The sequence below is a fragment of the Monodelphis domestica genome, chromosome 1, assembly GCF_027887165.1.
Source record: "Monodelphis domestica isolate mMonDom1 chromosome 1, mMonDom1.pri, whole genome shotgun sequence".
Classification (NCBI taxonomy): Eukaryota; Metazoa; Chordata; class Mammalia; order Didelphimorphia; family Didelphidae; genus Monodelphis; species Monodelphis domestica.
The window spans coordinates 543,829,350-543,901,438 of record NC_077227.1 but is presented as its reverse complement, the minus strand read 5'-3'; the positions used below and the strand labels follow the sequence as shown (position 1 = coordinate 543,901,438).

Genomic DNA, 72,089 nt, shown 5'->3' with positions numbered 1-72,089 from the left:
ATTCATGGAGTCACAGAAAGTTGGACACAACAGAACAATTGGACTTTCCTTGTAGAAGGGAAGCTGTTGTGAGGATCAAATGAGAAGATATAGACCAAACCCTTAGCAATGTGCATTATATATACATATATTATGTTATGGTTTTAAACCCCCTTCTCATTCTGACATTGTATTGTATATGCTTCAAGTTTTTTTCTAGTTCTGTCATTATTTATACCTGTTCTCTCAAACATAGTCTAAGGTCCCTTTCAACTCTAACATTCTGTTGTCCAAGTCCCTTCCAGTAGAATAATCTGTATTCTTTGTTCTAAGTTTCCTTTTAGCTCTAATATTTCATAATACTAACTATGTATGACAGCTGTTGGTGTTCCTGTGGAAGGAAAGGAAATAGGCATATATTAAATGCATTGCTGTGCTATTAACAAATTTCATCTCATTTGATCTTTACATACTTTGCAAAGTCAGTACTATTAAAATCCCTTTTATCTCAGGGCACTGAGGGGAATAGAGGTTGAGTGACTTGCCTAGGGTCACATGGCTAGTAAATATATGAGGATAGATTTGAACTCAGATCTTCCTGACTTCAGGTCCAGTACTCTATCTACTGCACTATTCAACTGGACCTTGATTGCCATTTGCGTGTGTGTGTGTGTGTGTGTGTGTGTGTGTGTGTGAGTGAATGGAGAGAAAGGGACAGTAAAAATGTCCCCAATGTTTTCATAGCTGTATTTCTCCCAAAGTAAGTTTCCGCTATTTATATTTAATAGGTGTGTGTCTTCCTCTGTTACAAGCACATCTGACCAATGATGTTCCTTACATGACTACTTAGTTGCATTGCATCTCTCACTAAACTTTCTTCAATTTGTCTTTGCGTTTATCTTTGTTTTACGAGACAATATTGCTCATCTTCTTCTAACAGTCTTTTCCATATTTTACAAGTTTTTTATTCTAACCTTCATTGCCCTTGACCATTATACCACACCCCTCAACCCCTTACTATTTGGCAGGTAAATCAATTCTTTGTTAATAAGATTTTATTTTAGAAGTTCTGGGTCTACTTATCATGACTTATATCAGTTAAGTTCACTATGAAGTTATTATAATCGATGTCTGTCCTTTATTCCATCTATATGCAATTTTTAATCATCAACAACTTGCTTAACTAGGTCAAATTATAATTGCTTAAATTGCACAATGAATTTTTTTCCATTTTTATTGTTTCTTCTAATTTTCTCATCTTTTCTCTCAGTAAAGGGTCATCTAAGAGCACACAAGACAGCTAATTCAGTAATGATCCTTATGCCAATAATGAGTCTTTTTCTGCCTTTTAAAATGTAATCAATTTGTGATGCTATTTAATATTCACCATATATAAGACCTTCTGATTCTTGTTTTGAAGAAAGTGTTCATAATATATCTGCATAAAGTTTCTATGTTATCATTACTCTAATCTATATTTTTCTAGCATTTTTTTGCTCTCTTCACTGATTCCCAACTTCGCATTAAAATCGCCAAATATCAAAATATAGATTAGTGTAATTTAGAGCAACTTAGAGTTTTTAGTATAATTTCTTTACTTCTTCATCCTCTGCAACAACTGTTATTACATAGACTATAGTCATTTTATGGTGGCATGGTGGTCTTATTGTAATTACAGTCATGAACACTGCAATAGGAAATGACCAAATTTTTTAAATGTCCTGTGAAAAGATATTCTCTTTTATTACTTTTGGAGACATAATAAGATAAACTTATTGAAATTTGGTTCTCTAAGAAGAACTAGCCAATTATCCTAAATTCTCTATAGGTTTCTTCTTTCTTATGATTTCATTTATAGAAATAATTTCAAGATTAGTAGAATTCAGTTCTTCTTGTAGTATATTCACTTGTTGGTAATTAAGTTATGGGTTCATATTTAGAGTAACAGTCACATCCATCTGAAGAACTTTCTAGAAATATATATTAGTCCCTGGTATGTATTCTATAGTCTGAGTTCCCTGGGGTTATTGAGAGTTTGTCAACTTGTTCGTGCACATATAGCCAGTATGTGTCATAAGAAATATTTGAGTCCAGGTATTCCTAAATTATTCTCTCTGTTTAGTGAAGAAAAAAAAAAGAAGTTTTCTGGCTATGAGGATTCCTGGCAATAGAGAGTTTAGCTTATTCCCTGTCCTGAGAATTAAAGAGTTTCATAAAGGCAGTAGCTGAAACTTAGGGAAGGAAATCTCTAGCAAATTTATGCAAAGGTAGAACTCAGTTTGCCCTTAATAGAATAGCTAATAGGGGATTCTTTCCCCCTACTCATTCTTAGATGGTGTGTGGTTGAGTCCTGCCAAAATAAAGTGGGAGCACTGAACTGAATCAAAATCACATTCATTGTGATGGAATGGCCAAATGGATTCCAGAAGAAAAAGGAACTTCAGTGTGAGGAACTAGATAAATAAAGCAAATGTGTGACAGACAGACAAGGAGCCCTTGGCTTCTTTTTTTGAGCTTCACTAAGTGTTTCATTTTCACAATAAAAGAGACCCTTGATGAGTACAATGCCATCAGGATGAAGCTACAATCAACTTTAATTCCATAGAATCAACTAGATAATTTTCTCTAAAATCAAAACTTCATATCATCAGAGGTTCTTCAGATTAATTCAAACAAGAAGGAAAAATTTTCATGTGGAAGCTTCCCCTCTTTTCATCTGTCCAGAATATTTGACTTTAAATTATTTGTGATGGAAGTAGAAGTTTCCTAATTATGAATCTCCTTTCAGGATAATGCTAATAACAAGAGGGCTTGTGGGCAACAGAAAGCTGACCTCTGAATCAGAAAAAAATGGATTTAAATCCTTTGTCATACCCTATGTGATAATGGGCAAACCATTTAAATTTTCAGTGGCTGAGAACTTGATTTATGAGTCAATTATTATCAGTAGGTTTTTGTGTGTATGTGTGAGGTATAATAATGTGTTGTGAACACTTAAGGTAATTTAGTATGCTATTCATAATATAATTTTACATTAAATGTTTAAAATAGCTCTAATGATAACTTTTTCCTCCAAAGGTCCAAATTAAAATTTTCATTATGTAATTGTAAAGTACAAATTTTTATTTTATCTTTAAGTATAAAATTTTAAAATATAAATTGATAGAACTTTAATTATATAGTAATTGCAAATAATTTACATGGAGGAATTTTGTAACAATTGAAAGCAACCAGCATTATTTCATATGCTTGCTATTATCTATAAAACATTATTTTTACAAATATTGTTTAATGTAAATATGTTTTCAATGAAATAAGTTAAAATTTGGAAGACAACATATATATATAACATATATAAAAATATTAAGTAATCTCAATTTAAATATTGCCCTTTTATCATTTGATCAAAGATTTACAATATTTCATGTAACACCAGACAGAAACATTCATAAGTCTGGTTCCATATCACTTATTTCTGTGTTTTGAATGGCTTCTCTGACTTATTTCCCAGCTAAAGATTTACCATTGCTAGAAAATTTTTCTAATTCCCTTAGTTCTAGGTTTTCTCTGTTAATTATTTCTTATTTATCCCATACATAGCTTATTTGTACATTGTTGTTTTCATGTTTTTTCCCCTATTAGACTGTGAGATCCTTGACAGCAGATGCTATCTTCTTTGTACTATGTGCCTAGCACAGAACCAGCACTTAATAATATTTTTTGACTAACTGACAACTAAAAGACTGAACAATATTATGAACCAATTCATTTGAAGATCCTCAAGATAGAAGAAATTTAACATAAATTGAAGACCATCACCCAGAAAACACTTTCCTTTTTAAAATGTTACTTCTTGTCTTTTTGCTGTAATTTCTAGCTTTGCTGGGCTTTCTTGCCTCTTTCAATAAGTTCACTACCTAACTAGAAGTCTTCTGCTCCATTCTAAATTTTTGTTTCATTTGAATAACTTCTCCTCTAAGTTTCTAAATTCTATGATTTCTGTTTACCCCTGTCTCAAGTCTCAACTAAAGCATAAAAATGGACTTACTATAGATAACCCTTTCCCTTAGCAACTAAATTACTATTTAGAATTCAGACTTTCGGGCAGATGATGCAAAAATTATTTGCCTTGTTTGAATAGGTGAGGTTCAGTGCATGAAAAGATTCACATAAGATCACACAGCTAGATTGAATTCCAGTTTTCCTAAATCCAAATTCAGTGTTTATTCTACTGTGCCATTCTGCCTCTCAGATGTATTCCTTCCAAGCAATGTTCTGGAGAAATGCATTTTGAAAAAAATAACTGAGAATGAAGCATGTAAACATTTATTATGCATTACTATAGGTTAAATCCAGTGAAAGAGCTGTAGATACAAAGAAAAACATGGAACTGTCAAAGAGCAAGAAGAATTCTTTCTAATGGAGGCAACAACATGTAGCCATCTAAGTATATGCAAATCAAATATAAGGTTGGGGGAATCAAATATTTAGGGAGAAAAATACTATCAGCTCAGGGTCATGGTCAGAAAAGGGCTCTCAGCCCTTGAGTTGGATCTTGAAGGAAGGAAGTCATGACTGGAGAAAGAGCTAAGGATGGAGAATATTTTCACATGTAGGAAAGAATAAGTAGTCCAATATAGTTGGGATGTAGAGGGCAAGAAAGGAAGTGACATTTAAGAACACTAGGATGTCAAGAAGGAGACAGATTATAAAGAGCTTCAAATGCCAGATTGAGGAGTTTAGATTTGGTCCTTAAAGTAGTAGAGAATGACAAGATATGGCATGGAGATGGTGTGGTCAGATCCCAACGTTAGGAGAATCACTTTTGCAGGTGAGTCAAAAATGGACTAGAGTGGCTACAGACTTGAAGTAGGGAGTCTCACCTATATTGCTATAGACAATGCAATAGTTTGGAAGGGCAATAACAAAAGCTTCAGGAAGGGAGATGTCTGTGAATGATTATAAGGAGTCAGATGTGAGAGATATTGTGTTAAATAAATACAAAGAATTTAGAAACTGATTAGCTATACCTGTTTGATTAAGAGTATCAAGTTTCAATCTCAGATAATCAGAAGAATGATGATACCTTCAAAACTAATAGGGAGGTCCAGAAGTAGGTTATATTTTTGAATACTCTTTTAGGTATGTTGAATTTTTGATAACTATGAGACATCTAGGTAAAAATATTTAATAAATAATTCATGATGTGAGAATGGAGCTCGGGAGAGGAACTAGAGTTAGAAATGTAGATTTGGGAGCCATCTAATAAGAAGTCAGTAAGTGAGTTTATGTAGAAAAAAAGAGAGGAGGAATTTATACAAAGCTTTAGGATGACACTTGTGGTTATCTGGTATGATATCAGCAAAAACAGGGAAGGGAAGAATATTGATTTTTTTTTCAAGAAGTTGGCTGAGAAAGGGAAAAGAGGTAGAGGGAAAAGTGAGAGCTAGTGAGACATTTAGTATTTAGTAAGGGTATTTTAAGGATTGGGAGACACTGACAAGTTTATAGGAAGTAGGAAAAGAATGAGTAGATATGGAGAGGTTTAAGATTTTATATATATATACATGGCAGTCAACAGTAGGGAATAGGAAGAAATGGGATCAAATATGTATATAGAATGGTTAGCCATTTTACCTCTTCATTAGAGACTGGAGAAAAATAATGAGGAATGAAGTTAAGGGGTTGTGAAATTAGAAAGAATGAAGAAAACGAAGCTTAATATGCCAAGCTTAAATTCCATCCTCTCCATAAGGTATGAAGCAAAGTGCCTAGCTGAATGGGTAGAGAGCAGAAGTGCTGTTACAGGTTTGGTGTGATAAGAGAAGGAATCAAGATAGTAGGAAATTCATAAAAGTTTTTCATTCTACTGAGAGTTAATAACCCATGGCAGAGGGGTCAGTGTAGGTACTGGAATCAGAGAAGAGTATAATTTAAGTTCCTTGATGACAGGTACTATTACATTTTTGTCTTTTTATTCCAGTACCTGCCACAATGAAATGAATGTATATAGCAGAAATTTATTAAACGTTTGTTGAACTGAAATTTTACTCCATTAAACCCAGTTTTATCATTCCATCAAAATATAAAGATAGACTTAGTCATCATTACCCAGCCATCTAATGACTTTATTATTAAATTCTTATCTTAAATGACTTGCTCATATTACCTCATGCATGCTCATGACTGTAATAACTATACCAGTTGACTAGGAGATCCTTCACATTCAGGCAAAGCTAAAAACATCTCTGTAATGGCAAGTTAAAGGACGTAATAGAAGAATGACTTCCTAAGCATGGCCAGATAGTTTAAGCAGTCAGATTTTATACATATATTACCCTATAGGAAATAGAAGATTCCCACAGGAAGACTCCCTTGGAGCTACACAGGATGAAAATCTGGTGCTTCTGCACAAAAGAATGAATGTAGGAACAATCGAATTGAGTGAAGCTATTCAATAAATACTTAAGCTCTCTAGAGAGTATTCAGAGCCAGAAGGGAGATGTTTATGGCACTGGGAGGCTCTGAACTTTCCTGGAAAAGAAATCTACTGCCATCTTTCTTCATTTATATCCACATTTCACTTATAGCTGTGCAAGTGAAGGGAGCAAACTTGTTTAAACGGGAGATAATCTCAACATCAAGTTTACATTTACAGTGGAAATGCTTTGCAAGATTTGGGGCCATTAATTTACAAGCTTTACCATCAGGTAGCCACCAAAGGCCCATAGGAATTTCTGGCCCACTGGAAAGTTAAAGGAGAATTTAGAGGAATGTAATTGACAGTCTCTTTGAATAAACTGCTGTGACAGGAAGAAGAATAATCATAATGGTTAAAAACAAATTCTGATGAATGTAAAGACTTGTAATTAAGAGTCAGAGAACCTGAGTTCCTCTAATAATCCTGTTGCTTACTATTATGTCTATATAAATAATTTAAACCTTTTAGCCTCAACCTCCTCATCTAAAAACAAATTGGTTGGATTATATACGCTTCAAGATCACTTTAGTTACAGTGTATTTCTATGATCCTATGAGAGTTGTTGACTAAGGTACACTTGCACAAATATATTACACAAATTAGCATTCAGTTGTAGGAGCTAAGAGCTCCAATAGCAATGTCGACATCACAGGTTAAAAAACAACTTAATAAAAATGAAAATTCATTACAAGAGTCAATTTTTCCTTCTTGAATCCATAGAATATAATAGTTAAATGGCACCTTAATACTATCATTTAATCCAAGTTCTTATTTTATAGCCTGTGAGCATGTGTTAGAGATATGGTAGAGGTTAAACTAGAACTCAGGTTTTCTGATATCTTTTCATCTTAGCAGGCTTTCATCTGAAAATAGTGCAGGTAAAGAAAACATTTGCTTTATAAATTTGTCTTAGAAGACTAAAAAAGCCAAAGGATATTGGTGGGGAGAAGGGGAGATTCTCATAATACTAAGTCAAGGCAGTCAATCAACAAGCATAAACTGGGCATGTACTATATACAAGACACTGTACTAATCACTGGAATATGAAGAAAAGCAAAAATCCTTATAAAAGAGCATTGACCAGTTTTTGGCTTAGGAAGTTGCAATAATATTTAGTGGAATCATAGGGTAATTAATAAGGTGGTGTTTCTAGGAACGAGAGTTTTAATCTGATTGCATAGCAGAAATATCATTGTAGGTATGCACTGTGGTACCACTAAGGAAAACTAGATATGGAAACCTCTCACCAAGAAGAGAATATTGTTCTAGGTATTGAGCTGGAGAACCAGATCAGAGACAATTGCTTAGTATCTCATCAGTCAGGAACAACTTCAGACTACTTCTATTTCCCCCCCCACTTTCTCCCCCTGCTTCTATCTTATTTCCTCATTACCTTACTGGATGACTGGCTCCTTAATCAGAAAGACTGAGCAATTATATGTCATGGCAATAGATAATATAGCCTAGTGTTGGACTTGAGAGCAGGAAGATATAGGTTCATATTCTACCTCTGATCCTGACTGGCTGTACAAAGAAACTTCTGAGATTCTTTCTTCATATGCAAAATGGTGATAATGATATCTGCAGTAGGTACCCTATAGCATTAAACTGAGTCTCAAATGAGATTAGAAATGTAGTGATTTGCAAATTAAAACTTCACATGAATATAAATTTTTAATTCTCCTTTCATCATCTCTTTTTTTTCCCACTTCTTCCTTTGGTTCCTCTACTCCAAAGCTCTGTCATGGTTCTTATCCTTTATGACATATTAGAGGCAGATAATGAAGTGGATAAAGTCAGGAAGTACTGTGTTCAAATCTGACTTCTAAAACTAGCTGTTTGACTCTAAGAAAGTCACTTGATTCCTGAATGCCACAGATGCATTACCTCATTTGTAAAATTAATCAATGAAAAAGCATTCATTAAAAGGACTTGTTATATGTGCAGCACTGGGGATAGAAAAATAAGACCTCATTTCCTTCACCCAAGGAACACAAAGAACTCTGATGGGAGATACAACAAATATAAAATGTCAGCTAGAAGTCAAATGGAAAAATCCCATGGTGCTCAGTTTATAGTGGCACAGCAAATGGCTATGCATCATCTTTAATCTCATTTATACTGATAAAAATCATTTCAATGTATGATATTGAACCATTTGACAATATCAAGGACTTTGGGGGTGAGAACTATCTTTTAAGTCTTTAGCAGCTATAGTTACAGCTGAACTAATTAATTGGTCATATTCTGTCTTGAACTTGTTTCACACCTCTAATCTACCTTCTGACATCTCCACTTTGGTGTCCCACATTCATCAAAATCCATCATGTCTTCAGTATCACTTATTTTCTTTCCCCAAAATCCATTCTATCAAGGCTACCACTTCTTTTTAATTTAACCAGATTCACAAACTGACAATCACTTTCATTCTCAGTCCCTGCCCCATATTTAATCAATTTCCAAGACTTGCTGATCCTACCTATTACACATCTCTAGATTCCATTATCTTGTTGTTACATACATAATAATCCCATGGGTCCAGGTAGTCACAGCCTGTTACCTGGGATATTTCAGTAGACTTTGCATTGGTCTTATATCTAGTTTCTCTTCTCTAGAGTTCATTCTTCACAAGAGCTGTCATATTGTTATTCCAAAGAGTTAGGTGTGACCATGTTCCTTTGCTCAAAAAGCTCCACTACATTTAGAAAAAAAAAAATCCACTCTTCCAACATTTGGAACTTTTCATAATCGAACTCAAAATTATTTTTAAACTAATTGTTCATTACTATCCCCTCAGGAACTTTTTACTCTACCAAGGCTATCCTACTTGCATTTGTCCCATGAATGAAATGGTTTCCCTCTTGGCTTCAATGTTTTACTTTGCCATCTTCAAATAGCCTTTTCTGATTCCCTCCCAATTGTTAGTAGAACCCCCATTGCTTTCTATTTATCTTGAGTAAATCTTCTATTTATTTAACTGATAAGTTGTTGTATCATCCTGGAAGTGCTAACTCCAAAACAAAACAAATCTGTAGTAGCCTAGGGTTGGGAAGGATAAGGAAGCCACTAGAAGTTGGTAGGGGAGGGATGGAGAATTGTTCATTAGGAGCCACATTCAGAAGATAACATTTAAGTTGGGTCTTGAAGGGAACCAGATTTTCCAAAGAAACAGAGGTAGAAAAATAGTGTATTCCAGGCATTCAAAGGCAGTTCAAAGGCAGATGGGTACAAAATGAAATTTCTCATGTGAAGAAAAGCCAGAAGGTCTGCTTGATTGAACCACAGAATGTGTGAAGAGGAATATGCAATAAGATTGGGAAAGAGAGGCTAGGGCTAAGTTGTAAAGGACTTAAATAGCCAGAAAAAGGAATTTATATTTGAACCCAGAGTTAATAAGAAGCCACTGGAATTTATTGAGTAATGTGATAGCAGAGTCAGACCTATATTGTAGGAAAATCACTTTGGCAGCTATGTGAAAGATGAATTAGAGTGGGGAGAGACTCAAGCCAGGGGTGCCAATAAGGAGATTGCTGTGATAGTTTAGGTAGGAATTACTGGAACCTGAAATATGGTGATAGGTATGTAAACAGAGAAAAGAGGAAGAATAGAGTCAACATGGGGTGGTATAGCACTTTGGACTTGAAGCCTGGAAAATCTGAGTTTGAATCCTGACTCAAATACTTGCTAGTTTTGTGACCCTGGGATCCCACTTAAATTCTCATAGCCTTCTCTCTTATCTATAAAATGGAGATAATTATAAAAACCTCCTGGAGTTAATGTGAGGATCAAATGGGAAAATATTTGCAAAGCAATGCACAAATCTTGAAGCACTTTAGAAATACTAGGCATCACCGTCATCATCTTCCTTTTTTATTTTAGTAATATGGAGGGTAGAAATTTTAAAAATGCCAACTGACTTCATAAGAAGGTTACTTATGAATGATAATTTTTCAAACAGAAATAGGGAAATTTTCAAGATGAGGATTTTTAATTTTTTAATTTTAAGTATTGTGCTTTCCCAAGTACGTGTAATAACAACCCCAACATACATTTCCTAAAATTGTAAGATCCAGTTTTTAGAATTCTATTTTTACTGTTTTTAGGATATTTTATTTAATGACTACATGCAATAACAATTCTCAACATCCATTTCCTAAAATAATAAGATCCAATTTTTGGAATTATGTAATTAGAATTCTCTCCCCAGGGACTTTCTTTCTCATCATTCCATTTACATATCTACATAAGGTAACTAATGTAGGAAAGATATAAGTTTTGTGTAGCTCCACCCTTCTCTCTTTTTTCCCCTGATTGCTGCTGGGAAAGCCGATTTTATGGCAGGCAGGAGAATCTACAAACATGATTTTGCTTTTTGTTAAATAATTAGGTTTGAACTCCTATTTATTTTCTTTTCTTTTTACTTCGTGATTATTAATAAATTTTATAAAATATAATACTTGGAGTTATTGGATGTTTATTTAAATTTTATGGAATTCTAGTTTTATTGAAGATACTTTATTGTACTAATTTCATGTAATAGCAAAACTCCCAAATAGACATCCAAATAAAGTAGAGTGAAAGATAGTATGCTTTGCTCTGCATTCTGACTCCAACAGTTCTTTCTCTGGAGGTGGGATACCATTCTTTGTCATAAGTCCCTTTGAATTGGTTTACATCATTGCATTGCTGAGAGGAGCTAAGTCTTTCACAGTTGATCATTGTATGGTGTTCCTATTACTTTGTACAGTGTTCTGGTTCTGCTTATTTCATTTTCTTTCAGTTCATAAAATTTTTCCAGCTTTTTTTAAGTCACCCTGCTAGTAATCTCTTAGAGCACAATAGTATTCTGTCATCATCCTACACCCCAATTTCTTCAGTCATCCTCCAACTGATGAATAATTTTCTCAATTTACAATTCTTCACCACCACAAAAAAGCTGCTCTAAGTATTTTTGTAAAAGTAAGTTCTTCCCCCACATTTTTTTAAACAGTTCTAATGGTAGTATTAGAGGATAAAAGGGTATATACAGTTTTATGGTCTTTTGGGCATGGTTCCAAATTGCCCTCTGGAATGTATCAGTTCTCAACTCCACCAACAATGCATTAGTGTTCCAATTTTGCCATACCCACTCCAACATTTGTCATCATTTAACTGTCATATTGAGCAATATGTTAGGTATGAGTTTTATCTCAGAGTTACGTTAATTTATATTTGTTTAATCAAATGTGATTTAAAACATTTTATATGATTGATAGCTTTGATTTCTTCATCTGAAAAATTGCTTGTTCATATCCTTTGACCATTTGTCAATAGGGGAGTGACTTGTGTTCTTATAAATTTGACTCAGTTCTCAATTTTTATTGAGATCTTTATAAGGGAAATTTGCTGTAATTTTTTGCCACTTCCCCCCTTTCTAATCTTAACTACTCTGGTTTTGTTTGTGCAACCCCTTTTTAATTTATTATAATCAAAATAATTAATTTTACATCTTGTAATATTTTCTATCTCTTGTTTGGACAAAATTTTTCACTTCTCCATAGATTTGACAGACAAGCTGTTTTTACTCCCATAATTTGCTTATGATATCACCCTTTATGTCTAAATCATATAACTATTTTGACCCTTATCTTGGTATAGGATGTGAGATATCGGTCTATGCCTAGTTCCTGCCATACTGATTTTTTTTTTGTTTTACCAACAGTTTTTTGTCAAATAGTGAGGTTTTTATCCCCAAAGCTCAGATCTTTGGGTTTATCAAACACTAGGTTATTAAAGTTATTTAACCTTACATATTGTATATCTAATCTATTCCATTGCTCCACCATTCTATTCCTTAGCCAGTACCAGATATATTTTGAGGATTACTGCTTTATATTATAGTTTGAGATCTGGTACTCTTCGGCTACTTTCCTTCCCATTCTTTTTTTCATTATTCTCTTGAATTATATTTTACAATTTGTTCTTCCAGAAGGAAATTGTTAATATTTTTTCCAGTTTTATAAAATAATTTTGGTACTTTGATTGATATGGCACTGAATAAGTAAATTAATTTATGTAGAATTGTAATTTTATTATATTATCTTGGTGTACTCATGATCAATTAATATTCCACCAATTGTTTATATATGACTTTATTTACATAACGTGTTTTGTAATTATGTTCATATGATTTTTGTATTTGTCATGGCAAGTAGACTCCCAGGTATTTTGCATTGTGTAGAGTTATTTTAAATTGAATTTCTTTTTCTATCTCTTGCTGCAGGCCATTGTTGGTAATATATAGAAACATTGATGATTGTTGGGGATTTATTGTGTCCTGCAACTTTCCTATAGTTATTAATTATTTTAACTAGTTTTTAGTTGATTCTCATCTGCAAAAAGTGATATTTTAGTTTCCTTACTGTTTAATTTAACTCCTTTAATTTCTTTTTCTTCTCTTATTGCTAAAGCTAGCATTTCTTGTACTTTATTAAATAATAGTGGTGATAATGGACATCCTTGTTTCACCAGTAATCTTACTAGAAGACTTCTAGCTTATTCCCATTATAGATGATAACTGCTAATGATTTTAGAAAGATATTCCTTCTCATTTTAATGAAAGATTCTTTTATTGCTATGCTTTCCAATGTTTTGAATAGGAATGGATGTGGTATTTTGTCAAAGGCTTTTTCTTCATCTTTTGCAATAATCACCTGATTTCTTTAAGTTTTGTTATTGACGCAGTCAATTATGCTGATATTTTCCTGATACTAAACCAGTCCTACATTCCTGACATAAATCCAACTTGGTCATAGTGAATGGTAATTGTGATGTATGGCTATAAATAGTTGCCTTGCTAGTGTTTTATTTAATTTTTTGCATTAATATTTATTAAGGAAATTGGCTTATAATTTTCTTTCTCTGTTTTTGTTCTTCCTGGCTTAGGTATCAGCACCATATTCGTGTCATGAAAGGAATTTGGTAGGACTAAGATGAGTGCTTTATAAGAAAGAAAATGACTTCCATTTTGGATATATTAAGGTAAGTATGGAACATTCATTTTAAATTTATAACGGGAATACAAAATTTATAATATCCTAAGAAAAAATGAGTCATAGATTGAATAGTAGAATGAGCACAGATTTATTTAGAAAAGAAGGATTTTAATCTTCCCTTTATTTATCTGTATGAACTTAGGTTAATGACCACCTGTGTGAGCCTCAGTTTCCTGTTCTGTAAATTGAGATGACTGCTATTGATAACATCTTGTGTTACTTCCATTCTAAATTCTATACCTAAGACATAGACTTGCCCATGCTCTTAAATTAAGAAAGTGCTAGGATTTCAGGATCAAGCCCAACTCTTCTTTAACCAGTGTCCAATCATCTTTTCTCAACACTATCTTGTCTCTATTATTAGTAAAGTCTGAGCTAAATCATTTGTTAAAAACCTGAACATTTTTTACCGCTTTTGAAAGGAGGGAAAGAAAGAAGGAAGAAAAAGGAAGGAAGGAAAGGAGGAAGAAATTAACAAAAGAAGGAAGGAGGAAGCAAGGGAGAATAACAAAGGAAAGAAAGGGAAATAAAGAGAGAAATGATAGAAGAAGGAAGAAGAAAGGACAGAAAAAATAAGGGAAAGGAGGAGGGAGGAATGAAGGAAAAAAGAAAAAAGGGGAAAAAGCAAAGAAAGAAGAAAGAAAAGAAAGAAATGTGGAAAGAAAGGTGCATTTCTAAAAAAATGCATTTTGGTTGACGTTCCTTGCTATAGTTTCCTCTTTTTAAAGCTTCTCAGTTCCAATTTAAGTCTAAACTACCTACTGGGAGCTATTTATGTCTAAATGATGGAAAGCACCAGAAAAAGAAGTGAAGTGGAGGGTTCTGAATTATATTTTGAGTCATGAATGAAGCACATTTTATTTCTAACTTCCAATTTGCCATTGTTATGATTACTTATACAATGCAGTAACTCTTTTTTTGGGTTATTGATATTACTTGTACAATAATACAGGTATTCTTTACTATACAACTGAAAATGCACCAGCTGCTAAGTTATAACAGAGGTTTGACAATAAAAGACAAAGGGAATTATTGTTTGTTTTTACTGGAAAGCTATCTTGAGGAACACTGAGAAAAATGCTATTTCACTCTAAAATCACCAACCAATTCAACTAGGAAACTGCTTTAATATACACACCTTAGAATAAAGTGAAGATGTGTATTGTTTCATGTATTATGGACGTGTTAAAATCCTTTGTATTGAGATAATGTTTAGAACAATGTAGTAAAGTCTATAGGAATCAAAGGAAGGGGCACTGCCATTAGACATTATAGAGGTAATGAATCCACTGACAAGTATTTCCTGAATATCTATAGTGTGTCCAGTTTTATGCTAAGTACCTTGTGGTTTATAAAAGAAGTAGAAGCCATTGTCCCTCTCTGAATAATAATGGTAGAAATAAGAATAAAAGCTAGTAGTTATATAGCACCTATTATGTGCTAGGCAATATGCTAAGCATTTAACAAATATTATCTTATTTGATCTTCTCAACAGCCCTGGAAAGTAGGTGCTATGATTAGCTCCAATTTATGGTTCAGAAAATTGAGGCAAACATAGGTTAAGTGACTGAGGTCACAAAGCTAGCAAGTATATGAAGTGGGATTTGAACTCAAGTCCTACCAATCTATGTCTAAACATTCTATGCACTATGCCCCCTAACTTCCATGAATGAGAAAATGAATTGTTATCAATTTATCCATCAATCAAGTCATCAAAGCATTTATGAACCTGGCACTGTGCTCAGCACTGAATATATGCATCAGAACACAGTAATCCCTTCCCTCATGAGCCTTGTATTTTGTCAGAGGAAGCAACAGGTTTTCATATGAATAATAGGAAATATCTAATAATATACTCATTGAATAATATATACATAACATTATATATTAAAGACATCTGGGTTTGAAGGCAAGAAGATCTATTCTAAAATCACTTCTCAGCTACTCAAGCTATGTGACCTTGGGCAAGGTCCTTAACCACCCCAAGCTTCTGTTGAAAATTAATACTGATTTTTAAAAAATTCTTGCCTTCCCTCTTAGAAACAATACTATGAATTGGTTCTAAGGTAGAAGAGCAGTAAGGGATCAAGGCAACTTACTGGGTTACAGTATTAAAGGCAGCTTGGAGACCTACTCCTTGTTTATCTATCAATAGGAACTCTTTTAGTCAATGAAGCTGGCAAGCTCTGTTTTGGACTAGTTACCCAAGCCACATGGCAAGGAGGAAGGGGCATCCTGCTATTCTTAAAGCCTGACTCTTCCTCAGATGGGATGGGGGTGGGGAGAGAAGAGTTGTCATCTTTAGGTCTCCTTCTTCAGTGGTTGTTTGCCAATGAGAGATGTCTTGGGATGCCCAGAGAGGGACCAAATGGTAAGGTCACAAGGAGTATATCTTTTGACCTGCTCACTCTCTTTAGTGCCCATTCTGATTGTGGAGGGAGTCTGCTGGTCATTTTTTAATTTTCTTGAATGTTCAATTAATAAATTAACTTCAAATTAAGAAATAAGGCCTCTAGAGAATTTCAATCACTATGTTTTCCCCCTCTATAATAAATGAGAGGCTAGTTATGATAACCTCTAGGGTCCCTTCTAAATGGAAATATGTCATCTTATAATGCTAATTAAAAATAAAGCAAATAGAAAGTAATTTCTAAGGGAGGGCAATAGAAGCTAGAGCATCAAAAAAGGATCTTTGTAGGTAGTAACACCTAAGCTAATATTTGAAAGGAGATGAGACATTCTGAACATGAAGAGTATATTCTAGGCATGAAGGACAGACTTGGGCAAAGCCTAAGAGATGGTTTATGGAATATTCAGTATGAAGAACAGCAACTAAGCTAGATTGGCTAGACTGGATTATTTCCTATCAAATAAGTGAAAAAAAGTGATTTCAAAGACAAAATGTAGTAGGAGAATACTAAATATTTTCTGAAGTATAAAAGATCTTAGAAGGGAACCAAAGGTTGAAGGAACCCTAGAAGTTGTTGAGTCTATTCACTTATTCAACAAATGAGGAAACAGGATAAGAGAGATCAAATGATTTACCCATTGTCATCCATAAACCCAGGGCTTTTGCACAACTTGATGCTATCTTACTCTGACTATCACAGCTGTCACAAAATGAATAGATATGTCCTTCCTGATGAAGTCCTTCTTTTTCTATCCTTTTATTTCATGTCACTGACTTCCATGTAATTTATTCTGGTCTTAGTTGACTAGCTTGTTGCCTGGGTCCTTAGTGAAGAAACAGCAATTGTTGGAAAGGGGAAAGAAAAAGAAATAATAAGTATCTGTGATGTGCCTGGCACTGTACTAAGTGCTTTACAAATATCACACTTGATCCTCATCATAAAACCCTTTGAGAAAGATGCTATGGTATGCCATTTAAATTGAGAAAACTGAGGCAGATAGAGATAAAGTGACTTGTTCATAGTTAAATAGCTACTGATAGGGGTCACATTTGAACTCATGTCTTCCTAACTTCTGTCTCAGTACTCTATCCACTGGGCCACTAGTTGACTCCAACAGTAATAATTCATATGTCTCACTCAGTTCAAATAAATTTTTTCTCTAAATTTTCAGACACTATAGTCTTAGGTACCTTGGAAGTTATACATAATTGATAGACAATCATCTGACCCTGATTTGTCTGTCTACTTGACTTCTTTTTGGGCCCTTTCTTTTTATTGGATTTCAAGAGCTCTTGGCTTAGGAGAAAGAGGCAGAGACATGTCTCAAGTAGCTGAAGGGACCTCAGTAAGTCTCTGATTCAACCCCTTCTCACAGTCCCAAAGTCCTCTTTCGCAAATCGCTGACAAATGGTCACAACCTCTCTACAGTCTATCTTGCAGGTATGTAATATACTCACTACTTACTTCCTCCTTATAGGATCCATGGCCTGCTTCAGGTCTCAGCTCAGGTACCATCTCCCACGGCATGCCTATCCACTTGTCCGTGCCTTCTTCCTCACCTTAAAATTCTTACTTTCATTTTTTTCCTTTTAAAATGTAAATTACTTGAGGATAGGTAGTATTTCAATTTCATTATAATAAACAACAGAATACTTGTCATATAGTATTGCTTACAAAATATTTATTGAATAATTGTTAAAAGACCAGTAGTGAAGAGGACCTTAGTCCCTCCTGAGTTCATTCATTCACTATCTGGAATCATAGGATTATAGATATGAAGCTATAAAGAATCTTAGAGGCCACAGAATACAATTTTCTCATTTTACAGAAGGGGAAACTGAGGCAGAGGCTAACTGAGTTTCCACGTCATGTGGTCAGGAAATGCCTAAGACAGGAATAGAACACAAGTCTTCTTGACTCCAAGTCCAATAATCTTTCTACAATACCACTTAGTTGCTTCAAGAAAAGAAAGACTAAAGTGCCTTTGTATTCAATGAATAAAAGATAAAAATTGAGCAGATAGATTTCTCATCTCACCCAATTCAACCTGTAGGTATTGAGGTGAAATGGGTGAAAAATGACATCATTTCTACTTTAAGGCAGCTTTAACGGAAAAAAAAGCTTTGCACATAAATAAGAAGAAAAGCACAATAGGATATGACAGAGACAAAGGCACCCAGCAAAAGTCTAGAACAATCTGAGAAATGGGGGTTCATTTTCATCTGAGTACATTAGGGAAGGCATCCAGGAGGAAGCAGCACCTAAGCCAGAACATAAATCACAGGATTTCAGTATGATTCAAAAATCACTAAGAGTGTCAAAGGACAGACAAGAGCAAGTGCAATTTGGCCTAGAAAATAGGGAATGACGAGAAATGAGGTTGGTTAGGGGAGTGACTGCAGAAGACCTTACAAACCAGGCTATGGAATGTGTTTTACCCTAGGAGCAAAAGAGAGCCCTGACAGGTTTTGAATAGGGGAACAATACAGCCTGACATGTGCAATAGAAAGATGATTTGGGCACCTGTATGGGGGAATAGATCAGAAAAGATGTGAGACATTGTTTTAACAGTTTACAAATATCATCCCACTTGATCCCTTTGAGGTAGGTGCTAGAATGACTCCATTTATAATTGAGGAAACTGAGGCAGATGGTGGTTAAGTGATTTGCACATGGTTATATGGCTAGTAAGTGACATTGATAGAAGTATTTGGATTCTTCCTCTGAAGGCTCATTTATGATATTTTTTTCAAAAGTCCCTTGAAAAAGATGTTTCAGGAGTACCATGGTCCTACTCTAGTGGCAACATTGAAGAAAAGCAGGGCAAGAGATACATAATTGTCATAATGAGAGGAGAGCATAGCATCTGTATCATTTTATTTGTTTTAAAGTGTCTCTTTAAAGCAAAATGACATCACAGAATGATTTTTATAGATGGCCACAGTTAGTCTTTTATAATTTTTCTAACTTCCCTCCAGGATAAACTAAGTTTGTCCTTTCCCACGATCGGGGTTGATTACTTCCTGCTACCTCAGAATACTCTAGAGACTTCAGATTTTATAATTTCATATAGCAAAACCAAACAGGTATTTTCTTCAGACTTTGAAGCTAAGTGAACCTTGACAATATTTAATTCAAAGTGTTTCCATTAAACCACTCCATTAACACTTTAAAAAATCAGTGAAGTTTATCATACTTGACTTGGATTGGAAAAGACAGTATTGTTATTTAGTCATTCAGTCATGTTCCACTCTTTTTGATTATATGGATGATAGCACACCATTACTATCCATGGGACTTTCTTGAAAAAGATACTAGACTGGCTTCTCATTTCTTTCTCCAGCAGATAGAGGCAAAAAGAGATTATATTACTTATCAGGGGTCATACAGCTAATAAAATCTAAGGCAGAATTTGGACTTTGGTCTTTCTTACTCCATGCCCAATTCTTTATCCACTGAATCATCTAGCTGTCTACAGAGGAGAAAATTGCAAAAGGGAAATGTTGTTACTGTTTCTTTCTACAGGGAATCAGAGTAATAATTCTTTGAATACTGGATATTATACTAATGATTAATTCTTTCCCCAGTACAGTCACACTTTCATGGCTTCCTACTGAAAAATGATTCTATCCTTTCCCCTTTTTCTTCTATCCTACATATGACTCCTTCAATTCTTCCATCCTTGCCTAGATGTTCAAAGACTGAGACCAATAAGATTTAAAAGTAAGTTTAGTGATCATCTACTCCAGAGGTCCATTATTTTAAAGAGAAGGAGAACTAAGGCATATTTTTGTTAAGGACCACTAATTTTGTTGAGAGAACTCTGAAGCAGGAGTGAAGAAATCTGACTTCCCAGCCTTCTGCTAAACAATGTAACCTTAGCAAAGTGATTTCCCACCTTGGTTCTCAGGTTCTTCACTCTAAAATGAGGGAATTCATAGACTTTTAGAATTTGAGGCTGGTAGTACCCTTCTAGTAAAATTCCAGGAAGTCCAAATTATCCTTTAACAAAAACAAAAAAAAGATACATCCCCTCAAGTTATATTCCTAAATCTTTCCTCTTTCTCAAATGCCTAGAAAAAGGCTATCAACATATGATCCCTTCATTTCTTCTCATATCCTCTCCTCTCCTATCAATTCCCAAATCTTTGAACTATAGCTTGTCTATATCATATATATATATATATGTCTATATATCATTTCATCCATCTAAAACTGCTCTCTACAAAGTTGCCAATGATTTCTTCATTGCTAAATATGAAGGACTTTTCTGAACCCTTATCCTTCTTCATCTATCTGCTACATTTGAAGTGATTACTCTCCCCAAAACTCTTATTTTGTTGTTGTTTTTTTAAACCATACTGTTTTTGTCTGGTTCTCCTCTTGCCTGTATCACCACTCCTCCATTTCCTTGCTGGTTCATTATACATATCACAACATCAGACTTTTGAGCATTCCTCAAGGTTCCATTCTAGGTACTCCTCTTTTCCTTCTCTACAAACTTTCTTGATAATGGCAAAACTTTTACAGTTTTCGTTTTCATCTCTATGCAAATGACTCCAATCCAGTCAAGAAGCATGTATTAGATGGCTGCTATATGCTAAGGCTGATCAACTGAAGGTTCATGGGTATTAAATGCTTCTGGCACTGAAACTTAAGTGAAGATTTCCTTGAGACGAATAGAAAAATTATCTTATGTCCCTTGTCACAAGTTTAAAAACCCCACAGCTTGTATAATGTAATCATTGGGGTCTGCTATTTAACTTGGACTGGTATAACTCTTTCATGTAATAAACTAAAAAGAGCCATGCTCTCTGGTGTTACAGTCCTTCATTTTAACAGTGGTAAAGCCTGGCAGTAGCCAGCCAGAAAAGCAACGAATCTGATGTTTCATGCAAGTCCAAAAACATAACAGCATCTGGGACACTGTCTGTTCGGAGGGTCCTTGGTGCCTCCTCTGCATAACCCCCTTGTCCATTTAAGAGAACACCAATCCCCTCTGAACTGTCTACAGAGGAATAAGTCTACCAACACCCAGTTGCACCACCAAAATAAAGATAATTTTGGTAGTAGAAAAGTGATTCTCCTGGCGATTTGCACCACCTTACCAAAGAAGAGTTCCATTTGGCCACAGGAGCCAGACTTTTAATTTCTTATATCATACCAAGATCCAGGGCTGTCAGATGAGACATTTTTGGTAGTTCCCTGCCCCTAGAGGATGCACAAGTGGGAAAATATCATGTAGTGAGTCCAACTTTACCTGAATTTAACTTTTGATAAGGGAAAAAATTTGAGCTAATGAATCCAAACAGTTGATATAGTAACTGGAGTTTACAACTTACTAGCAACAGCTGTCCAATGTCATGTGAAGTAACAGACTGGTTTGGTTTTGGCTTTTCTTTTGTTGAAATGCCATATGATGTATTTAAACTCATTTAAAAAATTGGTTTTCAGAAATACCGGGGGGGAAAGATGCATCTCAAATACTGTCTTCTACATAAGGCCCTTACTAATCCTTCAACTGCTGCTACCCACCCACACAAACTGTCTAATATTCAACTAAAATGTATTTTAGGGTATTTATTTTCTTCATATTTATTCTGTACATATTTAATAAAGAGGGGATAATTTTACTATTTCCATAACAATTAATGTATGTACAAAAGACCTTGATATCCCTTTTGAATCAATCAAAGATGTGAACCAGGTGTTAATAAATCCTAGAGGGTCAACCCTAACCCTACATCTATTATAATTCACTGTTAACAATAAATTAAGCAACCACAGGAATAAGCTAATGACAAATAAGTTATTAATCAATTTGAGAGCACTGAAATACTTTTGAGCAATTAGATGAAACCAAGAAATATAAGGAAATATATTAGGTTGAGTTGAGAGAATTTGACACACCTCTGGACCTATGCATATTAGGGAAGGGAGGATTCAGGGGAAAAAAAAAAGGAAGCATCTGGAATGACTTAATAAGCCTCCCTGTTGAATCTGAACCAGGGAGAAGTGAAGGGAAGGAGACTAGGGTGAGAGTTTTACCTTCTTCATCCTTATGTAGAAGAAAATGGTGGAAATTTTAAACTTCTCAATTGTGTTAATAGTAGTCTCCTAGGAGCAACAGCAGCCTGAGGACAAATTAGACAAACTGAGAAAAGGCAGCTTCAGTGGACAGAGAGAAGTGTAACCACAGATTTGACAAAGAAGACACTGACTTGCCATATTCACCAGAAAGTTTTCCCTAAGGGAATTTAATAATGGAGGGGGAAAGCATTTTAATCCAAAAAGAAGCTATGGCATCCCTTTGTCATATGTACCAAATTTGAACCCATTCTCCTCATGGATCTACATGTAGGAACAGAGAAAGTGCCCCTAGTTTGGGAATAATGCTTTATACCAACTGTTCTTTGATATCCCCCTAGCAAATTTCTGTTTCTAAGAGCTAAATCATTCTGGCTGCTTAATTTGTGATCAAATGAGTGTCTGCTGGATGTGGACTTAAAAGTTCTATATAGTATGAAAAATCTAGCCACTTCTCAGAGTTCTCCCTGGAACCTAGGAGGATGAACCCAGAGAGGATGCAAGAGATGTTGTCTCCTCCATGAGGATATAAGCTGCTTGTGAATAGTGATTATTTAATTTCTTGTATTTGTCTTTGTATCCTCAGTGACCAGTACATAGAAAGCAAAAAATAAAAATAAAGAAAAAAATAGTGCCTGGTGGCAACAGAGTGCTCATTACGGCATACCTGACAAGTGGTCATCTGCGTCTTTGCTTAAAGATATCTAATGATAGCTAATGCTACCACCCAATGCCATCATTCCATTTTTGAACAATTGAAATCATTAGGAAGGTTTTGTTTTGAACCTTGTTCTTCTTGGTTCAAATTCGGTGCTAGCCTATAAATGAGGCTTGTTCCTTTGACCTCTATTCTAAGGTCACACAGCTAATTGATGGCACAGACAGAGCTAGAGCCCATGTCTCTTAATTCTCTTTCCAGTATTCTTCCCATCATATCAATAGAGCTGTCACTGCTTTCTCTAAGCACTTACCAGAATTACCTGTGAAAGCCCATGGGATTTCTTTCATTACATTTGTTCAGGGCTTCCAAAGCCCCTTCAGATCTTTCAGGTGAAAATGTTCTAAGTAGCATGTCTAGTTCCAGTTGCATAATTCTACTTACACATCAGGCTCTCTATTTTTCACAGTTGTTAATGTAGACTTCTGATTACAATTTTATAAGCATAATGTACATGTGTGGATTTCTTTCTTTCTTACACAAGTTCAGTAATATGATAAACTTTTGTCATCATGAAGACATGAGGAATGCTTTTCTCATTAGTGAGGTCATCTGAAAAAAGTGCAAATTTAGGGAACCTTTTAAAAGGATTGAAGAGAAAACCTTATATTCCCTGATGAACTCGGAGTAAGAATAACAAATCTTTACAACCCATAAAGGAGCCATTTCTGAAATTTGAGATGAGAGACTGAATGACCCCCCACCCCCCTATACACATTACTCAGTTTTAAAGTAAACAGCTTTTAAGTTGAGTAAATAGTGAGGAGATTTAAATTTAAACTAGTGGGACTAGATTATTGAACTGATCAAACAAGAAATATATGTTATCTATTATAATTTGCTTAATTACTGAAACAAGGCTTTTTTCTTTCAAAGGACTCCATTAGTTCAAAGAAGAAAATCAATGTATATTCACTTAATATTAATTACACAACAAATGCATAGTTGAGTTAGGGTTTGCTACAGTCCAATAGGCACTTGTAAACATCAGCAAATTGAAAATTCTTTTAATTAAGCAGGGAAAGATGATTTTTAACTCTTTTTTTGGAGGTACTCAAATTATCTCAAGTCTGTATTTCAAAGCAATTTCTAACTTGTACAAGTTTAAATCTGGGCACAGAAACAGAAAATGTTTCTATTTATTTAAGCTTCTAGAACAAAGTCTTAAAAGGATCCATAAAAAGGGCTAATGCAGTTTCCTGGACATCAAATAACTTTTGTGAAACAATATTTTAATGAGGTATGGGTAAATGAACTAGAAATATGTGGGCTGAATTTTCTATAAAACATACACAAGTTTACAAATACTCTTGAGATTTTATTAAGCCCACTACCCATGTTAAGTAATGACATCTATGAGGTAAGTTTTTATTGTGAAAAACAGTGTTGATTTCATTTTTACATTATCTCCAATTCATCTTGGGCATAGTGATCCATGGAATGGCTTGGTGAGAGCTACTTTGAAAGGAACATTAGTTAGTTGGATTACTAAAAAAAAATTTTCATCCTCTAATATCCAGACTGAGATAGAGTATCCAGCTGGTAAATTTGGAATCTTGAAACATCAGAAGTGAAAGAAATAACCCACTAATTTTACATGTAAAGCAAATGAGAAAACAGAAAAGAAGAAAACACTTGACCAAGGTCATGCAGAAAACTAGAATTAGAAGCAGAAACCACATCTTCTGCTGTTCCTGCTACATGCTTCCAGCCCACATAATGCTCTCTCTATAAAATAGAATGTTGATTGACCAATTACCTAATGAATGGGTACTTGGAAGCCTGAATTTTCTGGAAGCTACATACACATCGACTGAATCCATCAAATAACTGGAATATTCCCCTATCCTCTTTTATCCCCCCACTCTCAGTTGGTAGTAATACTCTGTCATCTAAACCTACAATAGTTAGTTTGCAACTACCTCTTAAAGGATTGTGCATTATTGAGATTTGGGTTTGTGGCACAGTTCATATGGTAACCATGTAATGATTTATGGCTTGTTATCTCTGCACCTAATAACTCACACATGGCAATTCAGTTTGACAAGTATGTATTAAATGCCTACTATGTGCCAAGTACTAGGTGCCAGAATTTCAAAGAAAAAAACAAAACAGTATTATTTACACCATGTATACAATAAATAATATTTTAAAAATCAATAAATTAAATACAAAGCAATATTTTGACGAGGAAAGAGTACACAAATAGTTCATAAGGACAGGGAGAAGAGAAGGGAGAGGGAAGGAGGGAGATCAGGGAAAGCCTCCTGTAGGAGAAAGCTTCTCAGTTTACCTCTAAAGGCAGTACAGGATTACAAGAAGCAGAGGCACAGTTAGTGGGGAAGGGAGAGGTAGGGATTCTATGTTATAATATTTAGAAGTGCTCTCATTTCAAACCTTTTCACTGCAGGGTCACAAATTAATTTAATGGCAGAACTGGAGTCAGAATTAAAACACCATCTCAATTCCTGGTAAAGAGGGTTTTTTTTTTTAGTAAAATATCTTAAACAAGTCACCTTTATGCTTGTGACTTCCATTCATCATCTATAAGATGAAAATATTGGATAAAATCATAGGATGTTTTTCATTCTTTTTCACAGGAAAAAAAAGGAAGGAAATAAACATTTATTAAGCTCCTTCTATGGATCAGACACTGTGCTAAGCACTTTACAAATATTATCTCATCTGATCCTCATAGCAACCTTGAGAGGTAGGTTAGATTATTATTCTCATTTTACAATTGAGAAAACTGAGACAAGTGCCTTGGCTGGATCACACAGCTAGGAAATGTTTGAAGTCAAATTTGAATTTAAGTCTTTCTGACTCTATGCTATGTTCTATGTGCCACATAACTCCTTTTATTGGAAAGGGAACTGGGAACTCTGTGAAGTGCTCTCACAAATATTACTTCATTTGAATCATACAATAGTTCTGGAAGGTAGGTTCTATACTCATTTTACAGGCAAGGAAACTGAGGCAAACAGAGGTTAAATAACATGTCCAGGGTCATACAGCTAGTAAGTATTGGAGGTAAGATTTAAACTCAGGACTTCTTAACTTCAGGCCCAAGACTATCCACTGTACCACCAGTTTCCCATTGGAAAATGGTGAGTGATGAAACTGACTTCAAAGAAAGTTAAGGAACTCACCCAAAATCACACAGGTAGTTGTGAAAGAAATGTCCTGTGAGCCTGAAAGTGGTACAAAAATATAATATGTTATTCTTGTGATTTTGGCATCCGTTTTATTGTTCTGGACACTTATTCTACTTTGTCCAATTATTGCTATGATTGTTTCAGATACCATTAGTATTATTTAAGTTTTAATCTTTTTTATTCATGCAGAAAAATACAAAGACAAGTTGTTATCCTATTTTTTAAATTTGATATTCTATGGACCCTTTTGGCAAAAAAATCATAGAATCATAGAAAACATTTTTGGCATATTTCTAGGAGCAGGCCAAACAACAGGGATATTGCATATCTCATTCTTTTCTATTTCATATGATTCTCATTTTTGACCATCTATATTTTGAAAGCCTTTTGTTTGTTCCTCATGGCTTAAAAGTGATATTGTTTTCAAGTTTTATGGCTCAGGTTTTTGTCTGATTGATTATGACAATAACTTTGACCATAGAATATTTTGAAGTCTATCCATAATATATGTTTGTTATCCATCAGTTTCTCCAGTGTTATTATACATTATATATTGATCACTAAAGCCCAGCTTCTTAAGAATAACCCTTCTGTAATTTCCAGTGGCAAAAGCTGGGTCCTGTACTGCTTTTTTTCCCCTTTTATTTCACACAAAAAATATTCATGACTCAACAGCCTGTCAATATATTGTTGGCTGAGTTCGGTGACTATCTCCCTTGGAGGGCCTTTTAATTCTATTCTTAGATTTTAGCTTTTTTTGTAGGAGTTCCTCTGGAATTAAACTACAGTAGGACCCCATATTCCATGGGGAATGTGTTCCAAGACCTACTGTATATGGTCTGAAACTGTGGATATAAGATAATATCTTCTGTCCCCATATAAAACCTGTAATATTTATTGGGAAAGGAGGAGTTGATTGAAAAACTAGGGGATAAATGGGAGGTTTGTATGGGGGTATAGAGGAGTTGAGGGGAGAGAGGGAATATTGCTTGGTAAGGCAAAGGAGAGAGATGCCCCCTGCTGAGAGGAAGCATCAGGGATCTGATAAGGACTGTTTGTCATTGAATGAATGAACTGAAGTTCAGCTCCCTCTATGCCCAGAAAAGATAGTCCACTTATCTGACTGCGAATTCAAATAATATAAAGTTTAATAACCAGTTGGGATTGGAGTTTTTTCCTCAGCTTCAGAGCTGAGGCCAGGCCCCAAAGGCTGGCAGAGGGTTTCTCCCACTTCCATCTACTCTATATCAGTCCTCACTTTGTCTAATTCAGAATCTTAGCAGTAGACAGATAGCAAACAAGAACAGTTCTGACGTTCAGAAGTGATTGGGCCTGAATCTTCGGGCTGAACCAAGAAGAGTCACACCACATCAGACTGGGCTGAACCAGCTCCTCCCTCCTCCAACACCAGGAAAGAAGTAAAACCCAGCAGGAAGGAAATGCTAGTCACAAAACCCAACTGCCACTCCCAGTTGCCCCTTTCCCCACTAACTGTTAGTCTACTTTCCTTTCCACAAACCTGATTTGTGTGTGTGTGTGTGTGTGTGTGTGTGTGTGTGTGTGTGTGTACACACACAAATATATTTGATAAATTAAACACAAACTAAGGGATTACCAACATTAAAGATTGTAATAGTGAAGTACATTATATAATTCAGTAACTTATGGTAATTCCTTCTTATCTCTGGGCAAAAATCCTTTGAGACCTACATTGGAAGCCTCAGACAGGTCTTGCTTTAACTTTTTAGCTGTTAACTGTATCGATAAAGTACTGTGCATTCTCTCCTTACTTTTGCCCCCAGCTCAATGCTCTGTGGCCTCCTACTCCACTATACACACACAACACCCCCCTCCATTAAAAAAAATACTCTAGGTAAAAGCAGAAGAACTGATGAGAAACCACCTCAGGTGAGGTGGAGGATAGGGGTTGAGGAAGAACCTTTGACCCATTCCACTCACCAGGTCTTCAACCTCAATGTCTATTTTCCATATGACCACATGCATGGAATCATGTGCCAGCCCTCTTCTTCATTTGGTAGGAGCACCAGATTGACTGCTGATAACTGAAACCACAGAAAGCAAAACTACCGATAAGGGGGGATTGTTGTGCTTTTGGTCATATTCAACAAGTCCCATGTTATATATTTGTTAACAATCTTGAGTATTACTCAATGATGTTTGTTTGTTCTAAAAGTATTTACATAGGTTTTTGACTGTGTACCACATACTCTAACACTGTCTTATCAATGTTCTTCCTTTATTTTGGAGTGAGACAGCTGCCTTGTAGCAAAGGGCCTTTTATTTCTGAAAATTTTATAGAATTTTGTAAGACTACTTTTCAAATCTTGACAATCCCAAATGGATGCATTATGACTAGCATTGCAAATGGATTGAAATTTATTCTTTCCATTTATATTTAATTTCAAGATTTCAGTAGATCTATTAACATATTAAGTCACTGCCTTTGCTTTCATATCTTTAAGTTTGATGTATCTTGCCTGGGGAATACAACATTAACTGTATCATCTTCATTCATTGGTTCAACAAGATCTTAACATTCAAGCTTAAGTCAAATTTTAAGTTTCTTTCTTTGGCATGTGTTAAGAATTTTCCAATTATTAAATTCAAATGATATTTAGATCTGAAGATTCCATGAGATGTCAGAAATGTTTAATATGTTGTTCATATTTTGGAACCATATAGCTTGATATCATCTATATAAATCAAGAAATTAATAATCTATATTGATTCAGCTATCATTTTAATTTGGAAGCTATACTTGGGTTTGATTTAGTGTAATGATAATATTTTTAAATAGATTAGACAGAATCAAAATGGGCTTGCAACATCTCTCTGACAATGCCATGCTTTTATCAATTGTTTTTGACATTTTGTGGTTGTTTATGGTAAACTCAGAATAGTTTCCAATGTGGATTTCAAGTACTCTAGCTTCTCATTATTCTTCAGTCTGTTTTATATATTTGCAGTATGTGGAATCATAGATTTTGAGAAGAATAAAATCATGAATAAGCCATGAATGCTGAATTGAGTCAAAGGGTCTTCAATATTCAACTAAGGCAATATAAATGCTATAATGTTAAATTGCTTTGGGACAACTTGTTAAATAATTACCAAATAATAAATTGTTCTTTATGCCCCTAGGATAGTTTTGGCATGACATTTTTCTCCTAAGTAGTATATCATTTTCTTCAAAGACTGTATAGTGTTTTGGTCTGTTTTTAGTGATACAAGCTAAGAATTCTTCATACATAACACTGAATATAAATGCTTTGAACATAACTTGGAATTTGCCTATATTTGTTAAGACCATTGGAATTTTCATCATTCATTAACTGATAGGTTATATGCCTTTTTTTATGAAAGCCTGTTAAGAACAGGTTGCATTTGAAAGTTAGTTAGAAAAAAATTCTTTATTTGGACTTTATCCAGACCTGTCATTTTCTGCTTTTGTAGAGAAATTACTATTTTGTTTGTTTCCTTTTATATAATTGTATTGTGTCCTGTCTTTTATTATGTCAGTGGTGCACAAACTTTCTGTTTCTTGTTTATTCTGATTTTTATTTATATTGGATTGTGTTTCTTGATGCCTTATAAGTGACCAGAGTATCTGCTTTTCATTCCTTTTCAGGAGTATATCTCTAACCTTTGATTTCTTTATATTTCAATGTCTTTTTTGGTAAATATTTTGATTGATGTTGAATCATTTTATTCTTTATAATACTTTGACTCCTTGTATAATTTTAAGTTTTAGATATTTGCTTTTAATTATTGATTAAGGGAATCTGGATTTTGCTTTTTCTCTGTTGATTTTTCCCAATTTTTCCTGTTCTATCTCTCAATTAGACTGTGAGTTTCTTGAAATTAAGGATTATCTTGTATATTTTCTTTTTTGTATCTCTATTGCTAATCACAGCATCTAAAACATAAATAATAAATGCTAATTATTAATAATAAATATTTAATTAATGATTGATGGGCTAACTGGATATGCTTTGTTTTAATATTCCTTTTCACATATTCCCTTGTTATTGTTACCTTTAGTTGAATAATGTGGTTCTTAAGAGTTCTACTGCATATAGAAGTTAAGTTAGATATTGATATTATCTTCCAATGTTTTTTACACATCTTCAAAACGTCCCTTCAGGAAATTTTACCATAAAGGATTGTAATAGTGTTACAAGGGAATCACTTTAAAAGACTGATATATATTAATTTAAGGTCGCCAAGGAATCAGCTATGTAATTCCTAAATGAAAAACTCAAGTCAGCCGTCAGCCTTTTTTGGAGTTTAATTACAATAGGAGCAAGAAAGGAATTAGAGATATATATAGAGAGAGAAAGGGGAGAGAAGGGAATAGGGCTTAAATACCCCTTCTGTTTAGGCTGGGCCAAAAGGCCCAAGCCCTTAGATAGCTGGGGCAAAGAAAGGAGATCAGTCCCTATTACTCACGTGTCCAAAATGGAGAAACAGTCTCAGAGGCCCCCACCTTCAGCTTCCTTCAGAGCAAGCTTCCCCAGAGCCCAGGAACCACCGACCAAAAAACTCCACCTCCTTCAGTCTCCAGACCCTCCTATCTTTAAGGACACCATCCAAGTTGCCTCCCCTCAGTCCTCACATCTACCAATCACTCTTCATCAATTTCCCTGTCAATGGAGGCTCTCGCTTAACCCAGGACCGCCCAGAGGTTTCTGGCTTTTTGCACATGTCTGTTGAAGGTCATATTTTCCAATGATTAAATCTATACTCCTTTGTTACAGCCCTTTCTAAATCCTGTTAACTTGAGTATGGTAGAGATTGGAATAATTAAATTTTGATCTAGGCTGCAGCCCTTACTCAATCCTATTAGGACTGAATAGGGTGGAGATTTATTCCAAGTATCTCCATTGTATCAATTTTAAAATCAATCAAGACTCAAAGAAATTCCTGTTCTATGCTTAAGCATAGGTCAAAGTCCTTTCCATTGTTCAGCAAAAGGTTTCTGTCCTAAAGTAATCTTAAGAAGGGAAGAGAAGGAACCTCCCATGCCAATGGGGTTCCCATTCCAATAGACTATCAGTAAGAAATTTTCCAAGTATGAAATATCCCAATGGTGAAATTTTCAACAATTATAAGTCTAAGGAAATTTGAGGTTTACAATCCCCCCTGATGATCATTGGGAGACTAGTCTCCCCATTGATCATTTAATATAATCATTTTGTAGTTCTAAATTCACTTCTAACTAAAGATATATACAATATTCAATTTTCTAGGAGAAATTAGAATAGTGAGAGAGGAAATAGAAAAGAAAAGAAAGCAAAACCAATGTTTGCTAGGCGCATTGACAGAAAGCCAAATTAGGGGCAGTCCCTTTTGGCATAAATGTTACAATAAATGTTCAATCAAAAGTTCAGTCCAATCAATCACATCCAAAGTTCATTCTTGATCTTCTTGATGAAGTGTAGGTTTTTGGCATCTTTCTGCAACAGTTCATTCTCTGGATATAAAAGTTTCAAGCTTCTTTCTTGAAGATCTTTTCTCGAACAAAATCAAAATCTTTGAAAATTTTTTATAACAGTAAAATCTTAAACAAAAGTCTTGGATTTTTATAAAAATAAAATCTCAAACAAAAAAAAATTCAAAAATTCTTAGATTTTAAATTAAAATACAATCCCCTCTGAAGTAAGTATTTAAAAAAGAATATCAAGTTTAGCTCAGAATGCAATGTTCAGTTATGGGGGTATATGTGTCAATTATCAAAAGAATAGAAAAAATAATCAAAAACATAAGAAAAACTCAAAATAGACCTTGTATAGGTCCAGTTTAAAGTAATTTCTATCCACAAGTATGTAGAACAGAATGCAGTAATATTTCACTTAGCCATTTGTAGCCAAGACTACAGGAAGTTGCCATAATATAAGAAGAAAAGAATTAGAATTCTATTTTGATGGGGAAATGTCATTCCCTTGTCTGATTTTTTTTCCTTCAGAGATATAGGGAGCCAGCATGATAGTCAAGCTTTGTACTTGTTTGAGTACTTCGAAAGGAGTGTAGATACAAGGAAGTCCTACGACTTAAACATAAGTTAAGCGTCGCAACCTTGAGTCTCACTTTAATATTTCATGTGTGCTCTATTGGCACTATTCAGGTTTAGTCTGTGCTCCTTGTTTTTATCCCTTTTCCTGGAATCAGACACAAACATTAATCACAGTCCTATAATATTTTATCAATAAATGGCAGGTTCCCATAGTTTAAAGCTTTTAGGCATATATTGATATTATAGCAAGAGTATATATATTAACTTGTATTACTGCAGGGAAAAAAAATTAATATTAATTATGTGTACCTTCAGTACAAAAATGAAAAAAAAATCAAATATTCTGATAAAAAATAAAAGAAAAGAAATAAGAAAAAATAAGAAAAAAAATCAGTAATTCAATATATTCTTGAGAGAAAAAAAACCAGCATCCATTTGTCTATGGATTATTATCTCCAATTCTTATGATAAGATAGAGTCACAATTCATATGATAGGATAGAGTCAATCAGTCTCAGCAGAAGATGCTTTCTTCACATGTGAGCAGTGAATCCAAGAGTCTCTTTCTCCAATCTTTATAGATGTTGGAGTAGTTAATAATATTTGGAATGGTCCTTCCCATGAAGGTTCAGTTGCTCCAGTTCGCTTGAAATTCTTGATATAAACTTTATCTCCTGGGTTCAGGTCATGCAGAGAAAAGTCTAATGGTCCAGCTTGTACTGCAGCTCCGGATTCATGAAGTTCACGTAGTTTGTGCTGTAACTCCTGTATATAGGAAGCAATAGTAATATCTCCCCCTAATAGCGATGTATAAGCCGGGGAGAAAGGCTTAGCCTGTATAGGCGGATGTCCAAAAAGCATCTCAAATGGTGAAATATGTAAGTCTCCTCTAGGCCTGCTTCTAAGATAAAATAGGGCCAGAGGGAGAATTTCAGGCCATTTTAAATGGGTCTCAGTGCATAATTTGCCAATCATAGTCTTAAGTTCTTTATTCATCTTTCCTACTATTTGGAGAGGAGAAAAAAAACTGAAAAAGGTTAATTAATATCAACAAAATCAATACAATCTAAGAATCATCTTTATTATACTGGGAAGTTCCCTGGGCACCCTCCTGAAGGGCACCTCTCTGAGGATCATTAGCACCTCGAGTAATTTTTGGACGAGCGCCATTTCTCATATATTGTTGAGTATTATCATTAAAATTTTCTTCAATTTGAGCATTGTCATTAATTTCCCAATTCCTATTTCTATAATTCTGGTTTCTAAAGTTCTTATTTCTATATTCATTACAGTTATTTCTATAGTCATTATTATAATTTCTAGAATTTTGGTTTCTATAACCATTATCATAATTTCTATAGTTATTATTTCTAAAACCATTATTAAACTGTGTATTCCTTCCAAACATCTTAAGAAAGGTTCTACATTCCATCATTTTGTGGCCCTTCTTCTCACAGAAGTGGCAAGTAATGGATTGATAATTGGATTTCTGGAGAGGGGCAATTGTCGTTGGTTCATTATCATACCCACTTTCTAATTTAGTTATCCTATCTATTACACATCTCATTTTTTTCTTCATTTCCTCCATGTCATCATTATTCTCTTTCTCCTTTTCTTCGTTTCCCTTAAAAACATATATAGCTGTTTTTCGCAATTCTTCAAGGTCCATATCTGACCATCTTGGGCATTGTGTTTTAAAATAATTTTTAATTACTTTGCAAGAATTATTTACAAAGATTCTTCTAACTTGTCTTAAACTATTCTCTTTATTTAAGTCCCAATCTAAGTATCTGTCCCCAAACTCGATAATTCTGTCCATAAATCTGGAGGGTGTTTCGTTTTCCTTTTGCTTAATTTTTTCCAGTTCCATCCACTTATCTGTACTGTCCGCACATTCCTTCATGGCCGTGAGGATGGCCTCTCTACAACGGTATAGTTGTAGATAGTCCTCAGGATTATTATAGTCCCATTCGGGATCCTGAGATGGCCAATGTGCTGCATTAAGCCCCCGGGTTTTGTTGACATGAGCAATTATTTTATTTTTTTCACGTTCACTTAAAAAAGCCTGTAGTAAGCTCTCAACGTCCTTGTAAGACGGATTATATTGAAAAAATATGTCTCCCATCTTTTTTGTTACTAGAAAAGGATCTTGTTCATATGTGGGGATATTTCGTGTAAATTCATTTATTTCTTGGGGAGTAAACGGTATCCTATGTCTTAAAGTCACCACATCCCCATTTCGTCCTATTTCAGGTACTTCTCTTAGAGGAAACAGGCCTCTAGTTGAATTTTGCACCTGTGGGTCAGTTTGACAAGGACAGGTTTCTCTAGGAGGACAAGATCTCCCTTGCATTGGAATTTGGTTTTCTGTAGGAGAAGGAACATGAGAAGCTGGGATTGCAGGGGAACGGTTTTGGGGATTAAATTCAGACAAGATTTGCACTGCACGAGAGAAGCAGTCTGTTAACTGGGCTATAGGGAAGGTGTTTTCCATCTCTATTTCAGGGAAGGAAATTTCCTCATTCAAAGGTTCAGAAACAGGTCTGTTTCTGGTAGAGTGGGTGTTTGCCCATTGATCCTGTAAGAAACATTTTAGATCTTCTAATTGGGCTTGCATTTTTTCCTCAATTTTTCCTATTTTATCTTCCATATCTCCCATTTTATCCTCAATATTTCCTATTTTATTCTCAATATTTCCTATTTTATCCTCAAGTTTTTCTATTTTATTCTCAATATTTCCTATTTTATCCTCAATTTTTTCTATTGTATCCTCAATTTTTTCTATTGTATCCTCAATTTTTTCTATTTTATCCTCAATATTTTCTATTTTATCCTCAATATTTTCTATTTTATCCTCATTTTTTTCTATTTTATCCTCAACATTTTCTATTTTATCCTCAATATTTTCTATTTTATCCTCATTTTGTTTTATTTTATCCTCATTTTGTTTTATTTTATCCTCATTTTGTTTTATTTTATCCTCATTTTGTTTTATTTTATCCTCAATATTTTTTATTTTTTCATCTCTAAATATAGTATTGAGGAGTACAAAAATGACAGTACCTATTAATATAAAAATTTGGAGGTATCCTTCATTCCTCAATGCCCCTACTTCTTCAGCTGCCAAATAATTGTCAAAGAATGTAGTACTCATTTTTATATGTATATTTTGTAATTTCACAAAACACGTGGGGAGCAGGGCAAAGCAACAAACTTTCCACAGGGTTTTTTTTTTTTTTTAATCCAGGAAGTTGTTCCTTAAGGGAAAGGATATTTAGAAACAGTTCTTCCAGCCAGGACTTTAGAGTCCTGTTGCTGAGATTTAAAAACAGCTGTTTTCTGTCTATCAGAGTCACACAGCTGGGAAGTATCTGAGGTCCGATTTGAACCCAGGACCTTCTGCCTCTAGGGATGGCTCTCAATCCGCTGAGCTACCCAGCTGTCCCTTAAGATTAAAGGGAAGAAAAAGAAAAAACTGCTGATTCCAATTTAACTTAAGGAGAAAAGAGAAAAAGTTTTTTATACTCACGTGTTCTAGCAGCTGTGTCTTTAAGCCAAGTTTTTTGTTAAAAAAAAAGGACTAAGTGGTGAAACAGTATAGTAAAAAGGCAAGGAAAAAGTTTTATTGAGAGGATTCTTTAGACTCCCTTCGTGGTCGCCACAATGTTACAAGGGAATCACTTTAAAAGACTGATATATATTAATTTAAGGTCGCCAAGGAATCAGCTATGTAATTCCTAAATGAAAAACTCAAGTCAGCCGTCAGCCTTTTTTGGAGTTTAATTACAATAGGAGCAAGAAAGGAATTAGAGATATATATAGAGAGAGAAAGGGGAGAGAAGGGAATAGGGCTTAAATACCCCTTCTGTTTAGGCTGGGCCAAAAGGCCCAAGCCCTTAGATAGCTGGGGCAAAGAAAGGAGATCAGTCCCTATTACTCACGTGTCCAAAATGGAGAAACAGTCTCAGAGGCCCCCACCTTCAGCTTCCTTCAGAGCAAGCTTCCCCAGAGCCCAGGAACCACCGACCAAAAAACTCCACCTCCTTCAGTCTCCAGACCCTCCTATCTTTAAGGACACCATCCAAGTTGCCTCCCCTCAGTCCTCACATCTACCAATCACTCTTCATCAATTTCCCTGTCAATGGAGGCTCTCGCTTAACCCAGGACCGCCCAGAGGTTTCTGGCTTTTTGCACATGTCTGTTGAAGGTCATATTTTCCAATGATTAAATCTATACTCCTTTGTTACAGCCCTTTCTAAATCCTGTTAACTTGAGTATGGTAGAGATTGGAATAATTAAATTTTGATCTAGGCTGCAGCCCTTACTCAATCCTATTAGGACTGAATAGGGTGGAGATTTATTCCAAGTATCTCCATTGTATCAATTTTAAAATCAATCAAGACTCAAAGAAATTCCTGTTCTATGCTTAAGCATAGGTCAAAGTCCTTTCCATTGTTCAGTAAAAGGTTTCTGTCCTAAAGTAATCTTAAGAAGGGAAGAGAAGGAACCTCCCATGCCAATGGGGTTCCCATTCCAATAGACTATCAGTAAGAAATTTTCCAAGTATGAAATATCCCAATGGTGAAATTTTCAACAATTATAAGTCTAAGGAAATTTGAGGTTTACAATAGTTAACATTGTGTTATTCTTTGAGAGTGTTACCTTTCCTCCTATGTTTCTGATCATGATGACAGCTGTCATATACACTATTTTAGGTAGGCCCTGAAATGGTTTTACACTTTTGTCAAAAATTGTGGAAAATCATTTTGTTTATGATGACCAGAGCAATACAAATGTGCTAAAATTATTCTGGTTATGGCATAATTGTTTTGGATTCATGGATTTTAAAAATCCCTTCCAGAATTCTAGTCTAAGTATGTTTATCTCCTTTTTAGAATCATTTGAAATATGGTTGTTTGTTATGTCATCCATTTTTATTAGGTATAATTTCTGGATTTGCTTTAACATAATTTTAATGACCTCAAGGTCTTCACCATTAATAGCTTGCTAATTTCTTCTCTGTTTCTCTCTCTGTCTCTCTGTCTCTTTTTCATATTTAGATTTAGACTGTTCTCCTCTGCTGAATAACATATTTTCAGTTGACTTTGAGCTGAGTATGCCATTGAGAAAAACCAGTAGAAAACTTTTGCTTATAACAGGTAAGTTTTGATCAGTTATGTCATGGTATTGTACCTATACATAATGCAAAATAGTATTTCACTCAATTTACATACATTTCATGGTGTCCTTTAGTGGTCAATATCATGTGCCCTGAATCACTTCCAGGAAATTAGGGTATTAAACTTTATTATCAACCACGTCAATGAAAATTTATTAAATACTTATTATTTGTCAAGGCACTGTGTTAAGCCCTGGGGGACACAAATGTGAAAAACAAAAATTGTTCTTGCCCTCAAAGGGGCTTACAATCTAACCCGGAAAGGCTATACAGAAAAGGAAGCTAAAAAAGGTGGAAAGAGAAGATGGAGGGAAGGAGATGCTTAATGACTGGGAAGTCCAAAGGCCTGCAAGTCTCCTCCTTAAATGGAGCTACTGTTGCTGTTGCTGTTGAGATAAATCATTTTCCAATCAGAGGGGCAGAGGATACTGATGAGGTGTGAATACCAAGACCAATTAATCTTGCATTTTGATAAGGTTCCTGAGGATATAATGGAATACAGTTTAAAGGAGTATGACCAAGTAAAAAATAAAGTCAATGTATTTTGCCTTTTTGTGCCTCCATATCGTGAAAGCCCACCATTCACTTCACTGTCCATTGTGCCAATGTTGATCATCATGATGGTTTCAAATTAGGCCAACTTGTGACCCTAGCCCACTCTTTCAGATAGTTAAATACACAGGTCCAGTTTTATCACACTGACCAAGAGGATAAGCTGATCAGCGATATTGTTAATGTTCAATTGACTTTTCAGTGTTTCTGGCAGGCCTTCACAAACTACTCCTTTTGTCTCTGAGCACAATTCCCTGCTCTACATCAATTTGGCTTTCACTCCTATGCTTTGCTTTACCTCTAACTCATGATAAAGATAATGGATTGGTCTGTGACAGAGTTATTGTTATTATTACTATTGCTGTTATTTGCCAATATTAAACACTGTGATAATCTATCTTCCTGGAACTCTTGATAATACACAAAGTTTCTTTGCTATTATTAATGAAACAGATTCATCAGAATAACTTGTCTAACACAAAGCTTTAAAAATGTTTGACAGACAATGATATAAAGATGTGTGTGTGTGTGCATACGTGTGTGTCTGAGAGAAAGACAGACAGAATAAACAGAATTATCCTTGGGATACTTGTGGATTCTAAAAAGCCCTCCTGGATTTAGACTTTCATTATAGAGGTTCATTCTTTCTTCTTCTATATCCCTTATCTTCTCCTCTAATTTCTACCTCAAATATAGAATATATTAACTTGTTGAGCTGGGCTATACTGGCCTGATTTACTCCAGGATTCATAGTGTCAGCTTCATGTAGACACAGGCCAAGAGGTAAGGAAATGCCAAATTTAACAAATAACCAATAAAAACTAGTCATTAGAGATGGACAAACAGACAATAAAGTGAGCAGCCCATAATGTTTCCCCTTTTTCCTGCATTACTTTCCAATTGGTTAATCTGCCTTATTTTTATGAGCCACAGCTTCTGCTCACGCGGAACTAGACCCGTGTGTACCAGTGTGATGTTTTAATGGTTAAAATAATTAAAAGGAAACATAGCTCCATTATCCTGACAAGCTTCTCAAAAGGTGAACAGAGTTGAGTGCTGTTATGTAATTATCATCATAGGGAAACCAGACATAGGAAATTGTAAATCGTTCCCTAAGAAATGTCACTGTTGTTTTTCCAGTGTATTTTTCTAGGATCAAATTACTTCCCTACCTACATGGCTCAGGGGACCTTTGAAAAATGAAATTTGAGTATTCTATTGATAAAAAGATAACATTTAAAGGATTTTTGAAAAAGAAATATCTGATTCCCCCAGAGTGTCTTCAGCAACTCTGTGAAAAATGTATCCCTGAATTATTACTATAGTTTAATATTATTTCAGAAAATACCTCCTACCACCATTGAAAAATACCAGTCAATTAGCCAGCTACATATTATGAGTATTCTCATTATACTTCAAATGTTTAATAAACTTCTAACTTGCATTCATACTGAGTAAAAGACCCGTTGACAACTCCTGTGTGTGTAAAAAATCAATAAACCTTTTTGGCTAATGTAGTGTTTAATTGCTGGGCAAATCTAGGCTTGAGTTCTAATCTAGGCTTTGACACGTGAAAAATCTGGAAACTTGGTTTCCTTCTCAATAGAATGAAGGATGTCAATTCAATACTGTTTAACTAATATTTATTAGGCTTTTCTATTTATAAATTATGGGGAATTACTTAGTCTTGACCTGTGCTTTCTTTCATGTAGGGAATTCCTGATGAAATAGGAAAGTGGAAAATATTCTTAAACTAGAAACTCTTTAACCCTCTCTGCCATAGTGGGATAGAAACTCTTCTGTAATGTCTCAGACAGTTGCCTTGCACAATGAATGGTTATGGGGCTTGCAAAAGGTCACACAGACAGTAATTATGAATGACAAAATTTGAACTCGTCTTCCTGAATTCATGGCAAGGTCTCCATTCACTATGCAATGTTCTCACTAGTACTGTGGGTATGAAAACCAAAATAAGATGCTGCCCTCAATTAGCTTACATTCTATTTGGCACATAGCATAGGTATAATGGTAAGTAAATTTGGTGTTGGTCAGTTGTTCAGTAACATCTGAATCTTTGTAGCCCAATACACCATAGCATTTTCCTCCATTCTCCTATCTTTTTTTTTTAAACCCTTACCTTCCATCTTGGAGTCAATACTATGTATTGGCTCCAAGGCAGAAGAGTGGTAAGGGCTAGGCAATGGGGGTCAAGTGACTTGCCCAGGGTCACACAGCTAGGAGGTGGCTGAGGCCACATTTGAACCTAGGACCTCCCATCTCTAGGCCTGGCTCTCAATCCACAGAGCTACCCAGCTGCCCCCCATTCTCCTATCTTTTGAAGTCTATCCAAGTTCATGTTCATTGCTTCCATGATGCTATCTGTCCATCTTGTCCTCTGCGCTCACCTTCTTCTTTTGCCTTCAATATTTCCCAACATCAAGGTCTTTTCCAATGAGTCCTGTCTTCTCCTTAAGTGACTGAAGTATTTAAGACTCATTTTCAATATTTGTCCATTTAGTGATGACCTTTTGTCAGAACTCTCCTATGACCTGTCTGTCTTGGGAAACTCTGCATGGCATAATTCATAGCTTCACTGAGCTACACAAGTCCCTCCACCATGACAAGAGAGTGATCCCGTGAGGGGCACAAGTAAATATTAAGTTATACAAAACAATTTCAAGAAAGAGAGAATTCCATATAAGGAAAGACCTATGGTGGTGATATCACCTGAGCTATTCTTTGAAGGAAGCTAGGAATTTTAGAAAGAAAAGATTTAAAAAGGAGTGCATTCCATACCTGGAGTTGTACTTACATACAGGGGAGGGGCTTTCACTAGCAACCTCTAAGGTCAAACCCTAACGTCATACAGACAGAACCCTCATTTTCCTGAATTCAAGGCAAGATCTCCATTTACCATGCAATATTCTCACTAGCACTGTGGGTATAAAACCGCTAGCTCTAGGTTCTCTGCTATATAACCTAAGGTCCTCTTCAGGCCTTTTTGTTTGTTTGATTAAATAATCAAACAAATTTGAGGTCTCTTTCAGCTTTAAAGTACTGTGATTCCAAGTTCTTTATTGAATACATTTCTATGGGAAATGGAAACTACAAACAATATTATATTTTTTTAGCCTCTTGAAGGATCTAGATTTGAATAGGCAGGATCTGGGGAATGTTCCACAAGAAAGGAGTAGTGTGAGCAAGGTATTAAGTCTGGAAATCTAATGAAGTTGAGTTTTGTTAAGAAAAAGTCAGTACCTTCTTCTGTAAAATGAGGAGCTTGCATCATTTTAGATCTAAGGACCATTTTAGGTCTAACACTATATGAGTTGTGCACTGTATGACCTTAGGCAGCTCATTTCTCTTAGTTACATCCTATAAAACAAGAGGAGTATATGAGACAATTATAAGATTCCTTCAGTCTCCGCTATTCTATGATTCTTTGTGGAATACATAGCTATTCCCAGGGAGAAAGCCTGGGATACTAGTTTGCATATGCTGAGATTGACATTCTTTGCTGGGAAAGATCATCCAAATGCATATCCTTATTGAAATATCACACTACCTTTGGTTTCACCCTTTGGGTTATTAACTAGTGAGCAGATGCCCCTGACTGGGTCTCTTCCTAGCTATGTAAGTCAGGAAATGCTATTTAAAAAAATGAGAAGAAATAACTTCCCTAGTATTCCCAAAGCCCAGGAGTACTTCAGAAAGAGTATATGCCAAACTTTTGGAATTTCAATGAGTTCTGGGATTTGTTGTGATTTTAAAGGCCAATTACATGGCTCTAAAGATAAAACAAAATAATTCTTTGGATAATAAAAACATCTGAGTTTTCCTCAGACAAGTTAGTATTTTTTTCTTGCCCAAGACAAAGTTATACTCTTGCAGATTCTGAAGCCACTGTATGTTTTCTTTATTTTCAAATTCTTGCTTATACAAATTTAAATTCTCCATGCCCACAAGTTTCAGAAAGATCCCATTTGTCCATTAGTATAGCAAAAATAAACATGGAAACAGTGTAATAAAATGGAAAGATGACTGGCCTGGGAGTCAGGCCACTTGGCCTCTGGCTTTGGCTCTTCTACAAATAGTGTAATCTTGGACTTGTCACTGAATTGTTTCAGTCTCAGTTTTCTCTTTTAAACTGGGAGTGCTCAGCTAGACAATCTCTGGAATCTCATCCAATTTAAAATTCTCTAATTTGGTTTCAGGGTTCTCATCTTCCAAGGCCTTACTCATAGTTTGGTAAGAAATTCTTTCTTAATCAAAAATAGACATCTCCAGCAATAGCACTGAAAAATCTCAGAGTTGAAAAGGACTTCAAAATCAATCAATAAATCCATCACCAAGCATTTAAGAAGCATCTATGATGTGTCAGGCCAGTGTGTATAAATACAGGAGTGAGATATTTTCTACCTCAAAGACCTTATATTCTACCGGAGAGATAAAACGTGTCATAAAATGAAGGAGTTGGACTATATGATTTCTGGGGTCCTTTATAGCTTTAAATACTGTAATCCTAGCTTCCCAGAAAGTTATGTGTTAAGTACAAGAAATGTAAATAATACTTCCTATCCCCTCCTCAATTCCGCTCCTCTCTCTCTCTCTCTCTCTCTCTCTCTCTCTCTCTCTCTCTCTCTCTCTCTCTCTCTCTCTCTCTCTCTCTCTCCCCCTCTCCCTCTCCCTCTCCCTCTCCCTCTCCCTCCCTCCCTTTTAAGATGAATATAAAAGGATTTCTAGATGGGATGGTACTAACAACCAGGGGACTCAGAAAAGGTATACTGATAGATGTGGTACTTGAGCTGAATCTTGAAAATATCTAGAAGTTATTTCCAAAGGCAGATGGAAGGGAATTCCAGGCATGGGCTACATTTGTGCAAAGATACAAAGAAGGGAGAGATGAAGTGCTGAGTATAACAAATAACAAGAAGATTACATTATTGTAGAGTTTGAGGTGGGAAGAATAAATAATCATCCTAGGAAGAAAGGCTGGAGGCAAAATGGGGAAGGTTTTAATTGCTAAACAAAACAACCTGCATTTTATTATAGAAGCAATGTGGAGAAATTGAAGTTTTCTAACCAGGAAAATGCTATTGTATATCTTTTAATTTAGAAATATGGGTTTGGATCTATAAGAAAGATGCTTTGGAATGAAGAGAGACCAATAGAGGTAGACCAAATAAGAAATTAGTATAAGTCTGAGCAGTTAGGTGGCACAGAAGATAGAATGCCAGACCTGAAGTCAGGAAGACTCATTTTTCTAAGTTCAAATCTGGCATCAGACATTTACTAAGCGTGTGGCCCTGGGCAAGTCACTTAACTCTATTCATCTCAGTTGTTCATTTATAAAATGAGCTGGAGAAGAAAATGTCAAACCATTCTACTATCTTTGCTAAGAAAACTCAAAATGCGATTTTAAGTAAGATGTGACTAAAATGACTGAATAATAAAAATATTAAGTCCATTTTAGATGAGGGCATGAATCTGGGTTATGGCCATATGAATGGGGAGAGGATGGATTTGGGGAGAATATAAGGGCATGAGATTAAATGAAACTTGATATTTGATTAGATGCTGGAATAAGTGAGAGTTAATGACATAAATTCTTCACCTGGAGTCCATAAACCCCTAAGAATTCTCTAAATTGATTTGAGGGGGATACTTGAATGGGACAAGAAATGACAACTTTATTTTCACTAACCTTTGTTTTCCTCTTTAAATCTATATATTTTATTTTCCGTTTTTAAAAGCATTAGTCTGAGTAGAGATCCATAGGTTTCCCTAGATTACTAAAGGGATCAATGACACCCAAAAGGGCCAAGAATTCCTTGCTATAACAAAAGTCTTTGGTAATTATGAATATAGGAACCTGGAAGAAGAGCAGTGTCCTCATTAGTAATAGGAAAGATAGCAGGAGGTATAGGGGGAAAGATATTGTGTTTGCTTTTGGACATACTCAATTTCATATGTCTGTAGGACAGCTAAAGGCTTTATATTCCAAGAATGCTCAACTTGTCTTTTCTTGGTGACCTTTAGGGAAGAAAAACCCCAAACCACCCAAGATATCCCATTCTACTTTTGAATTGCTCCCATTTTCAGGAATTTTTCCCTCATACTTAATTGAAGTCTCCATGTAGTCTGCCATCTAGGTCAAAGTAGAACAATCCAGCACTTAAAGACATCAAACTATTGTGTCCCCCTCTATTTTTTCTCTACTGCAGTGAAGCAAAATCTCCTTACCTCATTGACTGCTTGAATAGTTCCCTGCCTCTCTCTCTCTCTCTCTCTCTCTCTCTCTCTCTCTCTCTCTCTCTCTCTCTCTCTCTCTCTCTCTGTCTCTATGTAATACATATGTAAGTATTAATATAATTTGAATGTTTTTCTTTTTAATTTCTCAAGAACTTAATATCATAGAAATATTGAACCTCAGAGACTGAGGATACTTCTGAGAGCCCATTTAAAACGTGATTCTGGGGGCAGCTGGGTAGCTCAGTGGATTGAGAGCCAGGCCTAGAGATGGGAGGTCCTAAGTTCAAATCTGACCTCAGACACTTCCCAGTTGTGTGACCCTGGGCAAGTCACTTGACCCCCATTGCCTAGCCCTTACAGCTCTTCTGCCTTGACGCCAATACAAAGTATTGACTCCAAGAAGGAAGTTAAGGGTTTAAAAAAAAAAAACGTGATTCTACTTCATTATATTTGTGATCTACCAGTCTCTGCCTGAAGGCCCCTGCAATGGGGACCTCAACTCTCAGGGGAAATCAGTCCATTTTGGGGCAACTCTAAACATTGAGATTTTTTTCCTCCTTATATTAGGCTAGAATCTATTTTTCTGAAACCTCCAATTACAAGATAAGAGGTTAGTAAGAGAAGAGAGGGGAATCTGGGTATGACTGTCAAGGTGTTAAAAAGGTGAGAAGGCCCTAACTAGTTAAGAAGAGAGTGACAACTCCAGAGTATTAGACTCCCACAAAGTTTGCCACATCAGTTCCCAGGGGAGCTAAATAGCCCAAAAAATAGTTAAAGAATAAGAGGCTCACTTTCATCTAGTATAGAGAATAGGAGGAATTTTTCTGTGACCTGAATAGAATGTGCAAAGTTCTTATTTCTTCCATGGTCAAGTTGCAATTATTTATGATCAAAATTCAAGCTAGTTTCCCTCCTAGAAAATAAGGTAAAGAGGTTAGAGATATGACACGCTACACTCCAGGTAATTGGGAAGCCATGAAGTGTTCCTTCCCTCAAAAAATGAAGAAACTTTTTTTCCAATGGAAATATTTTTTTTAAAGCCCAATGATACAGAAGGAAGATCTGACCTGGCATGTCTGGAGGTTAGGGGATGACATATAAGAAAAATGGGAAAAGGACTACTGAACCTTTGGAGCTGAGAAACAGATATGAAAATTCCCCAGGAGGATTGAGGTTGACCCTCCCTCTGAGCAGGAAGCAGCCGTTTGTTCCATAAGGTATGAATGATAATATAGTTTCATAAGTTCTGTCAGGTGTCAGGTTAGAGGTCACAGGATTCTATAGTGGATGAGCCTCAGAGGCTTTCTAAGCCTGGAACCCCCTCATTTATGGATGAGGAACCTGAGGCCATTCAGGAAGAGTCAGAGGAAGAAGATATGAGTAGAGGTGGTTGATTGTTCCCTGGTGAGGGAGACTAAAGTGCCCATTTGTTGAACTAATAACAACAATAGATTATTAGGGTCATAGGATTAGAGGTAAAAGAGACCTTCAGGTTATCTAGTCCAAACCTTTCATTTTAAGGTTTTCTTTCCCCTCACATTGCACTAGAATCTTTATCTCTAAACATAAAGTAACAATAAGATTATTAAGAAAAGGGGGTAAAAGTGTATGTGATTATCAGCATGTTAAAAAGGTAAGAATTCCCTATGGAAGAAACAGCCCCATAGTTGAAGACCCCTCCAAAATTTGCCACAGCAGTGGCCCAGGGGAGCTATGCAAAAAATAAAATAAAATAAAAAATAGTTAAGAATAAAGAATTTTCATCTAATAGAGAGAGAAGAGGAAGAAGCTAAAGGTCATAGAGCTTACATGAACATCATAACATCACCCAAATGGTAAATGGCAGTCAGGATTTGAACCCAAGGCCTTTAATTCAACATCCAGTGCATTCCACTGTAACAGACTGTTCTTTCAATGCGATAATATTTTTGCTCTTTTCTTGAGTCATATAAATAAAATTTGACAGAAAAGCTATCAAGGCCTAATAAAAGAGATGGCTGATTATTCAGGTGGGCAGAAATGAGACTGCCAGAAAAGAATCTATGAAGACTATGAAATTTTGGGCTAGTAATTGAGGAGTTTAGGGATACTGATGGCATTTTTTTAAAATTAAAAACCCTTACCTTCCGTCTTGGAGTCAATACTGTGTATTGGCTCCAAGGCAGAAGAGTGGTAAGGGCTAGGCAATGGAGGTTAAGTGACTTGTCCAGGGTCACACAGCTGGGAAGTGTCTGAGGCCAGATTTGAACCTAGGACTTCCTGTCTCTAGGCCTGGCTCTCAATCCACTGAGCTACCCAGCTGCCCCCTACTAGTGGCATTTTGATCACTCCCACCCACCAAAGGCCAGGAATTCAGAAGGGAAAAGGATATTTTTTTGAAAGTGAGCAGCTAATTTAGAAGATGATGGACCAAAATTTGCCTAGAATCGTGCAAATTTAGTCAACAAAGGAAAGAAAGGGTGGTTCTTGTTTAACTATAACTTGGAATAAATGTTTTATGAATTTTTTAAACCCTGAGACATACTTGGCCCACCATTTGCTTTTAATGCTTTCCTTCTTATGTACAAGACCCAACATGGTTTGTTAGAAAGCTTGTTTCTACTAATATGTGTCCATGGCACTTAGGATTGGGAAACCCAAATCTAAACAACAAAACGACCAAAGCTGTGAGAAATCAAATTTATTTTTTTAATGGTTAGCTTATTTGCATATCTTACCATTTTGTTTCTGAGTCAAACACAGAATCCCTCCACCTTTGAATTCCTTGGTTGTTAACCAATCTTTCTGCTCATCTCAAACTCTCAGATCTCAGCTCTGGTACTAACCTAGCCTGATGCTCATCCTTAAATGATCCTGTTCCAAGTTACATCCTTCCTTTTCCTCTCCAAACTTGGTTTTCTCTTTCCCCAGATTGAAAAGTGGCAGTTGAGATTGAATGATATGTTTGACCTCTCTTGAAGCTGACAAGCCCTTTGAATATTCACAGTCATATTTAATATCTTTCCTACGTCATCAATTATCTGGGCTAAAGATGCTTGGTTCTTTCAGTCCTTTTGCCATACTGACCATCACCCTCTGGATATTCTCCATTTTCTCAATATCTTTTCTAAAATATGTCACCCAAAAAGAGGCACAATTGTCCACATGAGACTAGACCAGTTTACAACAAGAACATAGCCCTTCCCATTCTGGACCTGCTACTTCTATTAATACACGCTAATGTTACACATTATTTTGGCTTTAATATTGTACTACTAGCATTTATTGAATATGTAGTCCACTAGGGCTGGTTAGGAAGCTTGATGATGAGAGAGCCCGACCTACAGATAGGAGGTCTTGAGTTCAAGTGTGGCCTCTGACACTTCCTACATGTGGGAGCTGGGAAAGTCACTTAACACCAATTACCTAGCTCTTACCACTGTTCTGCCTTGGAACTCCTACTTATTAGTTTTAAGACAGAAAAAAGTCCTTTAAAAATAAGGCATGATATGTTATCTCTCCCATCCTGTACCTTGATATAGGATTAATAAAAACATTCAAGAGAAATATTTTAATATTCATCCCCCCCAAATAAATTTCATCCTAATCTAATGATTGTTTACACATGTACTCTGTAAGGCCAAAGAGCATGTTTTTGCCTTTCTTGTATCCCTAGTACTTAGCATATAGTCCCTGGCAGTTAATAAATGTTTTTTAACTTGTTTACTATCCTGATATCACATGATGAGGTTAAGATTGACTTTGAAAGATGGAGTGCCAGTAATATTGAGTCTTAAGAAGGCAAGCAGACTCTAAGTATGGTCCTGGACTTAGATTTTTTATTGCTTTTCTAAGAAAAAGTCTAAGTTAAGAGGTTCATTACTAAAAGATTGATCAAAAGTATACTACCTCTTCAGTGGTAGAGAAGCAGAGTAGAGTGAATAGCCACACTGATAAAATCATACATTCTTAGTGTTTTGAAATAAGAATATTGACTCAGTCATAACTCAAAGTGTGGAAAGGAAAACTGAAGCAAGTTTTAGACTTTCTGTCACTGAGGTGGAGCAAACAGCAGTTGTAATGTTAGAGAGAAGATACTGGCAAGAAGCATAGTTGGTGGAAGGGAAACTTGGAGAGTGACAGTTGGTCTTTTTTGGGGTTTGATGTTTTTTAGCAATGATGATGAAATTTAAGCAGTTGAATTTCGGTGATTGTGTTGTATGCTATTCTGAGCCAATTGCAACATGTCTAAGCACAAGATAAAAGTAACTTAGCAGAAAGGAAAGAGTATACTTTAGAAATAGAAAGTACAGAACAAATACTAAGAGAAAAAGCAAAAACAGAACCACATGAGACACAAACATTAGAGGGTTCTAAAGATTCTAAAGAAACTGCGACTGAATTAACTGAAGCACATAAGCAAACAACAGAATGGTCCAATGAGGAGGAAAATGCAGTAACAGAGAACATTCAAAATAGCAGACCTCCTTGAGACAATGACACTGAATGCAGGGATGATATTACAAAAGAACATACTGATGACTTAATAGAAAAGTCAACCTTAAATCTTTATGTCAAAGAATTCCAACCAAGAGCAACTGCACAAGAAAAAGCAAACACAAACATTATCACACCATCCTGAAATCTCCATGCTAATGAAATTCCATTTCAAACTGATGATGGATTGCAAAAATGAATGTTCAAAGCAAGAAGTTTGTAGCTGAAGAACAAAACTGGGATATGATAGCAGATACACAAGAAGGAACAAACACACAAGAACCCAATTTATCAACATATAACACAGAATTACAGCATTGGGCAAGAGCTAGCAAAAGACTTGGGGAATATAGAAATCACTGAGCAAAAGTGAGAACAAGATAAGGAATCACACAGAACCACTATATACAATGATATTTGACTCAGAAAGCGAGGAAGACCAAGAACCTTATGAATATATCAAACTTTACAATCAAGATCACAAAGCTTTACAAGAGTGGGAGACAGATAATTATATTAACAACTCAAATCAAGAACAAATAATCCTATCAAAAGAGTTAGTTCAAGGCATAGAAAACATAAAAACATTAGAATAAATGATGGTGGCACTGGGAATCAAGAATTATCAAGAAGTTTATGAAAAGTTTGAGGTTGAGGAAGAAGACACTGCATTAGGAGTAGAACAAAGTTATATACCTGATAGAAAAGAGAGGAAGAAGCCAACGACATAATGATCCTATCTCACCTTCCTTTCTCTAATTTAGAACTTCTCACAAACCAGGTTGTCAATTATCAAACTATGTACAAGCTTTACAAAAAAGAGAGATGCACAAAATGGGCTTGATAAAACAAACAGCCGAACTTCCCTGCCTGTTATTTTCTTTTGTATTACCTGATTGAGTTGACATTAAAAGTTATCTGTTCTCTAAGCTAAGTGTGAGTGAACAGATCAAGGGGTGATCCTTTGGTCTTGAGTAGTGAAGGGGGGGCAAGATCGAATTGGGGAGAGCAGCTTTAACTAAGGAGGGAAGGCAGAAGGGGGAAAATCTTCAAACTTCCTCTCCTCTCTCTGAGACAACCCGTTACATCTGCTGTGTTCTCTGAACCCTGCTTTGAGAAGGGGGTTCTCCTCTCTCTTCCCCTCTCTATACATTTCTTGTAGCACAACAATATTCCACAATATTCATTCACCACATTTTAAGCCATTTTCAATTAATAAACATTTATTTTATTTTAATTTATTTTTTGTCTTTTTTGCTATTATTATTATTCCAGTTCTGTGACAAGCTCCTTCTTTAGGAAGGGTAATCGATACTCTGGATGGAAAAATTATGAATGAAAATTTAAGATCATAGGTTTAGAGATAGTAGGGATCTTTGAGTCCCTTCATTTTACAGATAAAGAACCTGGGCCCAGAGAGATTAAGTGATTTGTCCAAGTTAACACAACTAGTAGGTGGCAGAACTAAAACCAAAATGAGTATGACTCCAAATTTAGTGGTCTTTCACTATATCTGGTATCTCCCTTTTGTATTTGTTAAAGGAATTTCACTAGGGGATTGAAGAAGTGCGGGGATAATGAAGGTTTTGTAACAGGGAATGGAGGAGTTGAAGGGACAAAGGGAATATGGATGCTGGTGAGGTAAAAGGAGAGAGATATCCCCTGTTGAGAGGCAATCTTTGAAAAAATGGGGTTCCCAAGAAATGGGCCAACTATGATAGCCTGAGGGGATGTCTTCTCTATTAATTGATGTTGAAGATAACCCAAAGCAGGCACAGACCCACCTGAGGGACAAGCCTCCCCCCAAGACCAAGGTCGCCCAGCAGATGTCCAATAAGGACCATCAATGATTGAATGGCTGTCCTTGGGTTCTTCTCCCTCTATGTACCTCTGAAATGAAAGTCCTCTTATCTTACTGCAGTTTATTTAAATAAAGATGAATTTTAATAACAAGTTCGGCTGTTTGTTTTATCAAGCCCATTTTGTGCATCTCTCTTTTTTGTAAAGCTTGTACATAGTTTGATAATTGACAACCTGGTTTGTGAGAAGTTCTAAATTAGAGAAAGGAAGGTGAGATAGGATCATTATGTCGTTGGCTTCTTCCTCTCTTTTCTATCAGGTATATAACTTTGTTCTACTCCTAATGCAGTGTCTTCTTCCTCAACCTCAAACTTTTCATAAACTTCTTGATAATTCTTGATTCCCAGTGCCACCATCATTTATTCTAATGTTTTTATGTTTTCTATGCCTTGAACTAACTCTTTTGATAGGATTATTTGTTCTTGATTTGAGTTGTTAATATAATTATCTGTCTCCCACACTTGTATACAAGAAATGACAAATGTTGTCAAACATTATGATGTCAGAGAAACATAGAAAAATGTGTATAAACTGTTGCAAAGTGAAGAAAGGAAATATTATAATTATAATTATTCTGGAGAATAATAAAACAGGGAATTTTTGTACCCCGAGGGAAGTTTGGACTTTCTGTATTTTTTAATACACTTTCCGGATTTGGTAAGTTCTGTGACTCTTAAATTGTGGAGGGATGATGAATGGCTAGATTAATGCCATGCGGAGGCTCTGAGAACCAAATCTGTCTTTTGCCATTTAGTTGCCCCACTAGTCTGAACTCATGTCTCTGCTCAGAGACCAACTTCCTTCACCCTCTAGAAGGATCCTCTCTGCACAGGGGTATTGGGAGAGCAGGACACCGTTGAGTGGAAGTTCTGAGCAGATTATGTAGTTGGGTCTCCATTATACCTACTTTTTAGTATTTATTCTTGTTACTTATTTATTCCTATGCTCTATTAGATAATTATTAATGTGTGTATATAATGTGTATATGTAGGAGGGTGAGAAAGAAACATATAGAAAGAGACAGGGAGACAAAGACAGGGAAAGAGAAAGATGAACCATGGGGCTCTCTGGCAGCAATTCATAAGTGTAACTTGAAGTGAAAGAGCCAGGTTATCAAAACTCATCCCAGAGTCCCTCACTAAAGCTCAATTTGAGGGTTCTGCCTCCTTTTGAATAGCAAACCCAGTCTGAGCAGCAAGCCACACTTGGCACTTGGGGCCAATCTATCCATTTTGAGAAGTCACTGTGGTATGGTAGAAATAGAAGTGGACTAGGAATTAGGAGAGCAGGGGCCTATTTCCTATTTTAGATCTTATTTTTAGCAAGCACTATTTTGGGAATAATGCATAGGAAGAGAAGACAGGTTAGTCAGGTGGCAGAGGCAAAGGACGCAGATGAGTCGGCAGTGCTCTTGTAGAATCCTCCTGATGTCAGGAAAATTTGAGTAATGTCTCCAGCATGTTGGGTGGAACCCTCGAGGAAAAGTCAAGGGTGGGCATTGACAAGAGCTGCTTAAGACTGGCAGATGAGCATAGATTATGATCAGCATTGTTAAAGTGCACTTCTGAATTGATGAGACCACAGATCTATTTTAGTGTTTGAGTGCTCTAGAATTGGTGTGCAGATAGAGTTGGATGAGGATAGGTACCACAAAGGGAAGATTAGGAAGGTATTATAATTATGCATTTATTTATTTGGGGATGAGGATCTGTACTAAAGTGATGGCATGGAAATGAGTGTTAAGAGAGACTAGATGAAAGAAAAATTAAGAATTCATAGGGTCTAGGAAGAGGGCTCAATTAAAAACAACATGTTAAGGTCTTCTATCTCAAATAATTGTATTGTTTTCTAATTTGTTAAGGCGTAAGTAGTTTTTAGGCTATTTGGTTTTTATGCAGTGACACAGACAGGAACATCCAGAATAGGTTGCTGTCTGTGCCCTACCATGATGAGAAAACACACTGATAGGACCACCAAAACCGATGAGGTCACAGATTCATCAAAAGTCTAGACGCATAATAGTACCTGAAAGCTGGAGCAGTTCTTTGCCATCTTCAGAAAAATGGAAAATAAATTCACTGCCCAAAACAAATTTTTATCTTAATTCATAGATTGTCAGAGCTCAAAAGGACCATGACATCAGCAAGGACAACCACTTTATTTTATAGATAATGAAATTGGGAGCCAAAAAGGGCATACATAACTTTGGGTAAACCATTTCACTTTCTATACCTCAATTTTTTTGTAAATCACTTGTAAAATCAGAAATTAAAGTCTCTAAGATTTCCATCATAAGGTCATATATATAATTATATATAGGTCAAATACTAATTATTATTATATTTAATTATATATGTTTATAAATAATAATATTAATATAAACTGAGCCAGTGCTTTAACTTTAGTGCCAGTAATATCCAGTTATTGGTGATTTTCACTGCCCTATTCATACAAAGATGTGAAACATCATGTTTTAAATTCTAAATTATACTTGTAGGAAATTTAGAATATTTCTTTATAAAAAAGAGTGTAAGTGATAATATTGGGGGGTATATTTGATGGATAAATGATAACTAAGAAATCAAGTAGTTATCTTCTTTTGCCTACCCTCTCCCTCTTTTCCTCCCTTCCTCCCTCTTCCAGTCTTCCTTCCTCCCTCCCCTCTTCTTCCCTTCAGTTTCTTCTTCCCCTGTTCTTCTTTTGGTTTCTAAATCAGTCAGGGTATCTTAATGATATTTCAAATATCATTTGAAATGAAAAATGAAAATACTTTCTATCCTCTTTTATCTTAAGTAAGGGTTTATTTGGGGAATACAGGAAAAGATGGAGGATGTAGGTAAGAGGGTTGGGGGTTTCCTTAATTCTATAGTTAGCCTTAGATTGGAGGATATTGAGAGAAATGGTTGATAGGTCTAGTATTTTGGTAACTATCACCAACAGAGCAAGTCAGAGGAATATATGGACTATTGTTCTTTTTCTGCCTTCAAATTCACCAGGCCACTTCCAGCTTGATTATCCCAAGTCCCAGAGATAAACCCAACCTCTTTCTTCCCTGATTCAAAGGCATTCAGGAAAATTGCTCAGGACCCGGATTCAAAGGCTACCAGCATTAGCCAAGAACAGAATTCAGCCAGCAGTTGCTTTGGCTCCAAACTGCCTTTCCTGGTAACATTCCAAATCAGAATCTTCATTTGATTGACAGTCAGGTCACCACTCAGCCACTGTTTCTTGTCTTGCTGCATGCTTTTCCCAATTTCTCTTTCACAAGAGGAAAGATAATTAAAAATTGCCTTTGCTTGAAAAAAATAAACACTGGGAAGAAAATCAAGACAACAATTCACTTGAAACACATTTAAGGGTTTCAGTAGATTACTAATTCAAAGAGTCTACCTTTATGGTTCATCTAGTCCTGAATCAAGAACTAGAATCAGGAAGACCTGAGTTATAATCTGGATTTAGAAATTTAGTAGGTATATGATTCTGAGCAAGTCACTTAAACTGTGTTTGCCTCAGTTCTTCATCTGAAAAATGAGCTAGAGAAGGAAATGGCAAATAACTCTAGTATTTTCAGAAAACCCCAAATGGGATCACAAAGAGTTGGACAAAAATGAGATGACAGGACAGGAACCAAAAAACATTATGGAATAGTAGTCAAAAACAAACACAAAAACAAAAACTAGTGAGATCTGAGGTTATAAGGAAAAAGTTATGATGCTAAAGACTAAGGAGAAGAAAATACTATTATCTTCTGCCCTAATCAATCCATATTTTGAAGATTGTGCTCAGACTGAGGCATCATATTTTAGGAGAGGCAATGAAAAGTTCAAATGTTTCCAGAAGAGAGTGACAGAGATGTCTAGTCTGGAGACCAGGTCATTAGAGAACAAGAGGAAGGAAGTAGTTTTGGTTAGTCTCATGAAGAGAATACTGTGCAGGGGGCCATGCTAGGTGTCTTCAAATATTTGAAGATTGGTAAAATGGAAGAATCATTAGACTTGTTTGACAGTCCCAAAGAGTAAAACTAAAACAATAGGTGGAAGTTTCAGAGAGGCAGGGAGAGTCATTAAGAGAAAAAATTCTGATAATTCGAGATATCTCAAAGTAGAATGAAATTTAAAGACTGCGGCTCTTGACATAAAGCCTAGATGGGTGACCAATCACTAGAGATATTGCAAAGTGTAGCATTTCTTGTACAAGGAGATACAACTTGAGCTCACTGTTTCTTCAAGTTCCTTCCAACTCTTAGTTATGTGTGAAACCATGACTGTCTGATAAGAAACTTAGGATTGCAATGATGATAATTAAACCAGTATTTCTATAAACCCACTGCTCAGTTATGGTATTATAGGCTACTTTCAGGTCTTTAAGCTAGAGAGTTTCAGTTTGATTATTAATGGTGAGGCTTAAAGGATATAAGCGTCCATTTTTTATGAGCGACATTAAGATTAGCTTGCACGCGTCATTAAATGGAGTTGTTAATGTTATTTATGTGGGTACTTTAAAACAGATTAGAAATCTACAGTTTCCAGAAAAGGTACCACATTTGTCACCCAACTTCAGAGCTCTGGATGAACTCCTTTCCATTTTCGATTATCATCACTGCATATCTAAGAACCAGTTACTTCTCCCTCCCCAATCCCTGAAATCTCAGCCACAACCCAGGAGCAAGTGGGTTTCACACAGCAAATGTGGCAGCATCAGAGTCTGAGCCTCATGGCGATTTTCATATCTTGGTTTACATTCGTGAGCAGGTCCTGCTTTTAAGCCCTGAATTGCTTGAGAAGTCGTTATGCACCGTGAACACACCACAGATGAATTGATTCACAAAATCTTAATGCTTTCTAATTCCTCTTCAGTAAGATGGAAGTTTTTGCAGTGCCAGGATGCTTCCAGCCCAGAAACTCCACAATCTCAGTGTTAATCCTTTGTCCCAGCATTTGCTTTAGTACATGTCAATGAGGGCTTATATTTCTGTCATGGTGGATCCCCTACTCCCACTCCAAACCCCCTGACTCCATTCATTTTCATCAACCATCAATCTGTTGTCTATATTCTAGAATCTTGCACTGTCATAGATGGAAAGGTCCTTAGAGAAGTTAGTCCAATCTTTTTATAAGTGAGCAGTGGAACTTAGCTCAGGCCACATGGTTAGCTGTCAATCAATCATTCCACAAATGTCTTAAGTACCTATTATGTTCTAGACACTGGAAACACAAAGACAAAAATGATTTTGTCCTTGCCCCACAAGGAGCAGGAAGAGTATGTTGAAGGCATGGGAGATTACCCTGAAAAAGGCATGGGGATAAAAGATGAAAAATCATGAATGAGATACAAGTACAAGACCAGGTATTGGAGGAGTTTTATTAAAGTCCAGATCTTTCATTTTTCAGACTACTTCTTATGGATTAAAATACCACCAAATCAATTACACATTAATTAAGCTTCCCTGTCCTTAAAATGTATAAGGGATTTTTTAAAAGTGTATATATATATATATATATATATATATATATATGTACACACACATATATGTAAATTTATATGTATATGTTCATTGGATTTATCACTGGATTGGACCTAGAGATCATCTGGAACAATCTCTTCTTTTTTGAGATAGGGATCCAGGGCTGAGAGAGATAAAGTGACCTATCCAAAGTCACACATGTAGTAGTAGAGACAAGATTCTAACCTAATTTCTCTGACTCCAAATCCACTTCATCAAAAATAGCCAGACTACAATTTTCTGAGCATAAATATTGATAAAATATTTACTTCTAGTAAAGCTTTATTAACAAATTATTTAATAGGGGAATTTATCAGGAGTTACATGGCTATTTTTCTTTAGTAGGGTCATATTGCACATCATCCCTTCAGCAAAAGGTGAATAGATTGGCTTACTTTCGATTTTTCCTTCCGTTCTTACATATGGTTCTGTTTAAATGTGTTCATGTTTGCAACTTACAGCTGACATTTTTGGCACTCAGACTAGTGTCTTGCAATTATGCTAAGTCTAGAAAGAAGGATTTGCTTTAACAGCAGATTTCATAAAATAAAAAAGTTTTAAGTCAAATTTATTGGCTGAGTGAGCCCTACAGAATGTAGACGTCTGGTCTGGGGAAATTCAATAGATTTCTGTTCTTTGTACACTCATGAACACACTCACAATCTATACAGGGAGTTAGGTCCTTCTCCCTCCTCCCACTCAAATTACCACTTGAAAAAGCATGTGAGTGCAGTATTAGGCTAAATCTTTTTGCATTTACACTTGATTTCAGTGCCTGAGGAGACAATTGCCAAATGATCATCATATGCCCTGTGCTGAAGAAAATTTCCATTGCAAGAAAAATGGGCTGAATGTGCTTTGCAGCACATTTGCTAGACCACTAGTCCCCAACTCTTTTATGAGGAGCACTTATCAGTTCCTTAAAGTCTTGAGGTCATAGAACTTATTTATCATAGGAGATGGTCTCTCTGTCTCCGGCCCCCCTCACATACAGACATACCCATTCAGAGCAGGGAAGGAAAGGGAGTACTTTTCCCTCTTGCATGTAAAGTACAGAAAGGAGGTATGTGTGTGCGTGTGCATGTGTGTATTGCAGCACTGATAATTGACTTGGGCATTAGGTAGGCTTTAAGCTTACGGAATGATAGATTTTTATAGCTAAGACAAAGAATAAAAAATAATAGAACTGGAAGGAATTTTAGAACATAGACTATAAGTTGTCAGAGCGCGGAAAGATCTGTAGTAAATAGAGCAGAGAATGCCTGAGCTGGATGAGAATATTGTCCAACTCCACTCATTGATTGTATGAATGCAGAAACTAAGTCCAAGAGAAACAACTTGGACAAGGTCACCATGCCAGTAAATGGGCCAAAAATCCAATTTTCCTAGCACTCAGATCTAATAATAGAGCTCAATCTTCTGAGTGAGGATACTTGTTTTCTTAGTGAGTCTTAGTATTTTTCAGCGTGACAGAAGGAAATCTGATAATTAAAACTATTTACCTGGCCATTTCTAGGGTCTTCTGATTAGTCACTTAGGCATGTGACTTAATCTGGATTAAGTCCAGAATTGGCAGCTTTCATCTGGCATGATCCATCTACTGGATATTAGATAGATCTCATAAATTCCAAGTAGCATCTAAAGCTTCACAGCTGTGCTGGGACATTCTGGCTTGCTGGGTGTTGAACTGGCATTTCAACTTTTAGCTTTAGAATGAAAGGGAAATGATGCATTTGACCTGAAGAGCCCCCAATGAATGTGACTATTCTACTCCCATCTTTGACTCCTCCTGGGGTGCTAATGCAATATGGGTTGTATGAGTAGCTGCAAGGAAAAGGAGACAGGAGGTGAGTTTTCCTTCTGAAACAAAGCAATGGTTGGTAGAGAATTTCCACGTGCATGAAGAAATGATGAACTAGAATGGTTTTCTGAAGGGCTCGAGGACAAAGGGGTCCATGTGTGCCAAAAAATAAATTTATAAAATCCTTCCCATACATGATCTAATTTGACCTAACATCCTACATTAGCTGATTATGTGTTAACTTAATTGGAAGATATTATTTTTGTAGCAAAGAAGTGAAATCTTGGTTCAAAGGGCCAATTGCATAGAACTCTTCTCATTGGTGAAGACTCAATGTCCTGCTCTTCTGCCATTCAGCATCAAGAGAGAAGGTATACGATTCTAATTTCTTTTCAGGTGCATGAATGGAAATGAAGACTGAGAAGAAGCTGATGGATATTTGAAAGGAAATAGTGGATGATAAATTTGAGGAAGTAGTCAGTGGTAAAAGTATATAAAACTATAATATATTTTGTCCTGTATTCTAGAGCTATGTGTCATTGATTGAAGATTTTTCAGGCAGGAAGTGACATAATCAGAACTCAATCTCTCTTGGCCTAACATGTTAGACAAAAACACTGGAGTTGGTATAACAGGAGGGAAATACTGTTGAAGTTGGAGTGAGGGAACCTGATTTCAAAATTTTTACCATGTGACCTTGTCACTTAATCTCTTTGTAATTAAGTGATTAAGTCACTTAATTTTTCTGGACCTCAATGTCCACATCTATCAGTGGACATCCCCATACTTATATTACCTGTTTTTTTTTAAATGTTGAGTAGAATATTTTGCAAAACTTAAAGCACTCCTGAAACCTCAATTACTAATTTTATTCTGAAGCCACAGATCATAGATTTCAACCTATAAAAATCTTAGAAATCATCTAAGCCAATTCTATTACTTTATAGATGAGTAAACAAAGTCAACAGTGTTGATAAGGCTTTGTCCAAGATACACAGGTAAGTATGTGGAAGAGCTAGGATTCAAGCTGTTCTCCTCTGACTCCTCTGATTCCCTCTCTGGCACGTTTCCCCCTGCACCTTGTTATTATTACCCATTTTCTGACTGCAAAATAAAAGAAAGATGGTTGAATCTGAGATGTGAATATATGCAGTCTGAGTTTGTCGTTATATATGTGCCATTTCCTTGGATCATCCAGGCACAGTAATTTCTCGGGGTGTCTGTCAGTCATAAAGGATCATGCTATCGAGCTGTTTGATATTTGTAAGAGTCCATGTTAGCAAGAAGATGGCAAAAGCAAGATATTGACAGACAGACTGGGGTTCAAATGTCCTAACAGATGTGCTTGGCTTTGAAACTGATGCTTCCAAGCCATCATCAATAGGGCAAACACTTTGAGCTTTGTTTTCCAGGAGTGGGGACAGATTTGAATTGATCCATTCATTCTCCCTCACCGGGTCTTTCTTGAGACCAATGGGCTGCCTTGTGAAGCAGCTGGCTGGGGTTAGGGGCCAAGCTGTGGCCAGGGAATGGAGCACCGAGCTACGGAATCCACCTCAGCCTGATTAGAGCCATGCTATGATGAGCTGAGCAGACTTTAATTCATGCCTGCCTCAAAATTGTCCGGTGGAAACTTAGGTGAGCAATCTTTCAGTTTTCTCGGACTTCGTTCTTACAAAAATATTTCACTTGCCTTTTTTTTCTGGGAAGTTATCTATGGTGATTAGGCACATGTAGGACCAGAGTATCAAACTAGATTTAATTACTACTACCAGAGTTGCTCTTACAGTTAAGAAAAAAGAAGTAAAGGGATTTGAGGGTAATTAAGAAAGGTAGATCAACTATCTCCAATTTAATCAGCAATTTAATCAACAAACAAATATTCTAAGTGGCCACTGTTATGATTAAAATCCTCTGGGGATTGCATATTTATACTTATTTATTAGTAAATTTTAGAAAGAAAATCACATGATCACCTGACCAAGCCTAATTCATCTGAGTTTTCCACACTATCTCCATCAGGCAAAAATGAGTGTTAACAATTAATGAGGGGTAGCTAAGTGGCACAGTGAATACAAAATCAAGCCTAGAATTGGGAGGATCTAGGTTCAAATCTGGATTCAGACACTTCCTTGCTGGGTGACCCTGGGCCAGTCACTTAACCCCCTTTGTCTAGACCTTACTACTCTTCTGCTTTGGAGCCAATATACAGAATTGATTCTAAGATGGAATGTAAAGGTTAAAAAAAATATTGTGGGTCAGCTAGCTTGCTCAGTGTGTATAGCAGCATCAGGCCTGGAGACTTAAGGTCTTGGGTTCAAATATGGCCTCAAGCATTTCCTATCTGTGAGATTCTGGGAGTATCACTTAATCCCCCAATTGCCAAGCCTTTAACACTCTTCTGCTTTGGAACCAATACTTAGTATTGATTCTAAGGTAGACGGTAAGGGTTTTTAATAAGAAAAAAAGAGAATTAATGAACATGAGGTGGTGGTGTCCTAGGTTTCCAAAAAGGATTGCCAGTGAAGGCAAAGCTTAAGTTCGATTGATGTGGAAAGGCTTCAAGAACAGGCCTACGAGCGAAATGTGAAAAGTCACTAAAGAGACCACAGATAAGTGCTGGGAAGTTCATCAGTTAGGCAACATCAGTCAGTCAGTCAACACGCCTTTATTAAGCACTTACCAGGTGTTGAGCTCCTTTCTAAGTGTAGGAACACAAGAAAACACAAAAGAAAATGGGGCAACAACATGTAAATAACTAGGTATAAATAAGATAATTCAATCAAGTAGTGATGAAGGCTTGAGCTAGGGTGGGGGAGGTTTGGGTGGAGAGAAGGGGATATGTAAAAGATATAATGAAAGTTTGTTATTGGAGAGCCACCATTTTGGACATGGTATCCAGTGAAACACAGAAAAACACACAACATCCCTGAGACGTGTGTGGCACTGTCCACTTTCTACAGAAATTATGGTAGTGGCAGCAATGAAGAGAGGAAATGATATGAATCATGCAGGCTTTTGCCTGACTGCAAATATTAATTTAACTGAGATATGGAATCTTTGTCCAATGTATAAAAGTAGAAAAATTATTAGAGGAATTGATTACCCAGTGTATACATGTTTTGTTTCTATTTTCCCCATAGTGGCAAGGAAAGGGGAAGAAAGGAGAAATAAATGCATCATTGTCCATTGGAAAAAAAGTAAAATGTAATTTTAAAAAAGAAAGCATATCTGAGGGAATAGGCGAAAAGATACTTCCCTCCCTACATTCCATACCCCCCCCAAAAAAAACAAATACAAAAAATTCAGAAAGAAGATAAACAGTTTTAGGCTAAGCAGATAAGGATGCATCCAGCTCCAAATCTCATGAAGCAACTTTAAGAAGCCTCAACACGGCAGAACAAAAAGGGTGCAGGAAATCGTGGGCTACTCTAAGCAGGATAAACAAGAAGAGTTTGGACAGAGGAGGATGAAAGAGTGCTGAGGACAAACTTCCCCTTTTAAATAATTCAGTCCTTTCCAATACAAATTTCTGATGCTTTTGCCCCGCAGGTCCCCGTGGACATGACCTACTACCCGTGAAGGATGAGAAATAGGCTTATAATTGATGAGTACTAGAGAAGAAACTTCAACTAGAGAATGTAGGGCATTCAGGTACCAGATGCTCACCAATACCCAAGGCTCTCTTGGGGAGTCAGGCAAGCATTTCAGGAGCAGCAGAGTTAATTTTTCAGGGCATGACAGCCCTGCAGCAATCAGAGATACCCCCACCATTTTAAATGCACTACTTAGGCACTGAGGAGAGGAGACCCCCAAAAGGCAGTCCTGAGAATAAATATGCCACAGAAATGGAAAAAGCCTTGAACATTCTGGAGGAGAAGCTCCAGTACCCCAATTGAACAAATAAAGAAACCAAGATCCAGGCCAGGAGTGGGAATTCAAGTAAAGGTAGAGGGGTGAATCCCCCCCTAGAAAAATAACTAGTCAATGGCAATGAGTCATGTTCACTGGCCTCTTACATTGTATTATATGAAATAATCTCATGTCACAGCAACATTAAGAAAAGAAAAAAAATGAAAATCTCTTCAGTTGAGCTTTAAGGTCAAGTATAATTGAAAATTTTATTTCCAAATTAATCAGAGAGTCAAGTTCTACCTTTAAAATAATAATTTGCATTGTATTATGCTTTCTATTTAATGATGCAATGATATTGCAAGTTTAATGAAATTTATAGATAAGGAAACTGAGGTTTGAGAAACTGAATAGCTTGTCTAAGGTCATAGAACAAATGTCTTGAGGCAGAATTTGAACATAGACCTGTCAATGTCAGGTTAAACCTACTATCAAATATACCACACTCCCTCTTGTGACAACAGAAGAAAGTCAAACAATTTGAAATATGATATTGTTCATTTAGCACTGAAGAGCTATTTCCCTGCCCCCTAAAGCTCTGTTCATCTTTTAATCAGCCAATTAATCAAATATTTAATGAATACCAAGAAAGCCACATAGATTTTGAGCTACATTCATAGAGGCATACTTTTCTGGAAAAAAAAAAAGAGGTATGAGTCCTGTTATTTTCTGCCCCAAGTGAGACCACATCTAGAAGAGTAAGTTCTGCAAAGTGCTGTTTAGGTAGAAATTGAAAAATTAGAGAAAGTTCCAAGGAGTGTAACCAGAATGAGGAGGAGCCACAAGGACATATCCTATGCAGCCCAACTGAAAGCACTGGAGAAGAGAAGAAGTGGGAATGAAGAAGGGGAGCAAAAATGGTTGTCTTCAAGAATTTGAAGGACTGTTATATGGAGGAGAGATTAGACTTGTTTATTTTAGTTCCAGGGAGTTGAGATCTCCCTTCCCTGGATTTCTTTAAATAGAGGCTGGAATAGCCCTTCCTGGGTAAGTTAGATAGGGAATTTTTAATTTCTGTTTTTGTTTTTGGCTAGGTACTGGACTTGTTGGGCTCTTAGGTTGCCTTTTTTTTTTTAACCCTTACTTTCTGTCTTAGAATCAATAATAAATTTTTATTCCAAGGCAGAAAAGTGTTAAGGGTTTGTCAATTAGTGCTAAGTGACTTGCCCAGGGTCACACAGCTAGGAAAAGTCTGCAATCAGATTTGAACCCAGGATCTCCCATCCACAGTCCTGGCTCTTTATACCTTGAGCCATCTGTCTTCCCTGCTTAGGTCCTTTCTAACTGAAAATCTGTGATACTGTCATCTCCCAAAAGTCCCTTCTATCTCTAAATCCTGTGAAACCAACAAATGGAATTGGACACATACAATTCTTCCTTCCACCAACTTTCCCTTGGAGGATAGCCAGCAGAATTGTTGTTTTCCAAGTGTTATCTGGCTGGGCCCTGCGGCGTCAGGTAAGATGCACCCTATCATTTTTAATCCCAGTGAGCAGAGCCACCAAGCTCTTCTCAGTCTGAGTCATATTCATATTCAAACATCTAATCCTTTTACAAGCTATTAAATGATTTGTCTCAATAATATGCTGCAGGCTAGCTGTAAATTGTACAAGCACATGTTTCCTCTAGCTTTAATTTCTCCCTTGCTCTGTTTCAGTGACTGCTCTCTTGCCTGCTCTTGGGAAATTGAAACACAGGCCACTTCACTCACAACTTGCTCTGAATCATCCCGTGCTTACTGTGTAATCTTTTGTGAGTCCCTCAAAGTCTCGCTTTTCTCTGCTATTTTGAACTCTTATTAATCTTTCTCTGGATCCTCTGATTGCCTGAAAATTTTTAATTTGTATCAATCGAATGGGTGTCCATGGAAGGAGGCCCAAGATGGCGCATTAACCTCTATTTTCTTCCATAAATTTAGCATTTCCTATTACTTGATACTTTCATTCAGGAGTGTGCAGATAAATGTTTAATGAATGATTCTGTGAAGGGAGAAGGATATACACATAATTGGCTTGTAAGCTTAATCTGCATTATTAAGATTTTTTCTATCACTTTCTTAAGCTTAGGTGATTGGCAAAACAAAAAAATCAAGGCCCAATTTGTAGCATTTGCCCATGTCTGAGGTGTAATCCAGTATTTCCATTCTTTCATGCATTTAATTTTTCATTCACTCAATGAACATTTACCCTTCAGATTTCTTCCTGACTTTGGTTTGGAGAAATAAAAAGTAATGTAGTGTAGTGGGGAAAAAAGAATAATTTATCCTTGTAGTATCTGGATTCAGATTTTGGCTATGTTACTTAATATCTGCTGGTGAATTCACTTAGTCAGGACAAATCATTTCTTTGGATCTGTTTTCCTCATCAGCAAAATAAAGGAGTGATTATTAAGGTCCTTTTTGTTTTCAAATATTATGATTGTCCATTTCTGTCACATAACACTATTTTACACTTTTATTATGCTTTACTAATTGTAAAGTGTTTTCTCCCACACTATTTTATTTAATCTTGAAGTAGTCAGGGCCAGGATTTTCAGGCTCATTTTTATTGAAGAAGACTGTCAGGTTGATAAATGGAAAGTGACTTATCCAAGTTCACATAGCTAATGAGTGGCAGGACTAGCCTATGAACTGAGATACATCTAATGGACAAGGCAGTACACTAGATGCTTAGAGGTGTAGGAAGACTGCTAGATATGGTCCCTTACTCATAAACTCTTCTGTTCAATTGGGAAGCAATATATTACTACATCCTGCCCCCTAATCCCGTTATACCTCCCCACACTCATATCTATTGTGTCAAAGGAAGATAAAGACTGCAAAATGATTGACAGGACCATGTAACTGGAATCTTATGAGCCTGGGAGTGTTGAAATCTTTGGTATTCCGTTGAGAAATAAACTATCTCTCTGGAGCTGAAGAGGAAAGGAGAAAGTATGGCTAAATCTGTCAGAAGATGAATTCCCAAGACATTAGGCTGTGAAGATCCTTTGATGGTGGTGAGCATTTATTCTTCAATCTTCTGCTGGTCAGGGATTGAGCAACTGTCTTCAACTTGGAGGAGTTATCATCTGTGGACATTTCACCTTGGATTCCTGCTTTGGATCCCAGACACTCTATTGTAAGATCCAGCTTCCCTATTTGATTTGCCTTTAGGATATTAGTGTAGTGAGACAGAATTGTTAATTTAGGTTTAAAGATGAGATCATCCTCTTCAGCACTCTTCTTCCCCAAAACCCCTTCCCCAATCTCAAATAAATACAAACTATTTATATGTTAATCCTTATGTGTTTTCCCTTCCTAGAATCCCATAACAACACTATACACACATACACACACTATTCTTGGTTTTTTTTTTTCCTGTTCAGTCTTATGATTTCATTTCTGTAGGATGTTCAAACTGAAGAACTTCTATCAATGCAAATTGAAATCTTTTCAACTTAACGTCTTAGTTGTCTGAGAGAGGTTAAATGACTTGACTAGTGTCACAGGACAAGTATGAAACAAAGGAACTAGATTTCTTGGTGGATAGAGCACTGGGGCTGAAGTTGGGGAGACTTGAGTTCAAATTTGTCCTCAGAAACTAACTGCTTGACCTTTTGCAAGACATTTTATGTTTGCCTCAGTTTTCTCACCTCTAAAGGATAACCTCCCAGAACTTTTGTGAGGATCAAATGAGATAATATTTATAAAGTACTTAGCATAGTGTCTGGCATATAGGAAGCATATATAAATATTAGTCATTGTCATTATAAATGCTAACACTGAAAATTTAATAATTGGCCTTCTTGAGACAGTTCAAACTGGCTCCATTATTGGCTTGGAAACCTGAGAAGTTTTGGATCAGTGGTCAGATAGGAAAGAAGTTAGAAGGATTAAAGATAGAAGCCAAGAATTAGAACTCAGGCAACCAACTAAAATATCTGTGACCCATGTATATATTTGCCAAAACTCATGTACGTAATAAGTGGCATGAATGACATTATCAAGGATCTATGTGGCTAGGAAAGAACTTGAACAATTCAACTCAGTTCTCCAAGCATTTATGAATGAGTTTCTCCAGGGATAAGCAAATGAAAGCAGAGTCTGTCCTTCAGAAGCTTACATTCTACCCATGGGAAATAAGATCTTCATCAACAAATAAAATATATTCCAAGTAAACCAACAGAATTTTTAGGAGAATTTCAGAAACTGAGAGAATTAGGAAAGGACGTTTAGAGGAAGTGGCATTTGAACTAAGCTCCAAAAGGAGCTAGTCATTTCAAAAGACAAAGAGAAGAAGGGAGAATATTCCAGGTATGGAATGCTCCCCACCCCCTTCAGATATTAACAAAAGCATGAAGATGGGAGACAGAATGTCATGTGTGAGGAGCTGAAAATAGACCAATTAGGCTGGAATTTAGAGGGATTGAAGGGAAATAAGAGGAATAAAACCTCTGGAAAAAGAGGTTGGAACCAAAGCACATGTCCAGGGCATTAGATGTCAAACAAAGAAGCATGAATGTTCTCCTAAAGGCAAGAGGGCATTGGCTAAGCTTCATAAGCAAGGGAATAATGTAGCCTAAACTCTTCTTTAGATATATGAATTTGGCAACTGTGGAGATTGGATGGGAGAGAGATTAGTGCATAAAAGACCATTTTTGCTGCCATCAAGTCAAGAGATGAGGAGGGCTTGTGGGCATGTGAGTAGGGAAATAAGGGATAGATATGAGTAATGGAGAGAAAGAATTGACAAGATTTGGTGACTGGATATGAGAAGTGAAGAGAAGGGAAGAGTTCCATTGGACCAAAAGGCAGCTAGGTGGCACAGTGGATAGAGCAGACATCTACCTGAATTCCAATCCAGCCTCAGTCATTTAATAGCTATGTGACTGTTTGTCCAGGTTTCTCATCTGTAAAATGAGCTGGAGAGGGAAATGGTGAATCATTCCAGAGTGTTCAGCCAATAAAACTCCTCCTGGGTCACAGAGAGTGAGAACTGACTGAAAACTCAACAAGGGCAGAAGGATTAGACTAGGACAAGAGATAAAGACATCCACACCATGCCTCAGCTGCAATCTCACCCTGGAACCTTTCTTAGCACCTGCACAACCCCACTTCAAGCTCCTTTTGTGTTTTCTTTCCTGTGAAAATGTAAGTTCCTTGAGGTCAAGGGCTATCTTGTTTAAGTTTGTATCTCCAATGATTAGCACAGTGGCATGAAGTAAGGATAGTAAGTATTTAATGAATACCTGTGGCTGGCCTACTTTAGTTATAACATTGCCAAAGAGCCAGGATAAGGCTTATATAATATTTTAAATTTTATATATACACATATATATAAAATTTTAAATATTGAGAAGAAAGTCTATAGAGAATATTTGCAAATGCATTGGAAGGCATTATAGAAGATAGACATTCTATATTGTAAAGATTCAAATATATATTTTGGCTTATGATATATTGTAACACAAATATATATTTTCTAAAAGTTGATGTGCACAAGAAATGGCAAGAATAACATTATAAAAGATGAATGTGACCAGAAAAGAAACTGTGAAAATCAAATCAATTCACCAAGCTTTTATAAATCACGTCTTCTGGGAATAGGAAAATGAAAGCAGTCTGCCCGTCAGAAGCTTACATTCTACCAAGGGGAAATGAGATCTCCATAGGTAAATAAATAAAAATTATGTATAAAATAAACACAAAGGAATTTTTGAAGAGGGGAATTCCAGAAATCCAACAGCTTATAAAATATCTTTTGTAGGAAATGGAGACTATGCCATGATGATGAGTTAAGGGGACATTCCAGCATTAAAGAAGTTAACCCTAAAAACACCCTCACCAATGGGAAACTTGATGAAAATGAAATGGTCTAATAGTTCATTTGATTAAGATTTTCAATCCCTGCCCTTTTAAAACATCTCCATCACCTTCAGGTTGTAAACCAATCAATCATATACATGAATAAATGGTGCTTAATCAATCAGTCAATAAACACTTATTAAGCACCTGCTCTGTTCCAGGTACCATATTAATTGCTGGGGTTATAAAAACAAGGTAAAGATAGTCTTTGCCCTCAAACAATTCATAATTCACGATAATAGAGTAGAGAACATACAAATAAGTGTGGACAAACAAGCTACATATAGGAAAAATAGGAAATAAATAAAAGAGAGAAGGCACTGGAATTAAGAGACATTGGAAAATACTTCCAGAAGGTGAAATTTTAGTTAAGACATTAAGGAAGTCAAAGAAGCTATTCGGCATGGATAAGGGAAAAGAGACAGCCAATGAAAAGTCCCCGAGTCTTTATTCAGAGATAATGAATGTTAATTTTTGGATATAACAAGAAAGTATAATAGTCAGCAAATCTAACAGATATCTCTATTTAGGGATTGAGTCCTGTCTAAAATTATCTGAAAAACAGCTAGTAATTTGGTTGGAAGGAAGGGGAGCTAAAGAGTAAGGGAGATAAGTGATGATTTAAAGTTATATGAAAGACAAAACTGAAAAAAAAAAAGAATAAAGAGAAAGAAGAGGAAATAATGGAAAAAAAAGAATAGGTATAATAATAGTAAGCAGGAGGGATCTCAGATATTCTGGGATCAAGGAAGCATGGTCTAGTGAAAAGAGCAATGAACTGGGAGTCAGAAGACTGGGTTTGGGTCTTGGTATTGACACTTAGCATCTCTGTGGGACTTGGTAAAGTTATTTGACCTCTTTGAAGAGCTATTTCTCATTGAGTTCAATGTGGGTAATTGTTTTTGCTCTGCCTATTTCACAGGAGAGTTAAAAGAATAAGTTAAAATAATGTCTATGAAAGTTATGTTCAATATTTATTCACATACAATAGATCACATTATTCTAGGACTGTACCCTACCATCAGCCATTTCAGTCAATGAGCATTTATTCGGTGCTTTCTACGTGCCAAGCACCATGCTTAGTGTTGAGGATCCAAAGAAAAACAAGAAAGAATCCTTTTTTTCAAGTGGCTTACAGTCTAAAGGGAAGCACTACATGCAAACCACTGCATACAATCAAGACATGGGCAGGAGAGTAGGGAAGTGACTTGTCCAAAGTCACCTAGGTAGTTAAAAGTTTAACTGGGATTGAAACCAACTCTTCTGTTGACCACACTGTTTGTTATTCTTTGCATTCTGTGCCATGGGGTGATTTTTCTACCTTCTTTTCCTAGCTAGTTTCTAAGGAAGTAGTAGAGGAATGGTTATTCTTGGTCAAATGGAAGTCAAATGGAAGGTCCTTGATGGGAGAAACTTAGGGAAAAGAAGATTGAAAAGAACCCTGGTTATGAAGTCAGAAGAGCTGAGTTCAAATTTTACCTTTGTCGTTTCCTGTGTGAATTTAGGGAAGTCACTTAATCACTTAGTCACTGTTTCCTCTTCAAATAGAAAATGAAAGGATTCACTAGATCTCTGAGGTCTCTGCCAGTATGACATTTATTCCAAATCAGGAAACTTTTCTGAGCTTCAGTTTATGAGACCCAGTTTACTTACCCCTCTAGCTCTAAATCTGATATCCAATGTTTTCCATGTATCCCCCATCTCTCATCATGGTGCCTTGCATCTAGTAGGTGCTGAACAAATGTTTGTTTATTGGACTGAATGAAAGTGAGCACTTGAATGTAGTTTTCAGTGTTTCTCAAAGATGGAGCCTAGATGGGAGGGAGGCAGAGGAGGGCGATAGTCCAGTAATTCATATTATTAGGAGCCCAGTTGTAGCAGATTGGCTGATTTCTTTTCATTTATAAAATACAGCAAATGGCAGCTATCTTCCATCTCAAAGGGATGTGGCAGAGATCAATACACTGAAGAGTTTTTTTTTCTTTTTTTAACATGGTTTTAAAGTCCCAGGGTAAACGGCTACAGATAAAAACTTGGAGTTTTAGGCGTGAAGAAAAAGCATTCTTGTCAACAAATTAACAGGCATTTGTTGAGAGCCCACAGAGTGCATCATTCTCTTCTCCAGGTTTGACAAACACAGCATGTTACAGATGTGTGCTGCTGTTTCTTAGAAATAGCAGCTGTGCCTTTTTAATAGAGGTGGAATTCAGTACCTTCATTTCACATAAAAAAATAAATTCTGAAACCAAAAGGGCTTGTGAAATTCTATATAAAGTTATAAGACAGTCATATAGTTTTAAGAGCTCTTTATTCTGTTCTCTAAAACTGCAAAGGGTGGTAGTAATTTTACAACTTCAGGTACAGTGCAGATCTATAAGTCAGGTAATTTTGATATCAAATTTCTTATTTTGGAGAAAGGGGAAAGAAGGGTGAGGGAACTTCTAGGAATCTAAACTCATAGTGTTTGGAGTAGAATAATTAAAATAATGTGGTCAAAGAGACTTTCAAAGAGACTCTTGAAACTGATTTTTGTTTCATAAATAATAAAGTTTGTTAGTCAATTGTTGTGGACTAATTAAAAATCAAATCATCCCAAACAATGGCATTAAAATTCATTTTGAAAAGCTTAAGAATTGTTCAGGAAGCTCTGAAACTTATTGGTGAAGGGAGAAAGCAAAGGAAATTACTAAAAAAAAATCAGTTAATTAATAGTAGCTTCTGTTATGTTATTTAAATTTCAACAGCTTTTAAAGTTTATAGCACTTAGATCATTACAACTGTATAAAGCAAGCTATGGAAATTTTGGTAGTCCCTTTTGGAGAATTTTGGTAAAGAAGAAAGGCTCAGAGATAGACCACAACTTGCCTGTGGTCAGAATGCAAACACAGATTTTTTGACTCCTTGTTTAATGATTTTTATACTGTATCTTCAAGCTTCTTAAAAGTGAATAAACTGAAAAAGACTTGTACAAGAATATTCATAACTTCACTCTGTGATGGCAAAAAACTGGAAAATGAGGGGATGCCCATCAATTGGGGAATGGCTGAACAAACTGTGGTATATGTTGGTGATGGAATACTATTGTGCTAAAAGGAATAATAAAGTGGAGGAATTCCATGGAGTCTGGAACAACCTCCAGGAAGTGATGCAGAGTGAAAGGAGCAGAACCAGGAAATCATTATACACAGAGACTGATACACTGTGGTACAATCGAGCGTAATGGACTTCTCCATTAGTGTCAATGCAATGTCCCTGAACAAGCTGCAGGAATCTATGAGAAAACACTATCCCCAAGCAGAGGACAAACGGTGGGAACAAAAACACTGAAGAAAGGCAATTGTTTGACTGCAAGGGCTGAGGGGATATGATTGGGGATGTAGACTCTAAATGAACATCCTAGAGCAAATACTAACAACGTGGAAATGGGTTCAAATCAAGGACACATGTGATACCCAGTGGAATCGCGGGTGGGCTATTGGTGGGGTGGCAGGAGGGAGGGAGGGAAAGAATATGATTTTTGTATTCAATGAATAATGTTTGAAATTGACCAATTAAAAATAATGTTTAAAATCGAAAAAAAAAAAAAGTGAATAAACTAATGGGGGAGAAAGGGCTTACTTTGTGCAAAGAACAGTTCTGCAACCTGGGAAATCAATAGAAAGGTAAGACCCTTCTCACAAGGAATTCAAATGTGAACCTTTTGCAAACCTTTCCCAGTGTCCCCAACTACTAAAGTCTTCCCCCTCTCAGACTAGCTAAGCTTCTTGAGGGCAGGGATTTTCATTTTTGCTTGGGTATGCCCCACAACTAGCACAGTGCCTATGCATAGCAAGCATTTTTTAAATTGCTGGTTTGAATGCTTCCCTCTTGATTTTAGTCCTTTACCTTTGTTGATTATTTCAATTTCTGTTGTAGAAGGCTTGATTTTATGTACTTGTTTTCATGTTCTCTCCCTTATTAAGTTGTGAACTCTTTAAGGACTAAAACTGGCTTTTAGCTTTATTTGTGTCCCCAGAGTATGTCTCAGTGACTGGCTCATAGTAGGTAGGCACAAAATACATGTTTAGTGACAGATTGAATGAATGATATTCTAATAAGGAGAGAAGTTTCTTCTAAAAGGCAAGATGGAAAGATTCTATAGACTTTAGGCAAAATAAATGGTAATGCACTTTGTCTAACATTGCTAAAACCATGTATGTTTCTGAGAGTAAACCATTTGACAGTGCCAAGGACTTTTGTGTTAACAGCCAGGCTTCATAGCTGTTGTGCTGAAGAGGTGGGAGCTATCATACTTGAAGAGGCTGTTTATTGGATTCTATATTGGAAGGGAAATCGTGGCCATCTAATCCAAGGCTCAGTTCCACAGGGATTGCTTCTTTAGACGGCAGCAGGGGGCAGGCAGAAAGCAGGGCTTGTTGACTGACCTAGGAAATGGGGGAGGTAGGAGAGGGCAGGGTAGAGATAAAACTGTTATTCCCAGGACACATATTCCTTTATCACATTAAGTTTTTAAAGAGAACACTTTCCTTAGAATAACTTATGGAGGGAGTTAAAGCAGATGTTTCTATTTTAATTTTTAAGATAAATAAACCTATGATCAAAGGACTAAAATGCCTTTCCAACTTACTCCTAGAAAGCCCAAGTAAGAGTTAGGACTGAAAACAATTTCTGACTCTAAAATTATAAAAATCAGACTTAATACAGCAATGGAATATTGACTTTAACATGGCATGCTCAGAGGAAACTAGTGGATTCTATTACAGAATATCAGAATTCCATATTCCATTTAGGACTTTAGGTTCAGATAATTA

At 36.1% G+C, this 72,089-nt stretch overlaps 1 non-coding gene across 1 annotated transcript; it reads left to right on the top strand.

Moving 5' to 3' along the window:
• Positions 1-48,031: 48,031 nt before the first annotated feature.
• LOC130456794 (small nucleolar RNA U54) lies at positions 48,032-48,099 on the top strand. The gene has a single exon (XR_008915827.1). It is a non-coding gene; the product is annotated as a small nucleolar RNA U54 (small nucleolar RNA).
• The last annotated feature ends 23,990 nt before the right edge of the window (positions 48,100-72,089 follow it).